This window comes from Pyrus communis, chromosome 8 (genome assembly GCF_963583255.1).
Source record: "Pyrus communis chromosome 8, drPyrComm1.1, whole genome shotgun sequence".
Lineage (NCBI taxonomy): Eukaryota > Viridiplantae > Streptophyta > Magnoliopsida > Rosales > Rosaceae > Pyrus > Pyrus communis.
Genome location: NC_084810.1, coordinates 11,248,476 through 11,319,594, shown reverse-complemented (window position 1 = coordinate 11,319,594; position 71,119 = coordinate 11,248,476). Strand labels below are relative to the sequence as shown.

At 37.4% G+C, this 71,119-nt stretch overlaps 3 protein-coding genes, 2 non-coding genes and 1 pseudogene across 7 annotated transcripts; 4 read left to right on the top strand and 2 right to left on the bottom strand.

Annotated features, from left to right (window-relative positions):
* Window positions 1-22,285: 22,285 nt before the first annotated feature.
* On the top strand, window positions 22,286-27,186 carry LOC137742456 (protein TRAUCO-like). Of its 3 annotated transcripts, none has more exons than XM_068482324.1 (3): window positions 22,286-23,398; window positions 25,127-25,450; window positions 26,006-27,186. In XM_068482324.1, exons 1-2 carry the CDS (start codon window positions 22,390-22,392, stop codon window positions 25,390-25,392), a joined length of 1,275 nt encoding a protein of 424 aa, XP_068338425.1. In that variant the 5' UTR covers window positions 22,286-22,389; the 3' UTR covers window positions 25,393-25,450; window positions 26,006-27,186. The 3 variants fall into 3 exon arrangements, with proteins under 3 accessions (XP_068338425.1, XP_068338424.1, XP_068338426.1); XM_068482323.1 differs by having other exon boundaries at window positions 25,127-25,891; XM_068482325.1 differs by lacking the exons at window positions 25,127-25,450; window positions 26,006-27,186 and adding an exon at window positions 23,985-25,011.
* A 21,297-nt stretch (window positions 27,187-48,483) lies between these two features.
* On the bottom strand, window positions 48,484-50,334 carry LOC137742950 (uncharacterized). The gene is made up of 2 exons (XM_068482884.1): window positions 49,426-50,334; window positions 48,484-49,287 (listed from the first exon to the last, which is right to left on the bottom strand). Exons 1-2 carry the CDS (start codon window positions 50,332-50,334, stop codon window positions 48,484-48,486), a joined length of 1,713 nt encoding a protein of 570 aa, XP_068338985.1.
* On the top strand, window positions 49,844-49,949 carry LOC137743952 (small nucleolar RNA R71). Its single transcript, XR_011069558.1, has one exon. It is a non-coding gene; the product is annotated as a small nucleolar RNA R71 (small nucleolar RNA).
* Window positions 50,335-53,788: 3,454 nt separating the features above from the next.
* LOC137742249 (ABC transporter G family member 15-like) lies at window positions 53,789-61,576 on the top strand. Its single transcript, XM_068482067.1, has 9 exons — window positions 53,789-54,077; window positions 57,824-57,903; window positions 58,586-59,047; window positions 59,167-59,289; window positions 59,747-59,878; window positions 59,987-60,271; window positions 60,380-60,652; window positions 60,756-60,863; window positions 60,968-61,576. The coding sequence occupies exons 1-9, from the start codon at window positions 53,852-53,854 to the stop codon at window positions 61,322-61,324; spliced, it is 2,046 nt and encodes a 681-aa protein (XP_068338168.1). The 5' UTR covers window positions 53,789-53,851; the 3' UTR covers window positions 61,325-61,576.
* Window positions 57,974-58,047, bottom strand: TRNAT-AGU (transfer RNA threonine (anticodon AGU)). Its single transcript has one exon. It is a non-coding gene; the product is annotated as a tRNA-Thr (tRNA).
* Window positions 61,577-61,787: 211 nt separating the features above from the next.
* LOC137742949 (exosome complex component RRP45B-like) lies at window positions 61,788-67,635 on the top strand (annotated as a pseudogene).
* The last annotated feature ends 3,484 nt before the right edge of the window (window positions 67,636-71,119 follow it).

Sequence of the window (71,119 nt, the reverse complement as noted above, 5' to 3'; positions counted from 1 at the left end):
ACCCCAAGCCCCGTTACAACCCTTGACTTCTATCTTGAGTGTTGTGTATTTCAATTTGTGGAGTTTGAACTTGGTATGGGCTTATGGTGTCACTGGTTCTCGTGTCTAAGTAGTAGCATTCCATTCATGAGATCATATCTAAACATGCTTATTAACTCCAGAAAATGCTTTCCTTATTATAACATATGTGAGTGTTCGTCTACATGTTTACATCAATCTTCTCACATATACCTAGTGTAGGGTGTGTAGTCAGAAAATCTGTGTGAAAAACGAGAGTACATCTAGTAAGAAATTGAGGGAATTCTCTAAGGCATGTTACTACATTCAAAACATGGTTTTAAATGCTTAATTGTGAACTAGTATGTGGTGACTATGAGTAAGAATGTACTTAAGTGTAAAGATGGCTCAAATCTGTGAGAATAATGATTTTTAATTTGTCATGTGCATTGGAAGTCCCTGATACGATTGTTGGAAGGTGTAGGTTGTGTTTTGTTCTTTTTGTTTTGTTTTTCTGTTTTGCTCGAGGACTAGCAAAAGCTAAGTGTGGGGGTATTTGATAGGAGCATATTTATGCGACTTAAATGGCTTGTTCTCGTACATTTACGTTATGTTTCTTTAGTTATTTTAGTTCTTTATGCTTCTTTTGTGTGTTTTCAGGTTCTAAGGGCAAAGTATGCAAAAGGATGCCTTTTGGAGCCTTTTGGAGCAAATTAGAGATTGGAATGGATATCATATGCTTGGAGCCAAAAGGATGGACGAAATTGAAGACTTGAAGTAGGAAAGTTAAATCCTAAAAAGACCTCATGTTTGAGCATCATTGAAAACTCCTACGCATTTTAGAACACAAAAACAACATTCCTAGCAACCTTAGGACATTGTCGTGTGTTTCCTTGTGTCTCCCTTCCTTGCCATGCAAGGAAGGGTTTTGTTCCCTATTTTAAATACTTAAACACTACCACTTATCATTCACCACATATCATTCACCACTTATCATATCATACATTCATTTATCACTTATCATAATCATTAACTTATCACTTAACATATCATACACTTATCACTTATCACTCATAATCACCTACAACATCCACCTACTTCACCTACAACATCCACCTACTTCACCTATAACATCCACCTACTTCACCTACAACATCCACCTACTTCACCTACAACATCCACCTACTTCACCTACAAATGACATAGCCATATGTTCCCTCCACTACTCCTATAAATACCCTTGCATTCATTCATTCAAAAACATCTCATTTTCATACACAACACACCACAAACACATCCCTTTCTCTCTTAGCCGTGAGTCTCCCTTAGAATCCAAAAACCATCTTTCCATTTCCATCACTCCTCACTCCATTCCACACTTCCATTCCCCCAAACCAACTATCCTTAGACCTTGTGCTACAACAACGAGGAAGAGAAGAGTGCCTAAACGTTCATACAATTCAAGTTTGAGTTGTTGGAATGTTTAGGTATTTCTTTGATTTCAATGTTTAAATTCAATTCTCTTTGTTTGTACGTATGAGGAATGGAAGAGAAGAGTGCCTAAACGTTCATACAATTCAAGTTTGAGTTGTTGGAATGTTTAGGTATTTCTTTGATTTCAAAGTTATAATAAACTAAACCCCCTTTAGCTAGGGGGTGATTCGAAATATATGTTTATGCTTGCATTTTGATTTGATTACTTCTAATTGCATTTCATAAGTTGTTGATTCAATTTGTTTAACCGTTTGATTGATAACTTATTTATGTATGTTTATTAAGAATGCGCGCTTAATTTTCATGCATGAATATGACGCTAGAATATAAGTGATTTTCACCTAATCGTTATGAACTTATATTCACAAGTAGTGGAGGTTGCTTATAAACAATCGCGTTAAATGAATTCTTGGCACGAGTTTCATGCTCATCATAGTAACGAATGCCTCGTCAACACTTATAGTTTTCATAATGCTTAATGATCTTTGATTGTATCTTTATTGTGCTGTTCACGTAAAGGACTTTTGGAGAATGTTGTGAATTGCGTTGCGCTAACCCATCCAATTCATTAACTTAAGGAAAACTTGACGGTTAATTTAAGCGGACCTAATTAACCCGGGGTGATGAGTTTCATAATTTATTGAAATGTAATTGGAAATCTTTTTATTATGCAAGTGTAACATATGTGGAGATGACCCCCTTAGCTAGCATTCATCCATTCTATTTCATCAATTCCATAATTACATTCTGTCTAGTTTATTTAACTTGTTTCGTTATTTCAATTTTCGTATAAACTTAAATCCCCCTTTACTTTAATGTCAATTTAGTTAGAAATCATTTTAGTTTGTGTTTTTAAAAGCATTTTGAGTCTTTGGTTTGTCTTAGTGTTTTAAAGTTTAGTTTTACATTCTTTGAGTCTAGTTTAGTGTTTATTATTACGTTTTTACGTTTTTGAGTCAAATCCAAGTGATTAACAATCCCTCCTAATCCCCGGTCCAGAACGATCCCTACTTATACATATACTATAATTTGACGAAAAGAGGGTTTAATTTGTGTGCGTATAAATCACGCACCATGGGTCACGCAAGTTATGGTGATGTGTTTTGTGATTATCAAGGTATTGCTTTGGGTTCTTTTACGTCGTCCACAAATTTTTCTAGTTCGATTGCAGCTGAGGCTATTCGAGTTGCTTGGGTGCATGAATGGCATCACATTTGGTTGGAGACAAACTCAAGTATGGTGATTCACTAGTTAAACTCTCATAGTTCTATCATTAATTTGTATTTGCTTGTTGATTGGAGCAATTGCCTATGGCATATTAGGCATAGAGGTATTCATCAAATTCCCCCCTTAACTTGTGACCGTTAGCCAATTTCCCCCCTCAACTTTAATTTTGGCCAATTTCCCCCCTCAACTCTCATAATTAGTCAATTTTCCCCCTCAACTTTAATTTAGCCAATTTCCCCCCTCAACTTTTATAATTAGTCAATTTGCACCCTACTGTTAATTTTTTAATTTGATCATAATTAAACAAGTGTGTGTAAGAAACTAAATAAGATGTATGTCAATCATGTTCCTATATCTTTATCCTATTACAAATAGATTAAAATTTAGAATTTTACAATTTATCATAGATAGTATTATTAGTCATAATAAATCAGTATGGAGTAATTTTATTTGATTTTTTACTATACAAAATTGATAACAAAAAGGATTGATGTGTAAATTTTTGTATGTGAATACAATTTTCTTTATAAAAGTGAAAGCTAAGTTCAAGTAAATTGCAGAGAATCGAGCTTTAGTGAAAAAAATGGCTAGTATATTCATAATTTTCTACTCCTTATTAAGAAAAACGCATTTTATTGAAATAGGTCTGATCCATAAGTTTAGGTTATTATTTCTTTTTGTTATTATTTCTTCTTCTACATGCTTTAAACCCGATTCATAACTTTTTCTTATAATCAACCCATATCACATACTAATTGTATTATGTTTTTGTATATTTTACCCTATATTATGCAAGTGAGTTTATGTTAATTTTAGTACTTTGTTGGAAGTTATTAGAAAGATTGAAAATTAAGAAAAGAATAGATGGAAAATTTAAAAAAAAAAAATTAACAGTAGGGTGCAAATTGACTAATTTTGAGAGTTGAGGGGGGAAATTGGCCAAATTAAAGTTGAAGGGGGAAATTGACTAATTATGAGAGTTAAGGGGGCAAATTGGCCAAAATTAAAGTTGAGGGGGGAAATTGGCCAATGGTCACAAGTTCAGGGGGGAAATTGATGAATACCTCTTAGGCATATGTTGTTTCTGTTTCCCATATACTTAGCAAGGGCAACTGTGGGACCGAGGCCTTAGCTAATTTGGTGCATATCACGATATATATTACTGGTGGTCTAACGTTCCTTCATGTGTAGCTTCTGCTTATATTCATGATCTTTCTACTTTTACCAGCTATCGTTTCAAATGATTTTTATTATATGTTTTCTTTGTAAGTGGGGTTGATCTTTATTCCCCTGTCGTATTACTTGCTATGTTTTTCTCGTAAACGAGATTTGACTTTATGTCTCTGTACTTGTATTCTTATTTTCTCTTAATAAGCTTATGGGGGGATGAAGGTCCCGTTTGGTGGGTAGACTGGAACCGGGCCTTTTTATTTTTATTATTATTTTTTTTTAAGGAAAATGGGATTTTTGGAGATTGATTTATTATCTGCAAGGCCAACACCTAGATTGATTTATTAACTGCAAGGCCAACATCTCTCTTGTCCTCCTCTCTCACCCACAACCCAAACATTATATAACCAACCATCATGGATCTAGTGATTGGAACAAATTTCAAGTTCATATTTCATACAACATGTCTTTGATTCGTTTTTTAATATTGGTGAATTATACGATGATAGCCAATAAAAACTTAAAAGCTATGTCTTCCTTACCCTCGGAATGGTGGATTGTCACTTTTTGAAAAAAAAAAAAAACAAAACATCACAACCCATAAGAAACAAAAAAAATTTATTATTACCATTTATTTGTATCATCATTCGTATATTTTTATAATAGAGATAAAATCATATGTGTTAGTCGACTTATCTCTATTAAATAGATAATACAAAATAATAATGGGGTTTTTTATTAGCACCCCACTTATTGTTGAATACACCCCACATAAATATGTATTATTAAATCACTCATGTATCTTAACATGAAATGACTATTTAGCCCCAAAAAATTTTAAAAAAAATTTAATACACAAATTATTTACTAATATGAACCCTAACTCTAAATTGGTTGTCTAAACCCGAACCCTAAAATCCTAAAACCCCTAATTGACAAAAACCCCCAAATTGATAGAAACCTAAACCCTAAAGATAAAAAAATGTTACAAATTCGTAACCAGACATACTTCATTATGGATTTTGTAAGAACTACAACATTTTTTTTTTTATCAAAATCTATAAATACTCAAAAACAAAATTTCAATTTCTCAAAAAAAAAAAAAAAAAAAAAAGAATAAATCCATTATAATATAAACAAATTTTTCTCTAAGTGGTAAGTTTGGTAGTTGGCACTACTTTCTTTTAAATTTTGTACAGTAAAAATTTGAACCCATTATAATTTTGAAAAAAGAAAAAATAAATTCACCCATGTCCTATCATTCTTTTTTAGGTCAAAATTTTGTGAGATTGACTTTAGTGGAGTAACAAAGAGGGATACAAATTTTGGATTTGTCCACTACCAGTAAAATAAACCAATAATCGAATGTCATGTAGTCCACCTCATAATTAGCATTTACATGTTTAGTGAGAGTCTTGAAATTTGGAAGTGTGGTAAGAATGAACAATGAGAGAATGTTGAATGTATGTGAAGAATGCGGGGTGTATGTAGAAAGTTTGGCATGTGAGGGTAGTATAGAAAAGTATGTGGGGTGTACTAAGATAAATTTTGATTGAAAAAGATGATGTGGGGTGTATTTAGTATGTGAAGTGTATTCAACAATATGTGAGGTATTAATAAAACAACCCAATAATAATACATAGTAAATGTGACATCATTTTAAACAAAGAACCCAACCAACGACCCCACCTACTACTCACTCTAGAAAGTGAGATATAGGTGTGGGCCCACAGTTAACCCGTGGCAGCGCTTAACTCAGTGCGTGCGTTATAAGTAAAATTTTGCATCTTATTCCCTTGGCAAACCCACATACGAGGCTAATTGGTCAACCAACCACGCAATAGCCCTAGGAGATATGAATTTGACGTCCGCGTGTGTGTGGGAATTTTTTAAGTGAACTTTAGCGAAAAACCACATTTTTACACTAAAAAGTCAATCATGGTACTATTCACTTTACCCTTTATTTTGTCCTTATCGTTAAAACTCAAAGTTTTTGTCACATCCTGGCTCGGGACGGATCGCTTCCCGGGCCCGCTCCACCACTGTAGCACGATATTGTCCGCTTTGGGCTTACCATTCCCTCACGGTTTTGTTTTTAGGAACTCACGAGCAACTTCCCAGTGGGTCACCCATCATGGGATTGCTCAAGCCCCCCTCTCGCTTAACTTCGGAGTTCCGATGGAACCCGAAGCTAGTGAGTTCCCAAAAGGCCTCGCTCTAGGTAAAGATGGGAATATACATTTAAGGATCACTCCCCTGAGTGATGTGGGATGTTACAATCCACCCCCTTGTTGGAAATGTACCCTAAAACCAATCATATGATGATACTTTATGGACATTTCACATGTTAAACTAATCTAGTTTAATATTAAGGGCAAAGATTATTGTTTGAGCCGTCTCATATAAATGTTATATGCTTAAACGATAAGTCCAAGGAATATGTGATTGGAAGAATGCGATCTAAAGAAGTTAGATTCATGAGACCATTCTTTCGTTGACACATCCTAAACGTTCCTGATCATAGGATTGTCAATTGGGCATTGACAGTCCGTTAAGATCAGTACGTGCTATGTCTTCTCTCAGGGAGAGTGACTAGTCTCGAGTCATTGGTGTGTGTGACATCAAGACAAGCATGTAGGTGCTCAATAGAGAATGAGTTCACTGAACACGATCAACGAAGAGTTCTCATATTCATGTCACATGAGAACTCATGGTTGGGATAATGCAAATTAGTCTTTTGACCTGAGGCATCACAGTTGTCTTGTGGTTAGGTCCTTAATCTTTGATTATGTCAAAGTCACTCCATCAGGAGGGTGTCCACGGCATCGTTGGGGTTAAGCCACTTAGCCATGGAGGCAAGTGAATGCGCAACAAGGGATCTCTAACCTTCAAAATGTTTGAGGGAGAATACTCTATGATATGATTTAGAATCTCTGGCCAGAGTATGAATGAGATGTTGGAATGTGTTCCAAATCACATTCAAGGTAATCATATAAGCACAAGACTCACATTGGATAGTAGACATGAATAAACTATCAAACCAAACAATGTGGTCAAGAGTATTGTATTAGAGAAAGACCGTATTGCATTTGTAATCCTAAAACTGAATAGGTTCTCCACCTCTTCTGATTAGCTTGGGTAACCATGACATGCTGCTAGGCGTCAACCATGGTTTGTGGAAGCCCTAAAAGTGTATTATCACTAACGGGAGAATTGAAAGTAAGTTTCAATTCACAATCGATTTGAAAGAGTTTGAATCGCCCACTACCTCGCTAAAAGGAACCTAATGGATCGTACACCGTGTAAGGTAGAGATTGAAGATTCAACGGAGATGAGTAAGAATAATTAAATGGTTTAATTATTTATGGCAAGGATTAATTAATATGATTATTAATCAAACGAATAAGTTCGTTAAAAGACCTCGGGATAGTTTTGGACCTTAAGGCCCAATGGGCTTCGAACGTCAAGTCCATTGACTTAAGTTGTATGACAACTTAATGAATAATGATTCACAAAGGCCCAAATAGCCCAATAAATCCCCTTAAATTCGGCCATTTAGAGGAGGGTAGTGAACTTGGCTTAATTGCAAGTTTGCCACTCCATTGTGAGGTGGTATAAAGACATCTTTATAGCCATTTCATCTTTAGGGTTTTTCTAAGGAGAAAAGATGAAAACAAACTCTCCTTTCTCTCTAAAATGGCCGGCCACTCTTGAGGAAAACATCTAGCAATCTTACTTCCTCAAGGTCACTCATTTCTTCTCCAATCTTACCTTGGTGTGGAGACTTAGAGGTTCTCAATTTTGGGAACTTGGAGAAACCTTTTCATCCATCCAAATCCATGGATCTAAGATGCAAGGAATGAAGGCCCTCTCTTTGGGTGATTAGCCTTTGCTTATGCAAAGAGGAATCTACAAAGGTATTGATTTCTCAACTCACTTTGTTTTGAGTTGAGTCTTGGTTCACCTACTTACTAGGCTTTGAAGTTCATGGGTTAAGTTTTGTTTTTGAGTGCATATAAACATGATTCCGCCTTTTAATTGTTAATTGCATGTTGTTGATGTTGCTCAAATGAACTTGTTTTTCACAAATTTTCCTTCAATTGGTATCAAGAGTCTATGTCTAGTAGTTGGTGAATCCTTTTGGGTTTTGTAGTTCATAGTTTGTGATTTGAATGTTGTAATTGTTACAAGCTTTATTCTTGCTTCTTTGAATGTAAATTTTGTTAGAAAATTTGCCATCTCAAATGTTGTAGATGTAGTTCATATGAGCATGAATTTTGGAGCTAAAATTTGGTGCCATGTTTTTGGGGAAATTCGGCCAAATCCAAAGGGTGGATTTTTGGGTTCTTGTTTGACTTGTTAAAAGTGTTTTAAAGTGACTTTTGGAACCCCTAAGTACCCTAGGATATTAACCCTCTTTTGAGTTGTGAAAATTTGAGTTTTTGGTGAAAGAAAACATCCATGGAGCTATTATGAGTTTTCATGTATGTTCTTCATATTTCTTGAAGTTCTTACCAAGAACAAAAAGTTTTGAAGTTTTGATTCAAAAGTTTTATGTTTTTCATAAAGTTTTGTTTTTCAAATGGTGGGTGATAGTTATTGGTGAGATGTGACTAAAAGAATTTTAAAGTTTTATAAAAAACATTTTCTTACAAACCATCAAAGTCACCTTTGTCTTACCTACCAAAAACCACTTACAAAACTTTAGATTTTTTCAATTTTTCAACACTATGGCCGGCCACCTTTGGTAAAAGGTGATGGAGGGACTTTTGTGCAATTAAATAAAGTTTTGTTACTTTTGTGTATTTGCATTTTGACCCCAAAAGTTTTTGTTTTAACAAAGTGACCCAAATTGTTGTGGTCATTGTTTTTGGCCCAAATTAGGTAGAGAACAAAATTGTTTTGTCTCTTTAAATGAGAATTGGATTTTCATTTCATTTAGCTCCATTTAAATCAATTCTATGGATACAAAAACCAAATGAAAATGTTGCATTCATGTTTAATTAGTTAAAGCGTTAATTAATTAAAGAAAGGGTGATTATGAACCTTAGCCTACGATAATTGAGCTATGTGAAAGGCCGTTTCAAATTTGTTTGAACCATGGGAATGTGTAGATTAAATTTTGGTTGTAATTTGATATTATCAATTGTTGTAAAAGAGCATAAGCTCTTCTTTACTTTAAAGTAATTTGATTTGATCAATTGTTGTAAAAGAGCATAAGCTCTTATTTACTTTGAAGTACTCCTTTCTTGTTTTATTCGATATGCATGAAATTGGAGTAGTTGGGTCCAACGCCCATTAAGATAACACGCCTTAATGTGATTAAACGCGTAACTAAAATCAATCACCATCCCTAGACTGAGATTCAACACTAGGCTCGTGTTGAATCGAATCAAAGGTTCATAGTCATCCTAAGGCCCTAAGGCAACTATATAGTCCATCAATGAATGCAAATCTTATGTAAGTAGTACCATATAGTCTTGCTTTAAAAACCGTTTTAAAAGCATAGTGGGAGTATTATATACTACTAAATCAATCATATGGACCAATAGTTGTAATAGGACCAAAATGTTTTAATTGGATTAAAATGTATGTTTATATGTGATGAGACCTAAAAACCCTCAACCAAATCAATATTAAGTTGATAAGCGAGAGATGCTTTGAATATCTCTTCGTGTCCTTCCACCGTGGTGGGCTCCAATCGTTTGTGACTTGTACACCGGCTTCACCCTATCATGGGGGAGTACAAAGTGCATGCTTACACTCAGGAGGAGTCCATAAACATATGATGATGTAAGTGTAGGCAACGAGGATGGCCAATATCATATCATTGTGAGGCTATTCTTGAACCCCTTCATGAACTAAGCATGGTGGGAATAACTTAACTAAGTGCAATGGTGCCGATATCGTATCATCGTGAGGCCACATTCTCTAGAGGCCAAACTAGATGGGTAATTACAAGAGTTGTAAATGAGTAAAGTGTTATTCTCTCATCATTATTTTTGCTAACCGATATCGTATCATCGTGAGGTGGGCTTGGTAATGGTGAGTCTCCCATACCCCACTAAGAGTTCAACAAAACTCTCGAATTCCGATGAGGGATATGGAATTTGCCAAAAATAGTGGGTGGTGCTATTTTGATTTAAAGACCCGGATCAAATAGCTTAAAATCAATCAATTTATATTCGTTATGTATTTGTTTACCAATATATTTGCAAACGCTATCCAAAACTTGACAAAGAAAAACCGAACGCTTAAGTTTCCGAACTTGGTACCACAATCCCATAGATTGTCTTGAATGGATTGTAAAAGTGCCTAAGTAGTCTCATCCTCACAATCTTCCTATTGATAATGTATCAATGGAAGAACATGTTAGATAAGTCTACCATGAAGAGGACAATGCAAACTCTAGTGCTTGTCTCTTTGTTACACGAACAAGGAACTTGAGAAGTAAGCACAAGGGCATGGACACTTTATGTGCCATGATTCTTCACTTACAAATTGTTGTATGAAGAAATGAGATTTGCCTTGAACAACTCTTGAAAGTTTGTAATTATGTTGAGAACATAATGGTTGGTTGACAAAAATAGTCCATCAACATGGACTAATGATGATTTTGAATCATTGAATGTTGAAGTGTCAAAACACTTAACGAGACGGAAACTAGGCAAGGACTTCACCTTTGTGTCCCTATCCTAATGGTTCACTAAGTTTATTGTAAACTATATAGTGAACAATAACCGCACACTCTCCAAATCGTTTGATGTGTATAACACATTTGAAATAAGTTTCAAGAGAGATAGTGGGAGTTTAGGGACCATGACTATTGTGGTCAAAAGAGAAGTCAAATGAAGAAAGCAAAAATAACTCCAAGGGAACAAACTTTCTTTATGAAAGGATGGACATTGGAAGGGGTATTTGCAAGAAATGTCTTGCAAGTGTCAAGAACACACCTTTTGAAGGTGTTGTAAAATGTTCTTGAAAAGTTCATAACAGTTGGTTCTTCTACTTGAATGCATGATTCTGTATTAGTAACTATGTTTTACAATTGTTGTAAAAGTGTGCTAATAAGAAGTAGAAGATTAATGAGAGAAGAGAAAGTACTTCACATTCGGAAAGTGAATAAAATATAGATCTCTGCGAAAGCGGATTGTACTTACTTCCTCATATGAACTACCAAAGAAATTGAAAAATACTAAAGATTGTCTTTAAATTCCAATTTTAAGGAACTTAAATCCGTCACTATAGTAGAGATGGATAAATGTTTTGTTTGACAAAACATTGTTCTTTATTAATCAATAATTAGATTATTGTAATTTAATTGGTTATCTCTATAGTAGAGATGATGTGGTAGTTTAACTGTTTAGAATACGATGATGCTTAAAACCCAAAAGGTTGCAAGGTAGTGACTAATCTCAACTAAGTTGTGATACCTCTAAAACATAAATTACGAGTTGGTAATAGATGGATGCATTGGATCGTTAGACCCGGATCCAATACCTTCTTGTTATATTGTATAGAGGCGAAATGTTCGAATCTTTATTCTTTTGGAAAGAAGAAAGAATCACAAAGTTGTTAAGGATAATTCACTTAGATGTTAGTGGCACTTGTCCACAACATAATACTACTCATGTTGTATGACATTCACCGAAGATCACTCTCGGTTGGACTATAATTTATTTTGAATAAACACAAGTCCGAATACTTTGCAAAAGGTTTCAAAGAATTCAAGAAATGCAAGTTGATGAGTAAGACGTCTAAAGTATTTACTTCCTTGGATTTGATCCAAGGAAAGATAACACTTTAGATGAGTTTCCTTGAAAGATATCAAGGAAAATAGCATCATAAGATAATGAATTTCTCCATTAGGAGAAGAACGAACTTGAATAAAATTTAGTTTGTTGGATGTTATCTATTACCCATATATAGGATATATATATATACTTCTAAAACAATATGATTGTCAATTAGAAGATCTTCCGAAATTTTCATAACTCCATAAGATGTAGTTGGAAAGAAAGGCAAATCTTAAACATGTTAAGATCTGGGGTTGTGTGCTAATAAGCAATATTTGTTTGATATGATCAACAAATATAACAACCTAGTTCCTACACCACAAGCTCCAAGGTAGTCGAGAAGGATTTATAAATCGTCTCAGTTGAATGGTTTGAACTTTATGACTATGTCATAGAGTTACACCTCTTAATTCGAAAGAAATAAGAATGAAAATCCTTATGACTACACTTAGTGGGAGCTATAAGCATCTTATGAGAAAAAGGATCAAATCGTTTGATTTCTCATAAAGATGTAAATGAATCTTTTGTTTACTAGGTTTACAAAAGATTAGTGGGAGTTAATCATATTCCTAAATTTGAATATATATACATGATATATATTAATTTTGAAAATGAAAGAATTCTTCATCGTTAAAGTTATGACTTTAAACATTCTATAATGATAGAATGTATATGGGAGATATAGTCTATGGGATGGAAATCTATAATGATATATTTCAAGATATAATTGGATTATATCAATCCCTAAAATAGACAAGAGATGCTAGGAAGTTTCTCATATGATGATAAACTTCAATTAGAATGACAATTCTAGTGAGACTAGGAAGTTGTTCTTCTCAAAGGGAATGTACCCTTTGACTCCCAAAGAAATAATGCGTAAATAGAATCCTTTATGCATACGCAGAAAGGTGATTTATGTATTTCATATTGTATGAAAACATTGATATAAGTTGTACCTAGAACAGGTACAAGATAATATCAGTGCAAGCCCAGGATCAGAACCATGGCAACTGTCAAGTGAATCCTTAGGTATTTAAGAAATACTAAGGATGGATTCCTCAAGAATGAGGAAGAATTAGAGTAACGTAATGGAAGCGTAAATGTATTAGATTATGAATCTAATCCATCATAGAATATCTCTTCATTTTGAATGAAGTGATAAATGAGATATCTCTTTATTATGACTAAAGAGATATTTGGGTGGAAACGTTAAAAGTAATGACTTTAATGTGTTCCATCATGTATGCAAAATATATTGCCATATAGAAGCTTACAACATTGTTGTTTGGATGGGAAAGTTCATTTATGAACTCTCCATTCGGTTCCAACCAGAAAGTGTATGACACTAATGGGGCAATAGCTCAAGCCAGGGAATCAAGGTCTCATCAAGGTCCGAACTCAAATGAGAGACTGAACCACATGATTGAGAATCATGTATAATGGTGACGTCGTTATTCTCAAGGTTGCTTCTATGGATAACATATAGATATCCATTGTCTAGGCCTACTACACAGCCATTTATGAAATGACTACAGAAGAGGTATCATCACTGATGACTAAGCTGATTGGCTCTAGTGCAAGTGGGAGATTGTTGGAAATGTGCCCTAAAACCAATCATATGATGATACTTTATGGACATTTCACATGTTAAACTAATCTAGTTTAATATTAAGGGCAAAGATTATTGTTTGAGCCGTCTCATATAAATGTTATATGCTTAAACGATAAGTCCAAGGAATATGTGATTGGAAGAATGCGATCTAAAGAAGTTAGATTCATGAGACCATTCTTTCGTTGACACATCCTAAACGTTCCTGATCATAGGATTGTCAATTGGGCATTGACAGTCCGTTAAGATCAGTACGTGCTATGTCTTCTCTCAGGGAGAGTGACTAGTCTCGAGTCATTGGTGTGTGTGACATCAAGACAAGCATGTAGGTGCTCAATAGAGAATGAGTTCACTGAACACGATCAACGAAGAGTTCTCATATTCATGTCACATGAGAACTCATGGTTGGGATAATGCAAATTAGTCTTTTGACCTGAGGCATCACAGTTGTCTTGTGGTTAGGTCCTTAATCTTTGATTATGTCAAAGTCACTCCATCAGGAGGGTGTCCACGACATCGTTGGGGTTAAGCCACTTAGCCATGGAGGCAAGTGAATGCGCAACAAGGGATCTCTAACCTTCAAACTGTTTGAGGGAGAATACTCTATGATATGATTTAGAATCTCTGGCCAGAGTATGAATGAGATGTTGGAATGTGTTCCAAATCACATTCAAGGTAATCATATAAGCACAAGACTCACATTGGATAGTAGACATGAATAAACTATCAAACCAAACAATGTGGTCAAGAGTATTGTATTAGAGAAAGACCGTATTGCATTTGTAATCCTAAAACTGAATAGGTTCTCCACCTCTTCTGATTAGCTTGGGTAACCATGACATGCTGCTAGGCGTCAACCATGGTTTGTGGAAGCCCTAAAAGTGTATTATCACTAACGGGAGAATTGAAAGTAAGTTTCAATTCACAATCGATTTGAAAGAGTTTGAATCGCCCACTACCTCGCTAAAAGGAACCTAATGGATCGTACACCGTGTAAGGTAGAGATTGAAGATTCAACGGAGATGAGTAAGAATAATTAAATGGTTTAATTATTTATGGCAAGGATTAATTAATATGATTATTAATCAAACGAATAAGTTCGTTAAAAGACCTCGGGATAGTTTTGGACCTTAAGGCCCAATGGGCTTCGAACGTCAAGTCCATTGACTTAAGTTGTATGACAACTTAATGAATAATGATTCACAAAGGCCCAAATAGCCCAATAAATCCCCTTAAATTCGGCCATTTAGAGGAGGGTAGTGAACTTGGCTTAATTGCAAGTTTGCCACTCCATTGTGAGGTGGTATAAAGACATCTTTATAGCCATTTCATCTTTAGGGTTTTTCTAAGGAGAAAAGATGAAAACAAACTCTCCTTTCTCTCTAAAATGGCCGGCCACTCTTGAGGAAAACATCTAGCAATCTTACTTCCTCAAGGTCACTCATTTCTTCTCCAATCTTACCTTGGTGTGGAGACTTAGAGGTTCTCAATTTTGGGAACTTGGAGAAACCTTTTCATCCATCCAAATCCATGGATCTAAGATGCAAGGAATGAAGGCCCTCTCTTTGGGTGATTAGCCTTTGCTTATGCAAAGAGGAATCTACAAAGGTATTGATTTCTCAACTCACTTTGTTTTGAGTTGAGTCTTGGTTCACCTACTTACTAGGCTTTGAAGTTCATGGGTTAAGTTTTGTTTTTGAGTGCATATAAACATGATTCCGCCTTTTAATTGTTAATTGCATGTTGTTGATGTTCAAATGAACTTGTTTTTCACAAATTTTCCTTCACCCCTTTGGGGGCCCAACGTCCTCGTCGGCACACACGTAGCCAGGGTTAGGCTCTGATACCAAATTGTCACATCCCGGCCCGGGGCGGATGGCTTCCCGGGCCTGCTCCACCACCGTAGCACGATATTGTCCGCTTTGGGCTTACCATTCCCTCACGGTTTTGTTTTTGGGAACTCACGAGCAACTTCCCAGTGGGTCAACCATTATGGGATTGCTCAAGCCCCCCTCTCACTTAACTTCAGAGTTCCGATGGAACCCGAAGCCAATGAGTTCCCAAAAGGCCTTGCTCTAGGTAAGGCTGGGAATATACATTTAAGGATCACTCCCCTGGGTGATGTGGGATGTTACAGTTTTCAAGCCTTTTTCATTAGTTTTCCTAATTTTTAACCCAAAAGGATGGAGTGCCAATTTCTTTTTCTTTGTTATTATTTATTAATCCTAAAACAGTGATAGCAATTTGATATCGAACATGTCGAAATCGAACTTACAACATGTTACTTAAAAATGGTAGAAAACTTGATGTCAACCACGATACATCATGTGTTTTTGTATGTTTATTTAATTTACGGTCGGATATAAGATGATCCAAAATCAACCCGATCTTGTGCATCAACAAGATATAAAGAAGTTCCAATCAGGAGTGTATCTTGTATACCTTGAAAATTTCTATATATGTTTACTTTCCTTTTATGGTTTTTAGGCTGTAATAAGAAAAGAGTAGAAAATGAGCTAAAAAGAAAAAATAATGAGATTAAAAGGCTTTAAAAATTCTATGCCGTTAGCATTGCTTGTGCAGATCACTCGATTTCGTCAAATAAAATGTACTGACTCAAGAAGAACCATATGATGATTCATCCATGCTTGGAAAGATACGGATGTGTATTTTCTATAGAATTTTACAATTCGATCATTTTTCTAGATGGTGTTATGGCAGCTTTAATACATGAGAGTCAAGCTACGCACAAATTTAATGCCCTCTACAATGTGGTATCAATGTGGCAGATTAAAGGAGGGATAAAATTTCTATTTAATAGGGATTTTACAAAAATGAAAAAAAGACGATTTTGAGTGTACAAAAGTTCAGGAAGAAAATCAAATATAAGCCTAATTAAATAAGGACTTTGATTCCATTTATTGGGGCTTTTGGCCCTCTGTTTGTCATGACTCAAGGGAAGGAATCAGGCAATCTCCAACCGAAGGAGGGCCAAAGGGTTCATTTTAGCCCTCGGTCCTCTAATAAATTAATATTTTAATGAACAGTGCATGGTCATATTTCTTACAATCTCCAACCGAGGGCCAAAGAGTCATAGGGCCAAACATAGCCTTGTGACAAAAAATCATCTTCAACAAAGGGCCAAACATAGTTTATTATTTAAATTTAAAAACTACAACAACTTTTAAATTTAAAAACTACAACTTATATTTAAAAACTACAACAACTTAAATTTAAAGTCCATAATCAACATCATCTTCATCATCCGCCATTGTAGGAGTATAGTTCGAGGTAAACAACTGCCGCCGGATCATAATTTCCCTCTTTTTCCTATCAAAATAGGCCTTACTCATTGGAGTGTAATCCAAAATGTTCCTTTGCATATTCCTATCATCCATCTCTTCTTGTATTTGTTTGGCCCGTTCTTCATGCCTACGGTTCCTTTCTTCCGTGGCAAAGACATTTTGCTCCGCCATTAATTGCAATGAGGCCGCCATTTCCTGTTAAGCAGCGTAATCATCCTTTGCCTTGCCCTTTTCCTTCAACCTTCGGGCCTTAATTCGATCTCATAGCCCTAGGTATGGAACCTTCACCCGAAGACGGATTTTCTACCCTTGTTTCTTGAATGGTAGGAAATCCATCTTCATCCCCATCTACAGCTGAGGATTGAGTTCCGAACACCGGCGTAGGACCTACTCTATGTTGAGGTGGATCTTCAAATAACACCCACCCTTTACAAATTTCCCAACAACCATGAAACTGAAAAGGTTTCGAGCTGCCCTCATATACAATTCCTCCGCTTCGTACCTAGAAAATATAATTACAAAAATTAAAGGAAATTAAATTTTGAAATTAAATGTAATATAATTAAATATAATTACAAAAATTAAAGGAAATTAATTTATGAAATTAAATGTAATATAATTAAATATTTAAAATAAATTATGAAAACATTTACTTTGTCGTAGTAATTGGCGCCACTTTCATGTTTACTTGCGGCTGCTAACAGTGCTTGATGCCATTTATTCAAACTTGGATGAAGATGTTTCTTCCATCTTGAAGAACAACTATCGTGGTTTCGGGTATTCAGTGGAGTGGTGCATTTGTAGAACTCATAGTATTTTTTGGACACACGAGTCCAAATACCTTCACTTGTTTGAGAAGTCCCCCTCACACTATCTTCCGAGACCCATCTATAAGTCCTGCAAAGAGCTTCATCTTCTTTTCGGGTCCAAACCCTACCTTTCATTGCAGATGAGGCCATTTGAAAATTATTGAAAAAATTGAAGGAAAGATTATTGGAGGAGGTAAGAAAATAGAATGTGAAGAATTAAAAAAGAATGAAGTGAGATAGTTGGAATGGTGAAAATTATGTGACAAATGGTGTAGGAATGGCTTAGGTATTTATAGGAAAAAATGAGAATTTTTAAAAATTTTGGTTGGAAAATATAAAAAAAAAAATTCAAATCCAACGATAACTTATATCAGCACGACGTCAGCTAGCCATTGCTAGCTGACATCACGAGTCATTTGGCCTAGCCCTTGGTTGGAGACGGTTTTCGGGCTATTTTCGGCCCTCTGGCCCTCTGAATCCTTCGGTTGGAGATGGTCTCAATTCCTTATTTAGTGAGAGATTAGACATGGGATTAGGCAACAACAACATGAAAATGAAAAGAAAAATGAGAATGGCTCATTTGAAAGTACTTTTAGAATGATTGAAATTATTTTTAGAAAAAATGTTTTTGGGTTCCAAAAACATTTTCACAAAAAGCGCTTTCATCAATTTCAAAAAAGTGAAAACTAAAATGTAAAAACGAAATAGTTATTAAATGATCTCTTTAATCGTGAGTATTTGAGCTGGTATTTATGGTCTCTACGAAACAAGCTCTGTTTTAAAGGTGCTAAGCTATGTATCGCTCATGCCAAGGCCAGTATTTTTATGTGTTCTAAAGAATTTGCCTCTTTGGTTTTTTCTTCGGTTCCTTTTGCGTCAAGTCCTTTTATTTTTCAAACTTTTAGGCGTTTCTTCTTTGTTGTCTACTACCTCGCGTTTCAAACCTGTTGTCTGAAAACCTCCTATGGTGGGGTGGACCAAGGTAATTACTAATGCGTCATGCAAGTTATGGTGATGTATTTTGTGATTATCAAGGTATTGCTTTGGGTTCTTTTACGTCGTCTGTTTCTAGTTCGATTGCAACTGAGCTTCTTACTATAGCTGAGGCTATTCGAGTTGCTTAGGTGGATGGATGGCATTACATTTGGTTGGAGACGGCCTCAAGTATGGTGATTCACTAGTTAAACTCTTAGGGGACGTTTGTTGCGCCGAACTATTTCGGACTGCATTAGCTTCAAGGACTAAGCTGGATTGACTTAGACTAGATTAAACTGGACTAACTTAGTGAAGCGTTTGGTGCAGTATTGGACTAAGAAGCTGGATAATAACAAATTCTAATATTATATTATTTAATATATAAATTATTAATATTTTATTATGATTTTATCTTTTTCTCCATCTTTTCCTACCATTTCCGTCCCACTTTCTTCCTCTTCTCTCAGTTCTTCGTCCTACCCTCTCCCTCTTTTTTTCCTCTCAGACCTCTCAATTCATGTCTCTTTCTCATTTCTGGTCAAACTCCTTATCGATTCCAGTCTCTATTTCTCTGTTCTCCCTCATTCTCTAGCTATGCGTTGTTCAAACGGAACCTCATGGCTCCAATTTTCCCAACGAGTTGCAAGTTTCCCGATGTGTTTTCCAGCCAACCCTCGTTAAATTGGATGAAGTTAACACCTCCAAAAAATTCATCACCATCCCTGGACCGAGATCTTAGCTTTGTATGCTCGAATCTGTCATGGATTTGAAGAAGCCCAAACAGGCCGAGGCTTCTAGGCCATTTTTCGGCCACATTCGACCACATTTTGGCCTCGATTCAGGTAGAATCGTAATCTTGTCACTCCCAGCTTCAATTTTGTATATTTTATATGAAAGTTGGTTGTGAAGTGGATCTGAAAGAGAGTCGGAAAGTTAATGATTGATCTAGGTGACTGGAGATGACGAGGAGTCTGTCGGGAGTGGTCGTTGAGCATGACGAGGACGAGAAAGAGAGGATAGTCTTAGCAAGTCCCATGGTTATTGGGGGGTCTCGCTAAGACCTCTTAGTGAAGGGTTTTGTCCATGCTAGTCCCCTTTAGTCTCATTAATGTTAGTCCCAGCATGGAACAAACACGGTATTGGACTAATAGCTAGTCCAGTCTAGTCCAGTCCGACTTAGTGAGGGCAAACAAATGCCCCATTATAGTTCTATCATTAATTTGTATTTGCTTGTTGAATGGAGCAATTGCCTATGGCATATTAGGCATATGTTGTTTCTGTTTCCCATATACTTACTGTGATATCCCGTCCCGGAATTATCGAAAACGTACGTGTGAAATGACGCTTTTACCCCTAGTTCGTTTCTTTTACGTTTAATCATCGTTGTGAGCCTTGTTGGCATGTTTGGAACCATACACACACTCCCACACACTCCACTTCTCTCTGTCTTTTTCCTTGTCTCTCTCCCGTGCTCCCTTTCCTCCCCCTTTCAAACACATACGTACGGACACACCAAGAACCCATCAAATCTTTGCAGATCGAGGGAACTAAATCCATATTCGAGCTCGTGAGGTTGAGAGGAGCACGATAGTACCATTTTCAGGTAAGAACTCTGTCGTTTTCACGTCGATTCGACAATGGCAGTTTTGAGTACTATTCATGCAAAATTAATCTAGCACGTTTTTGGGATTTTGAAGCTCGTAGGTGACTTGGTGAGGTCCCAAGGAGCCTCGGAGTGCTTCGTTGGAAGAATTTGGACGTCGGGATCGCCCCGTTCGAAGTTGGCCGGTTTTGGAGGTTGGTGACAGGTGAGATTTCGTAGGTTTTACCTCTTAAAAATGGTATGGTTGTGTTCTCCTAGTTCTAGGCGTCATTTTGGTACAAGAATCACGAAAAATGGTTGAAAAACGAGAGAGAAATCACGATTTACAGGTTTTGCGATTTTTCGGCGCCGGCGACGGCACCGGAGGTTCGCCGGGGAAGGAGACGGAATATTCCTGACGCCGTTGACGGAATCCGTTAGAACTAACGGAATATTCCTCACGGCGTCAGTTGACGCCGTCAGCGTGCCAGGCACGTGCCTGCTCGTGGCCGGCGCGTGCGGCGGAGAAATTTTTTTCTAAAAATATGGGTGTGATCCTGAGGTTGTGTAGAGCACGTTGGTATATTCATTTGTCCAATTTGAGCAATGTATGAGAAGTTATTACGAGAAGTTGGTTATGTGCTTTAAAATTGACGTTTTTATAGTTGTTTCGCATATAGGTGATACGTATCCCGAGGACGAGCGTGGTCACTCGAGGCAGGGGGGCTACGACCCTTCCACATATCAGTGAGTGGGCTTTTGGTTTTCCGTATATACCTATATACACTTATTTTCCCAGAAATTGAGTAAAAAGGGTTATTTGTCTTATGCCATGCATATTATTATTATTGATTATGCACCCTTAGCCGCATTATTAGTTGCATACACATACATATGCATTTTGGGTGCTGTAGACGCACAGGTAAGTGCCAGGTAAGTGTTATTCATGTTTATATTTCAGTAGTGGTTTGAGATGCTTAGAGAGCTCATAACCCGCACCCCTGGTGTTAGTGCTCCCGCCCAGAGTAGGGCACAGTCCTTCACGTGATGTTCACCTCCTGCACCACACGCTCAGCTTGGATCCAAGTTAGGTGCACAGTCCTGTCGTACAGACCACTTTTGGTGGTTCCTACTCGTAGGTGACCCGCGATTATTCGCACAGCCTTCACGTGATCGTAGCACTATAGTGTATATATATGTATTACACCCAGGCCTGTCGTACAGACCACTTTAGGTGGTTCCGACTCGTGGGCAGGTTCAGTTATTGAGTTTGAGATTTGAGCTCTATATGCAGCCGTACAGGTCACGTTAAGTGACTCCGGCTGCCAGATTATATGTTATCGTTTTGAGATATACCTGAGCACTTGCATTTCATTATGAGGTTTTGACATGGCATATTCTTGAGCACGATTGGCATACCCTTGAGCATGTTTGGCATATCTATACATACGTATATATGTTTATTTTTTGGGAAGTATACAGGTTTTACGGAGAGGGGTTAGAATGTATTTTACTAAATGGTTTTCGAAAAGCTTTGTTTTTGCCCACGCACGCTTTTGTTTTGCGCCCCTCCAGGTTCTAGTCGCTTAGCAGTTTCGGTGGTTTCCCAGATGGCTTTTCCGGCATTTCTGACAGACACTCACCAGCATAGGGTCACCTTCGGGTGTACTATTGTCGCATCTTTTCTTTTGGACTGCTGTAGACTTGCTCTGAACTTAGCGTCTCACTTACGCTAGCATTTGTTTTAGTACTCTGTATGCTAGTAGTTTTTAATTATTCGTACTTTTTATATTACTACTTTATTAGCTTCCGCACGTGCTCATGGTTACGTCACATTCGTGTGACGGCCAGTACGCCCTGATCTTGGTCGGGGTGTGTCACTTACGCAAGGGCAACTGGGGCTGAGGCCTAAGATAATTTGGTGCAGACCACGATGTATATTACTGGTGGTCTAACATTTCTTCATGTGTAGCTTTTGCTTATATTCATGATCTTTCTACTTCTACAAACTATCGTTTCAGATGACTTTTATCATATATTTTCTTTGTAAGTAGGGTTGATTTTTTATTCCCTTATAGTATTACTTGCTATGTTTTTCTCATAAACAAGATTTGACTTTATGTCCCCGTATTTGTATTTGTATTTTCTCTTAATAAGATTATAGGGGGAAGAAAGTCCCGTTTGGTGGGTCGGCTGGAACCGGGCCTTAACACTTAGATTGGCTTCGAAAAATACTTAAGTCCATAGCCCAATGCAATCCAATCCAATATTTCGACATATTCTTCATTAGTTTTAAACATTTCTTCTTCCCCGAGTTTCAGTCCCAGGTTTATGCGTGTTATCGACACAGAACCCAGTTCTATATCTCTCTCTCTCTCTCTCCATTTCAAATTTTCAATCTCTCTCTGTCTTTCTTCCCCAAGACATGGACAACCTTCGAACCTATAGAGACGAAGACGACGAAGAAGACGAACAATCGAAACCCACAACCGCCGCCGCAATCCCAACTGCCGAGCCCATCGAACCACCCGAACCCACCACCGACGACCCCGACACCGACACCCTAAACCCACCTTCCAACGACCCGCAAAACGGCAGTAAAACCGAAACCGAAGCCTCCGAATCTCTCTCCGAGTCCGTCAAATCCCAAGAAATCGACATCGACAACGACGACGACGATCCGCCTCCCAAGAAGCAAAAGCAGCTCTCTTCCCTCACCGCAGAGCCCTTTCCCGACCAAGATCAAACCCCACTGCCCCTGCCCATCTCCAACGGAATCGCTGTCGCCGCCGCCGCCCCAACCGCCGCCAATTCGAAGAAATCGAAGAAGAAGAACAACAATGTGTGGGTCACTAAGTCGACCCGCAAGGGGAAAAAGAAGAGCAAGGCCAATAACAACAACCACAATGCCCCCGGGGACGACACCGTGTTGATCACTCCAGTCACGCGGTTCCCGGACAAAACTGACGACACTCCGGACATGACAATCTGCCTCTCCAAGGTGTACAAGGCCGAGAAAGTGGAGGTGAGTGAGGACCGAATGAGTGCCGGTAGCACAAAAGGGTACAGAATGGTTAGGGCCACCAGGGGAGTGGCTGAGGGGGCTTGGTATTTTGAAATAAAGGTGGTGAACTTGGGAGAGAGTGGCCACACAAGGCTTGGCTGGTCCACTGAGAAAGGGGACTTGCAGGCACCCGTCGGGTATGATGCGAATAGTTTTGGGTATAGGGACATTGATGGGAGTAAGGTGCATAAGGCTTTGAGGGAGAAATATGGGGAGGAAGGGTACAAGGAAGGTGATGTTATTGGGTTTTATATAAATTTGCCTGATGGGGGCTCGTATGCCCCAAAGCCGCCCCATTTGGTTTGGTACAAGGGTCAGCGGTATGCTTGTGCCCCTGACGTGAAGGAGGATCCTCCGAAAGTAGTGCCTGGTGAGTGAGTGATTGTTTTTTGTAGTGTTGATGTTTTCAAGTGTTTATTTTCGGTGATTTTGTGGTTGTGGTTGTGTTTGGTGTGAAATTTATTGCGGGGCATTGTGTTTCTTGCATAGGCATTCTTGTTTTGTTTTACGAATGTGAATACAAATCCACTTGCACAGTTCAACTGTTATGGCACTCTTTCCCTATGGTTCTAATTGAAATCATGAACGAGTTGAACTGAACAGATGTTGGGTTGATAGAAAATAGAATGAGTGTCTTTAGCAGTTCATAGAAGATAGACCTCCACTCAGCATAAAACAAAACATTCCTTGCATGAAGACTGACCGAATAACACCTTTTCAGACTAAGAGATGATCAAAACAACTGAACTTGTGACTTATAGTCTTTATCTATCTCTGTTGCACGATAACGTTTGTAGCATTAAACTGCACATTTGACTTATTGTTTCCGGTATCTAAGTTCAGGGGAACAACATTAGCCAAGAGAATGTACTATAATTATTAATTCTTTTACTTGCGAGAGAGACTATAATTATAGTGAGGTTTGAGACATGTGATTGTAACATTTGCTTGTGCAGAAGAAAGCAAGAGATGGGAGAAATGATCTTTGTGCATTTTAGCCAAACTAGGTACGAAGGGGTCGAAATGGTTTCCAGGGGATGGTATTATTGTTCCTATATTATTATTTAGTGAAACTAGTTATGAATCTTAATCTGTCGTCTCTCATGCCCCTCTTTGTTCAACAAGTCATAGCATGAGTTAAAAACTTGGTATAAAGTTAGGTGATGGGAAAATTTTGGGAATGAGGAATCAGAATGATTAAATTGAAGAACTGACTCTGCAGTCTTGGGTTGAACTGTAATTCGTGAGTTTAAGGGGTATATAGGCGTTGGTAGATTCCACGGCATGAGAATTATTTGAAGTTCATAATATACGTACAAGCCATGCAAGCATTGACTCTTGGAATGTGATATCCAGTTACAATCTAATTAGAATAGTGAAAGATGTGTATTCTATTTCAATGAAACAGGAAATTGAATCTTTGTGGGACAGGACATTGAATCTATGTGTCAGGGCTTGCATAGTCTTAGCTGTGAACACCTGGACCTGATCCAGGCAACTAAACATGATTTAACTTAAATTTCTAAAATTTAAAGACAATGGAAACCATCAGCTATTTAAACCCGAATATATCTGTATTTTCTTTTCCAAATGGCTAAAAGTAGGGAATTTGCGTGGGGCTTTTCCCAACCCATCTTAAAACCACTCCTCATTATGTATCCTGCATTTATCATTGCCAGCCTGTATCAAGTAAAAATCCCAATTGCTTTTGATCTGAGTGAATATATTATTTTTGGCTTTGCCATGGTTGAAAAACGCTTCCTTCTCGCCAATTTGTTACCTAACTGTTCTTTTTTCCTGAGATTAAAAGGAAACTTCAGTTTGGTGTTCCCATCCAATTCCAGTACCAGTCCTCAAGTTTGTTATTGAACTCATTGCCATTTGTATACTGTGTGCAATAGTAAGTTGCTTTAGGATCCAAGCATGCAATTGTACATGCCGCCTCTTCGACCAACTTGCTACTTCAATAATTTTTCTGGGTTTTAGGAGCATTTTTTCAAACTTCTGTTCAACTAGAAAGGTTTCTATTCTGCTAGGATAACCTACATTTATTTTCTTGTAAGTGTAACTCTAGAGTGATTGTTGATCTGCTTTGCAGGAAGTGAGATATCATTTTTTAAAAATGGGGTATGTCAAGGAGTTGCTTTTAAGGATCTATATGGTGGACGTTACTATCCTACTGCTTCAATGTACACTCTTCCACATCAACCAAATTGTGTTGTCAAGTTCAACTTCGGCCCTGATTTTGAATTCTTTCCAGAAGATTTCGATGGACGTCCAGTGCCCCGGCCCATGTTTGAAGTTCCTTATCATGGGTTTGAAAACCGAGTTGAAAATGGAGATTCTGATGAGAAGAAACAATAACCAGAAACCAGCACAATTCAACCCTATTTCTGTTTCTGGAGTTTCCAATAGCCAAAACGTGAGAATGGAAAACCTTCATGGATTTGGGAGAAGCATATGAGTTTTAACTTTCCTTTGTAATTTTAGTTGCTGCTAAAAGTACAACTTGAAACTGAACTGATAATCATTGTATTCTTGACCTTTGTCTGACAAGTTCTAATGGAAAACATAATGATATTGCATAGCGAGACAATGTCCCGATTGTTCTGTTTGATAAATAGCTCTGTTCTTCCTGCTTGTGCATTTGTATCATGCAAGTCCATTATAATTACTGTTATGATGTTTCAGATTCTAGATCCTTATGCATTGGTTTAATATATACACTTCTTTTCAGATTCTTACAGGCTCAGACGTAGCTGTTTCAGTAATTATACCTTGTCTATGGTTTTATTTATTCGTTTGGTCTATCTGTAGAAAGCTTGATCTCTGACTCCTGCTTCGGTTCTGAAATTGGTAACTGGTTAGTGCTAGTCATTGATCTTTTTCGTTGGTATGAGATGGAATATTTATCATGCTCTTATTGTGTTGTCTTTTTGCAATTTTAGATCTAATTGGATATTTCCTTTCGTGACAGGAGGTTCGTTCGTTGAGCACTGAGCACTGACTTCAACTGTATTGCAGAGGCAACGAAAATGATGGATTACATTCTTTGTTATACCTCCGTTTGGTCGTATTTCTTTTAGATTGAAGAGCTGTCGAGTTTGATTTCATTTTTGGGAACTATCGATGGACTCTAAGCAGTTTCTCCTGAGCAATCATAGTCAAGTGTCATGTTGGAGAAACAAATTTCTGGTAACCTCGCACCAAAACCCATCGTTGGTGTGGTTCTATGATTGTTTTTAAACTCTGGATGTCGAGGAAGCTGCACATTTTGCTACAGAACAGGGGTATACTTGTTTATGGAGGGTATTCTGGTTTGAGGTATGCAACATTAGTGGCTAGGTTTTCTTCCGTCATATCGATCTTGCTTAGCTACTCCCAGGGCAAGTGATCAGATTGACGGATTCACGCTTTCTTTCTCTCAATCTAAGATTTGGTTGAAGGTCCTTTTTAACAACGGTTTATGAGAAGCACATCCGAAGATTTGCGATAGGCGACCCGAGGCTAGTCGTGAAGTATTTACCCCATGTTGATATAGGCTGTTAGAGCAGATGCAATGGATGCTTCACTTACAACCGCATGGGAAAAAAACCCAAAGCAACCGAATCTTGGTGGTGGAGTCTGATCGTGGTGGCATGATGGTGGCTAAAGATCGGGGTGGCAATGGTTCGAATGGTGGTCACGGTGAAGGTGGAGACGATGGAGATATGAGAAGGTGGAGACGATGGAGATATGAGAAGGTGGAAACGATAGTGATATGAGAATGCCATGGTTATGGTTTCAATGGTGGCTGATATCACAAAGATCAAGATCTGATATGGATGCCGCTGCGTTTTGGGGTTCTCCTCTGTCATCGTCTTCGTGTTCACTATCGTAGTCTTCAGCAGAATCAACGATATTCAACTGTCATTGTTAATGGCATCGACATTTGGTAGATATTGTTGATATGATATCAATATTTTGTTGATATTGTTGATATCAATACGTATACATGGAGTTGTTAATACAACATTGATATTCGGTTATTATAGGGGTGTGTTATCTACACCCCATTTTACTTATCACACCCTTGATAATTTTTTTCCGTTGATCTTCTTTAATCTGATAGCCGAAAATTAAAATTGTGTGAGAAGTAAAATTTTCTTTACTTGTAAGTGAGGGCTTACGTTCAATTCTTGTTAAAGTTGAATTTGAATCACATTATTGCTAGCTCATTGTGAGACTTAGCCCATTCCCCCATCTCCTTAGTGTAAGTTTAAATTGACCTAACATGACCACCATCGTTTATATGTGCTTTTAAAATTACTAAAAGCACTTTTGATGAAAATGTTCTTAGAACCAAATATTTAATAAAGATGCAAGTGAATTATAGAAAATCATTTAAGGTGCTTCTTGGAAGAAGTACATAATCGATGCTTATTGCAAGAAGCATTTCAAGTTCTTTTGGAATCCAAAACTATTTTATAAATGTTTTCAGTCATTTTAAAAAGAACTTCCAAACAATTGAGCTAGGCCAAGGGAGAAAAGGTTTGGATCAGCTTCTTTGGCGATGAGAAAACAGGTTAATGAATTCAAAGCTGCAATACCAGGGAATGTTGTTTGCAAGGACGTTCAAGAAATGGCAGTCTTGGGTGTTTGCTGGTCAATCGGTGAGATGGAAGCGACCTGACTTGGGTTTGATCAAATTCAATTGCGATGGTGCATGGAGGAATTGGGTGGGTGGCTAGGGACTTTGCTGGGCTTTTGCAGGTGGCGGGAGGCACAGGGAAACTGATGTTTTTAAGCTCGATTGCAGCGGAGGCTGCTGCAGTCAGAGCTGCGATGGGTGGCTGCTGTGAATCAGGGCTATACTAGTGTGGAAATGGAATCTCGTTCTAAGGTCGTAATTCAAATGCTAAACCGGGAAATTGAATGCTTAATTTTCGATATATGGGGGCTTGCTTCCAGGATTCAAGATGTGAAGTTTGTTTTTGTGCCGACGAGGATGAAACCAGGCTTCCAGGCATGGAGGTTCGATGCCTTAGGCTTTGAGTTTCTCTTTGTAAAACATTTCAATTTGTGTTTAATAAAATCTCTCTCTCATTTTGATAAGAGAAATAAAATTGACCCAGCATGAGCCCAGAAGCCCAGGGTCAAAATGGTCTTTTGATTGAAAACCGGCTGGGTCCATTTTCCTTGTGCAAGTATGAAGAGTAACTGAACAAGATATCATAAATCTCCTCCTTAGACCATCTGCAATGGTGGGCTAAATGCTAAATTTCCTCCTAAAATTTTCTCCCAAACTCAATCCAACCCAAGGGAAAACTTTGGGCTAAAAGCTAAATGGGGAACGAAGGCTAAATTCCGCCCAAAAGTCGGTGTGGGCCCCACCGAAGGGATTGCATTTCAGCGTTTGGGCGCCAAACGCAGCCCACTGAATCGCCCAGCGCGCCTAACTCGCGAGGCTTCTGACCGCTAGGGACCCACCCACGTGGGCCTGTCGGCTACATTCCGCATGAGCCCAACGGCTCCTTCCATCCAACGGGGTGACCCGTTAAAAACCCGTTATTAACGGGTATACACGCGGGTAACACGTGGGTAACCCGTTTTGACCCGTTAAGAAAAAAAATATTTTGATAATTTTAAAGTTTAATTATCAAAAGATTTATTATAAAATACAATAGCCATTTTAATATATACAATATATTCTATATTAAATATATATAGTTTTTTTTTATTATTATTCTTTATAAGTTAAAAAAAAAAGGTTTTAGTCATTATTTATTTTTATTATGAGAGTTAGGCCTAACAAACGGGTCGTGTCTGTCGTTTTCGTGTAACACCTGTTATCTTAACGGGTCGTGTCGTGTCACATCCGTTATCTTAATGGATCCTTAACAGGTCGGGTCACTTTAACCAACGGGGTAAAGTGACCTGACCCGTTATGACCTGTTAAGAAAAAAATATATTTTTTCTTAAATTTGCACATACCACACATTACCACATAAATATTACTTCAAAACATTAAAACATATTTGTTGTTTAAGTACTACATCTACACTCGAAAATAAGAATCTAATAAACAAACATTCATACACTACAAACTAATAGGTCTAAAATTACAAACCATCTCCGGGTTAACAATCTTTGGAATTAAGACTATATTAGTATGATTTATAAGTTGTAGCGTAGATCTATTTTGGAAAAAATATTTAATCATGCACATAATTGAATCCTTAACTAATTCCCAACACTCTTGGAAGAAACCAGCATTGAGGCCGTCAGGACCAGGAGCTTTAAGAGCACCAATACCATTGACAGCCTTCCAGATTTCGTCATCTAAAACAGGGCTCACCAGACTAGCATTTTGATCACTGAAAATACAAGGTTGTATAATATCTGCTAGGGCACAAAGGTCATCAGTGGAAGGGGGACAATCGCAAGAGAACCCTTTTTTTTAAATCTCGGATAAAAACCTCCTCTACAGCAGATGATGTGGACACTTCCTAAACATTTCTTTGTACATTTCCCATGCCTCTGAAGCCGTACCATACCATATTGAGCAAATGACTTAATCTCGTTTGTAGTCCTACAATCTTTGCAGGATGAAAGAATTTGGCTAGAAATTTCTTTGCTAGGTCATCCCACGTAGTGTTCGATTCATGAGGTTGAGAAGCCAACCAATTCTTTGCTGTCCTTCAATGAGAATGGGAAAAGCCTTAACCAAATAGCATCATTTGATACTTGATTATAGTTTTACCACACATGCAAAAGGGTTAAAAACACCTAAAATACTTGTAAGAGAAACAAGGTTTATTGTAGTATGGTCGACTTTGACAAATTCATTATCCACAAAGATTATTAAAAACAATTTATATTAAAACTAAATCTTAATAAATTATTTAAAACAAAGATTTGAAAAAAGGTTGATTTTATGACTAAAAATAATAAAAACGAATTTAAATAAAAACTATTAAAGAAATTAGCGAGATTAAAGAAACTAAAAGAAAACATTTTTTTTTTTTTAAATCAAGTTATAAAAGCATTAGGGTTCTGCCATCACCTTAACAATCCTACGTAGGTCTCCTAGTTACTTATGACTTATACATGCATATTTTCAAGGTTAAGTTTCCTAAAATATGCTCTACTTGGACCCCCAATCTAGAATGTATATCAAACATGTAATCATTTTGTGGTATTCAGATCAAATCTAAACATGCAAGACTCATTAAGCTTTATGAAAATCTTTGAAAAGTCATGCAACTATGAGATGTGGTATTCATCTCAAGTGAAATTACAATTATTAACCATAAGAAACCTTCATCAATTTCAAGGACAACTCTCCAACCAAAATTGCATCAAGTTACTTTTCTAAACATCCTAATGGTTGTGAATCATCAAAACACTTAGATAGTTTAAACGCGGTCATCAATAACTCAAAACTTGCATGCATAATATATAAGCAAATTGAAAAAAAAAACTACATATGCTTGCTAATGCTCATGATCTCACATAGCAAAAGAATATTAGTTACACATGCATATTCATAATTGAAATCAAAATAAATTTTATTGAAATAGACAAAGATTGAAAACACCTTGAATGCAAAAATCTCAAATTCGTCAAAAGCTTTAGCCAAAATCTCTCTCCAAAATCGCATAGAGAAACAATGGCCGGCCAAAAAGCCTTTTTAATACTATACAATTTAAATTAGTCTTCCAAAAAGTAGGAAACAAAAATAAGTTAAGAAAAACTAAAAGACGTAATCCCTATCTAAAAATGAGAATCTCCCAGCAAAGAAACTAGCCACGTTCAAAGCCTTAGACAACTCCAAAACATATCCAAGATAACTGATAGGATTTTTACCACATACAAATAGGGTTAAAATCATTGAAAATACTTGCAAGAATACAAGATAATTGTAGTATAATTGCTCATGCAAGGTCATTGTCCACAAAGATTGTTTGATTAATTCATAATTAAATCAACTCTTAATTAACTATTGAAACAGATTTTTATCAAAGATTTGAGATTTTTGAGTTTGAAAATGTTGAATTAACAATTAAAGAACCTAGAAGTTAGAAAATAAAGGCTGCAAACAGAAAAACGTTTTTTAATTAAAAAAATTTAGGGAAAGACTAGGGTTAAGCCGTTACCGTTACAATCCTATGCAATTCTATCAATTACTTATAAATTTCCACATCCATGCTTTGAAGGTTAGATTTTCTTAACGCATATTTTCCTTGTGATGTTCAAGCGAAAACGTATATCTAACATGCAATTCGTCTGTGATGTTCAGATTAAATATAAACATGCAAGACTCATTAAACTTCGTGAAAACCCTTTGAAAAACCATGCAACCCTTAAGAGCGTGATGTTCGCCTTAAGTGAACTTACAATTACTAATCACAAGAAGCCCTCCTCAATTTCAGGGTGATGTTCCAACAGAAATTGCATCAAATAACTTGTCTAAATACCCTAATGGTGATCAATCATTAAAATATATAGATAGATTTAATCGTGGTGATTAATAATTCAAAGCAAACATGCATCCATTCATAAGCAAATTAATAAAATTACATATTCATGCTACGGTTCATGGCCTAACCCTAGCAAAAGAATTAGTTACGCATACTCATAATAAAAATCAAAGGAAATATCATTCAAATGAGTCAAAGGAATGAAAACACCTTAAAGTAGAAAATATCCACGAACCCTAGCAATCACTCTTTGTCCCCAAACTCATCAAAAATTACCCCCTCTATTTAAGAACGGCCAAGCAATATAATTGCTGAGCCCCCCTACAAACCCTAACACATAGGTCTCTTATTCCAACTAGGGAAGTAAATAATAAAATAAAACACTTAGAAAATAAAATCCTAATTAAACTAGGAAAAACTGCAAGGGAACTGTCCAGCCACGTTTTAGCCTCAGAAATCCTCCAAATCCGGCCCATATGGCTTGTTTTAAAGATCGGGACGTTCTGAACACATCTCCAGAAGGCCATGAACCCATCCGAGGTCATCTTGGACTTCAAAAATGCAATTCAAGCCCGAAACGTCACTATTCCAGCACTGCGCATTGCTCATTTATTTTATGGCCAGAAAATAACCGATTGGTAGAAAATTTTGATATTTTGATACGATCAAGCCAAGTGACTCACGAACATCCTCCAACTAGAATTACTCCAAAATTCGTCCATTTAATTATGTTTTTCTCCAGAGGAAGTCGAAAGTCCTAAATTAGAAATACAATTCAAAGTATCAAAATTCTTTCAAAATATTAACCAAAATATACCAAGAATAGGGTTAAATATATACTATAAAATCCGCTCATCAAAATACCCCCAAAGGTTGCACAAAGGACGGCTAATCTTGGAGAAATCCTTCATGAACCGTCGATAAAACCTAGCATGTCCTAAGAATGATCGAATGCTCTTTACTGTAGTAGGGAGCGGCAAATTGGCAATAACATCAATCTTTGCCTTGTCAACTTCAATTCCTTTGTTTGAAACAAGATGTCCCAAAACAATGCCTTGTTTTACCATAAAATGACACTTCTCCTAGTTTAACACTAAGTTTGTTTCTTGACATCTCTCAAGAACTTGAGATAAATTTTGTAGACAAAGATCAAAACTATCCCCAAAAATTGAGAAATCATCCATGAATACCTCAACAATTCTTTCAACCAAGCCTGAAAATATGCTTATCATGCACCGTTGAAAGGTGGCTGGTGCATTACATAGCCCAAATGGCATCCTCCGATAAGTAAAAGTACCAAATGGACAAGTGAAAGTGGTTTTCTCTTGATCCTCTGGTGCAATTGAAATCTGATTATACCCGGAATACCTATCTAGAAAACAATAAAATGCTCGTCCAACTAACCGTTCCAACATCTGGTCAATGAAAGGCAATGGAAAATGGTCTTTCCTTGTCCCTGCGTTAGGCTTTCTGTAGTCCACACACATTCTCCAACTCGTAGTCAATCTTGTAGGAATTAACTCATCATTATCATTTTTCACCACGGTAATACCTGTACGCTTAGGCACAACTTGTGTAGGGCTAACCCATTTACTGTCAGAAATTGGATAAATCATGCCTGCATCAAGTAGTTTCATTACTTCGTTTCGCACAACTTCTTTCATGATAGGATTTAACCTTTTTTGAGCATCAACTATCGGCTTTACGTCATCCTCCATCAATATTCTGTGCATGCAAATTGTTGGGCTTATACCCTTAATATCAGCTATGGTCCACCCCAATGCATCTTAGTATTTTCTTAAAACACGCAGTAATTTTTCCTCTTCTATGCTTGTCAAATCTGAAGCAATAATAACTGGTGATAGGAGCATATTCATGCGACTTAAATGGCTTGTTCTCGTACATTTACGTTATGTTTCTTTAGTTATTTTAGTTCTTTATGCTTCTTTTGTGTGTTTTCAGGTTCTAAGGGCTTAGGGAGCAAGAAGGTGCATTTTGAGGCCATTTGGAGCATTTTTGGGCATGGATTGGATAGCTTATCCATGGAGCCAAGAGGATGGACGAATTTGAAGGCCTTGTATTCACTTTGGACATAAAACAAAGGGCCTAGCCCATTCTCTCTTATTCTCTCCCTTATAGCCATGCAAAGAACCATCCATTCCATAAAAAACAATCCATCAATTCACATGCAAAACCACCATTAACACACATGCACCCAAACAAAGCCAACCTAGCTAACCCTACATGCATTCTTTATTCACTCTTCATCATTGCATTCATTCTCCAAACACTTTCATTAATTAAAACACATTTGCACATCCACTCATTCTTTCCCCAAAGCCGTGTATTCCCAATCCCTTTCCAACATTTCACATGCATTTCCACCTTGGTCATGCTTTCCCATTTCATTATTCATTCACTTTGCATTCATTCAATCAACCCACATGCACTTTAATCATTCAAACATGTAGCCACATAATCATTCACCCTATCCATTCTTTGTCACAAAACAATGTCACATACACTCATCATCACACAACCTAGCTAACCCTACATGCATTATTTATTAACTCTTCATCATGCATCAACATTTTAAATCATCAAAAAACCAACCCATTGCCGTGAATAATCTCTCATCATTTCAGCCACATTTCTAACTCACATGCATCACATTCATTTCCAAACAACAATCATTTCAAATGCCATGCATTCACATGCATTTACACCACTAAAAACCCCTTTGCCGTGGGCTTTCAATGCCTTTCCAGCTTTCCCTTTTATTTTCCAGCTTTCATTCTTCATCATTGCAGCCATTCCACATGCAATTCTCCATCATTCCTCCACACAAACACCTTAAACAAACAGCCATATACATCTCCACTCCTCCTATAAATACCCTTGCATTCATTCATTCAAGGAACATCTCATATTTCCATTCACAACACTTCACACAACACAAACACAACCCTTGTGCCGCAAATCATTTCCATTTCTGTGCAGTTTTTCTCCTCCATTGCAGCCACTATCCAACCACTTCCCATCCCTCCAAAACACTTCACATAATCCCCAAAGCTCACCTTAGACCTTGTGCTACAACAACGAGGAAGAAAAGAGTGCCTAAACGTTCATACAATTCAAGTTTGAGTTGTTGGAATGTTTAGGTGTTTCTTTGATTTCAAAGTTTAAATTCACTTTTCTTTGTTTTGTAATGGAAGAGAAGAGTGCCTAAACGTTCATACAATTCAAGTTTGAGTTGTTGGAATGTTTAGGTGTTTCTTTGATTTCAAAGTTATGAGGAACTAAACCCCCCTTTAGCTAGGGGGTGATTCAAAATACATGTTTATGCTTGCAATATGAATTGATTACTTTTGGTTGGAATTTCATAAGTTGTGGATTCAATTTGTTTAACCGTTTGAATGAATATGACGCTAGAATATAAGAGAGTTTCACCTAATAGTTACGAACTTATATTCACAAGTAGTGGAGGTTGCTTTTAAACAATCGCGTTAAACGAATTCTTGGCATAAGTTTCATGCGTATTCCATAGTAACGAATGCCTCGTCAATGTTTATGATTTCCGTTGAACTTAATGATCTTTGTTGAATGTCTCTATCATGCGTATTCCATAGTTAGGGACTTTGATTAAGAATAATTTGGTTGTAATGCGTATTCCATTCAATCCAACGAATCTAGGGAAATCTGAAAGTTAATTTAAGCGGACCTAATTAACTTGGAGCATTGAGTTTCATAATTTATCGAAAGACCAACCGAAAATCAATCTTGTATGCAAGTGTAACATGTGTGGAGAAAAACCCCTTAGCTATTCCATCATCCATATTTTTCATCACATTCATATTTACATTTTGCCTTTAATTATATTCTGTCCATTTAATTTAATATCGTCCAAACACATTTCCCCCATATTTCGTTGAGTCTTAATCATTCGTATTTGTTTTATTTTTGTATCTTTAAGCTTTTGGAGTCATAAACAATTTCAAATTCGTCTAAATCAAGTTCTAGTTTCTATTTGAGTCAATTTGATTGTTTTAGGCAGTTTGAGTTTTTCAAAGCCATTCTGAGTCATAGTAGTCTTGTTAAGAGTATTTACATTTAGTTTTTTGTGTTTTCAAGTCAATTCAAATTAGATTAGCACCCCTAGTTAATCCCCGGTTAGAACGATCCCTACTTACATCATTACTACAATTTTCACAAATAGGGTTTAGTTTGTGTGCGTATAAATCTCGCATCAAATTTTGGCGCCGTTGCCGGGGATTGGCAAAATTGCTAATCCCTTGTCTGGAGTCTTGTTTAAATTGTTTAGTTTCTGTTTTGTTTTAATTTTTTTTTTTTTTTTGCACCGTGTGTATGTGTTTTTGTGCCGTGTGTGGCAACTTGTTTTCTTACTTGTGCCAAGTCTATTAAGTTGGTTACTTATCTTGTTTACTTTTGTGTGTAGGTACTAGTTTATGACCCGTAGCTCACAACCTGTTCGTGAGCATATCTCCGACTTTGACGGTGATTTCGAGAGGACTTTGAGAAGGAACAAGAAATTGCAAGAGTCTAATCCTCCTAGTCCCGAACCTGAAGTAGAAGAGGAAGCCACGGATTGGGTTAAAGAGGAAGTACCAACCATGGCCGTGGACAATCGAACCATTAAAGAGCTTTCTGCCTCAGGTTTGGCCAATGCAGCCCCTCTTTGCATTCAATACCCCGCGGCTGCCCAAGGCAAGACCGATGAATTTGAACTCAAATCCAGTTTGTTACACCATATTCCGAAGTTCCATGGCTTGTCTATGGAAGACCCCAACAAACACTTGAAGGAGTTCGAGGTGGTTTGTTCGAGCATGACCCCCGTCAATGTGGATGAGAGTATATTGAAGATGAAGGCCTTTCCATTTTCACTTATGGACAAGGCCAAAGATTGGCTCTACGAACTAGCCCCGGGAACTGTGACTTCGTGGGAGAGTATGAAGCGTGCTTTCTTGGAGAAATTCTTCCCTACTTCGAGAGTGATTCTCTTACGGAAGAAAATTAGTGGTATTCAACAGAATCATGGTGAGACATTCCCGGCTTATTATGAGCGCTTCAAGGGCCTTGTAGCTTCATGTCCTCAACATCAAATGAAGGAGGAACTTCTCCTTCAATATTTCTATGAGGGCCTCCTTCCTATCGAACGTCAAATGCTTGATGCATCAGCGGGAGGAGCATTGGTGGACAAAACACCAAGGGATGCCAAGATTCTCATAGCCAACCGAGCGCTCAACGCTCAACAATATGAAGGAGTGGGCCAAAGGGAAGCCCCAAGGCAACAAAGTGTAAATGAGGTGAGTGCTATTTCTGAAATTCAATCACAACTTGCTAATCTTACTTCTCTTGTTTCTCAGGTTGTGATTGGTCCAAAAGCACAAGAACACCAAGTTTGTGGCGTGTGCTCAATTCAAGGGCATCCATCCGACAAGTGCCCTCAACTAATCGAGAATGGTGGGTGGGAATCTGCCAATGCAATTGGTTTCCAAGGACAAAATCAAAACAACCCATACTCGAACACTTACAATGTCGGATGGAGGGACCATCCAAACTTCAAATGGAGGGAGCCACAACAAGCTGCCCAACAAGGAGGATTTAGGCCAAACCCCCCTGGTTTTTATTCCAAGCCGTATGCACCCCAACAACCCCAACAACCCCAACAACCTTCGGCATCATCTCATTCAGGTACGTCCTTGGAAAGTGATCAAGCTATGCAATTACTAACCTCTATTTCGCAGGGATTGCAAAATCAAAACAACCGGATAGCAAATAACGAGAAGGAGATGATGGATATGAAGAAACAAATAGGGCAGATTTCTGAGTTCCTTGGACAGATTAGAGAGCAAGGAAAGCTTCCTAGCTCAACCACAGTCAATCCAAAGGGAGGATTCGAATCTGCCAAGGCCACCACCCTAAGGGGTGGAAAAGAAGTTGGGACCGAGCCAAACAATCCCAAATCTGCCCAGAAAGTAGATGAAGAGACGACACAACCTGAGGCAGTGTCTAGTTCACCCACGGCAAGGGTGAAAAACCCTATGCCGCAGGCCCCCAATCACCCTAACTCGGCCAAATCAGGTAATTTAAGTTCAAATTCATGTACTTCACGTCCTAATCTGCCCAATGTACCTTTTCCTAGCAGGTTCATGCAAGAAAAAAAGGAAGAAAGCGAGAAGGACATTCTTGAAACGTTCCGGAAGGTGCAAGTGAACATACCGCTTCTCGATGCAATCAAACAGGTTCCAAAGTATGCTAAATTCCTCAAGGACCTATGCAATACAAAGAGAAGAAGGGCAAACAAAGAGGTAGTGAAGGTAAGCGAGAATGTGTCCGCTGTTTTGCAACGTAAACTGTCTACCAAGTGCAAAGACCCTGGTAGTTTCACGATTCCTTGTGTGATTGGACATAATCGTTTTGAACATGCCATGCTTGATTTAGGTGCATCCATAAATGTCATGCCTTATTCTATTTATGCATCTATGAATTTGGGTGAATTAAAACAAGATGGTGTAATTATACAATTGGCCGATCGTTCTAACGCGTATCCAAAAGGAGTTTTGGAAGATGTGCTTGTGCAGGTTAACCATTTAATTTTTCCGGCTGATTTCTACGTCCTAGACATGGAGGATTCAGCCCATTCTACATCTTTGCCGATTCTCCTTGGTAGGCCATTCATGAAGACGGCCCGAACGAAGATTGATGTATACAAAGGCACCTTGACAATGGAATTCGATGGGGAAGTGATTGATTTTAATATTTCTGAAACTATGAGATATCCCGTTGATGACCATTCTTGTTTTTCCATTGATGTTATCGATTCTTTGGCGCAGGTATACCTTGAAGAATTGAACGAGGACGCCCTGGAAACAACCATCACTAAGGCCATAGAGCGCAAAAATGAAGGATTTGGGCCAATGCAAAGCCACGGCAAGGAGGAGGAATTCTTTGCAATGGGTTCTAGTAAAGAAATAATTGAGGTTGTGGCAGCCCTTGAGTCATTGCCACAACAATATGGTAAGGTTCCACTCTCACTTTCAAATTCAGTTTCCACTAAGATGCTACCTTCTGTTGTTCAGGCACCATCGCTTGAACTTAAGCCGTTGCCAGACCATTTGAAGTATGTGTTTTTGGGAAAAGGCGAAACATTGCCCGTCATCATTTCATCAAGTCTCACGGCAATGGAGGAGGAGAAGCTTGTGAGGGTGCTGCGAGAGCACAAAACGGCCATAGGGTGGACTTTGGCCGACATTAAAGGAATAAGCCCTACCACATGCATGCACCGTATACTTCTTGAGGAGGGGGCTAAACCAACTCGAGAGGCTCAGCGCCGTCTCAACCCTCCAATGATGGAAGTTGTGAAAAAGGAGATTATCAAACTTCTTGATTGTGGACTGATTTATCCGATCTCTGATAGTCGTTGGGTGTCACCGGTGCAATGTGTTCCAAAGAAGTCCGGAGTGACAGTGGTGAAGAATGCTGAGAATGAGCTTGTGCCAACCCGCATTCAAACAGGTTGGCGAGTATGTATCGATTACCGGAAGCTAAATGCCATGACTAGGAAAGATCACTTTCCTTTGCCATTCATCGACCAGATGCTCGAAAGGTTAGCCGGTCTTGCTTTTTACTATTTTCTTGATGGATACTCTGGATATAACCAAATTGTGATAGCCCCGGATGATCAAGAGAAGACCACATTCACATGTCCCTTTGGAACATTTGCTTATTGTCGCATGCCATTTGGCTTATGCAACGCACCGGCCACTTTCCAAAGGTGTATGGTAAGTATATTTTCCGATTTTGTTGAAAAGATCATTGAGGTTTTCATGGATGATTTCAGTGTATTTGGGAGTTCATTTGATAATTGCTTGGATAATCTGACCTTAATTTTGAAACGATGTGTTGAAACTAACCTTGTCTTGAATTGGGAGAAATGTCACTTTATGGTGAAACAAGGTATAGTTTTAGGACATATTGTTTCAGAAAAAGGAATTGAAGTAGATAAATCGAAAATAGACCTTGTACGTCACTTACCCTCTCCGACTTCGGTTAGAGAGGTACGTTCGTTTCTTGGCCATGCAGGGTTCTATAGGCGTTTTATCAAGGACTTCTCCAAGATGTCCAACCCTCTTTGCCGATTGCTTCAAAAAGATGTGCCATTCAAGTTTGATGAAGAGTGTAATTCGGCATTTAACCAACTCAAGGAGAAGCTAGTCTCGGCCCCCATTATTGTACCTCCAGATTGGAGCCTTCCGTTCGAGCTCATGTGCGATGCATCCGACTATGCATTAGAAGCTGTTCTAGGACAAAGAAGAGACAAGCGGCCGCATGTCATATACTATGCCTCTCGGACTCTCAATGATGCCCAATTGAACTACTCCACGACGGAAAAAAACTTCTAGCTGTGGTTTTTGCTTTAGATAAATTCCGTTCATATTTAATTGGAACTAAAGTAATCGTTTATTCTGATCATGTAGCTTTGAGGTACTTGCTCACGAAAAAGGAAGCAAAGCCGAGGCTTATCCGATGGATGCTTCTTCTCCAAGAATTCGATATCGAAATCCGGGATAAGAAAGGAAGTGAAAACGTGGTGGCTGACCACTTGAGCCGTATGGTGCATGAAGAGGATGCCGTGCCTATCATAGAGACATTCCCAGATGAGCAACTGATGTCCGTCAAGGTAAGTGAACCCTGGTATGCTGATTTGGTGAATTATTTAGTGTCTAAACATGTTCCGAGTGAATTATTTAAACACCAATGTGATAAATTGAAGAAAGAGGCACGGTTTTATGTGTGGGATGACCCGTATTTGTGGAAATATTGCCCTGACCAAGTTATACGTAGGTGTGTGCACGATTCTGAGTTTAATGCTATTCTAACCTTTTGTCACACTTATGCTTGTGGGGGACACTTTGGCACTCAAAGAACAGCACTTAAGGTGTTAGAATGTGGTTTCTATTGGCCTACCATCTTTAGGGATGCTAGAACATTTTGCATGTCTTGTGATAGATGCCAAAGAACGGGCAATATTGGTCCTAAACAACAAATGCCGCAAACCCCCATTTTTAGTGTTGAAATCTTTGACGTTTGGGGTATTGATTTTATGGGTCCCTTTCCTTCGTCACATGGGTTTCTGTATATATTGCTTGCTGTGGACTATGTGTCGAAATGGGTGGAAGCAAAAGGCACCCGAACTAATGATTCTCGAGTGGTTGCAGATTTTGTGAAAACTAACATTTTTGCAAGGTTTGGAATGCCACGAGTGCTAATCAGTGATGGAGGTTCCCATTTTTGCAATCGAACCATCGAGGCGTTGCTCAAGAAATACAATGTCACACATAAGGTGGCCACACCTTATCATCCTCAAACGAGCAGGCAAGCCGAGGTTTCGAATAGGGAAATCAAGCAGATTCTTGAGAAGACCGTGGGGCCTACAAGGAAGGATTGGAGTTTGCGCTTAAACGATGCATTGTGGGCGTATCGCACTGCCTACAAAACCCCCATTGGGATGTCACCTTTTCGGCTCATCTATGGGAAGCCATGCCATCTTCCCGTCGAACTAGAGCATCGTGCACATTGGGCCGTCAAAACATTCAATATGGACCTTGATGCCGCAGGTTTACATAGAAAGCTTCAATTGTGTGAGCTTGATGAAATCCGAAATGAAGCATATGAGAATGCCCGGATTTACAAGGAGAAAACGAAGGCATTCCATGACAAGATGATTCGTGCCAAAACGTTCTCTATTGGGCAGAAAGTGTTGTTGTTCAATTCTCGCCTTCGGCTGTTTCCGGGTAAGTTGCGTTCCAAATGGGTTGGTCCTTTTATTGTCACTAATGTTTTCCCTCATGGTGCAGTACAAATCAAAAGTTCAAGGACGCAGCAAGAATTCAAAGTGAATGGGCATCGATTGAAGCCCTATTACGAGACGTTTGAGGAGCATGTCGTGGAGGAGGTACCCCTCCATGCCGTGGAACCTAGTCAAGCTTAAACGGAGGTACCGTCCGGCTGCAAGACGTAAAAGAAAGCGCTACTTGGGAGGCAACCCATGCATTCAACAAAGGAAGACTTAGAAAGCACTCCAATTCCAGATTCCTAAAAAACTCTTCTCTTTGTTGCTATTTCATTTCTGCCTTGTTAGGTTGTTTAGTTGTTATTGTTTGTTTGTTTATTAATTGTGTGAGTCTATGATTGTAACATTGAGAAAATGTTTGATTTATTGATAGGCACTGCTAAACAAAGAAAGATGGAGCTTCACAAAGGTTGTTTACGTGAAGCCCCACTACGAGGCGTCGGAGCGGAAGGCATAGTAGCGGAAGGCTTTGGAGCGGAAGGCATCGGAGTGGAAGGCATCGAAGCGGAAGGCATTGGAGCGGAAGACATCGGAGCGGGAGGCATCGGAGCTAGAGCATTCCAGGCCTCAAGACTTGGCCAAGCGCTAGATGAGCCAGGAAAAAGGTGCCTCTGGAGGAAAGACGAAAACCTTTGACAGTCACTGTGAATCCGACCTTCAGACTCTTGCAGCTCATCAAGCTTCCTCTTCATGCCCGTCGAATAGTTGTTGGCAAGCACGTGCAAACTTCTATTCTCGTACTTAAGCTGCTGGATCTCTTGCTTAAGACTTTCCACCTCTGCCATCAATGATTCCACCTGACGGGAGCGGGCAAGCAGGCGTTGACCCATGTTGGACACAGAACTCGCACACTGAACACTAAGTGCGAGGGACTCTTGAACGGCCAGCTCATCGGACCGTCCTGACAGCAGCCTACTATCTTTTGGAGTGAGGAGGTTCCTAGCTACTATTGTAGCTGTTGTGGCGTCCTGCATCACGGAGTCTTCACCTGTAAGAAGACCGTTAGAAGATAAGAAAGAAGGGCGCCATACGTTACCTTGACGCGGCGCGCCCGTATCACTGCTAAGGCTCAATTCCAAGCTAAGGTTCGATGAGTTTGCCATTTTTCAAAAGTGTTCAAAGAGAAGGGATGAAGTTAAATTTCAAAGGGCCGGAGTCGATTTTCAAGAATGGGAAATCTTCAGAGTGTGTTTGTTGTGGTGGTCGATAGCTCTATAAAAAGCCAAGGCGACGCGTCCACCGATTCAAGAAGCCGGAATTTCAGGCGTAATTTAGGCGACGCTTTCTCAGCTTTTCAGAAGACGCGTTCAACTTTGTCAAAAGATTTCTTCTTTTCAGACAACACGTGGAGGCCATCATCGCAACTACACATCTTTAGCCGACAAGCGCAAAGTTCGGCGACGCTTTCTCTGCTTTTCAGAAAACGCGTGCAGCTTTGTCAAAAGGAGCCGCATCCACACTACAACGTGTTGTTCAGAAAGCAAAGGGGCGTCGTTCAGAAATCGAAAGGGCGCCTGCTCAGAAATCGAAGAGGCGTCGTTCTGATATCGAAGAGACATTTGTCGACAAGGGTAAAAGAACAGTACCACCACTTGATATTATCTCTATATATGTCGACCTTCGTCTTTTATGGCAAGGCAAACTTGAAGAAAAATGCCCAACTCTCCCTCACCTCTGAGGGCGCACTCCCAGCAAAACCTCTTGAAATACTCAATTTTTTCTCCCCCAAAGAAGATACCAGAAACCTGGAGTACAAATGAGGCAGAAGGAAACGGTCGATCGAAGCATGTGGAGACAACCACAACAAATACATGTGCTGTTTCATTCGCCGTTTCTTCAAAAGCAAAGGTATCTCATATCATCAAGGTCTAAAGCAAAAGTATCTCATATCATGCTCTTTCCCTGTCCTTTTCTTTGTCCTTGTTCTTACTCGCATGGCAAAGTGAAAGAAGCAATCAGCCGGCACTTGGAGTCAGTCTTCCGATCTGGTTCCAACTGCCTGGAATATATTCCTGATTGCTTACCTAGCGTTGCTCTCGAGTAGTCATCTTCAACGGTTGATACACTTCCAGAGAAGGGACCACTCCTGCAAAGATTGAACAAAGAAACAGATGACAGGAGGAAGCTCAGACCTTCGGGGGAGACCCTAAAGGGAATCCTGCTGCCCAGATCAAGAGTAGCACAAAGGAAAATCAACGATGGGCGGCAACCAGTTCGAGAGTAAGCCTGTGGAATCAACAACATCAAGCCTCAATGCAATCACCAAGGAGAAGAGGGAATTTACACTCCATAACCAGATTTGCGTCCCTAAACTCTTCTCTTTGTTAATTACATTTTGCTATGTTTAGTATGTTTAAGTGCTTTTTGTGTGTTTACTTATATTTTGTGTGAATCTATGCTTAAAACATTGAGGACAATGTTTGATTTAAGTGTGGGGGGGGGTAACTAATGTTGTTAATGCAAATTCGTGGGATTTTATCACCTATTACTTCAAATGTTGTTCCTTGCTGTTTTAAGGTGTTTTTAAATTGTTTTAGAGTGTTTTAGTGTGTTTTGTTTTATAACTCCGAAAATCACATAAAAATTTGAAGAAAATGTTTTGAAAAGCCTAAAAAGAGTGTTTTGAGTCATTTTTGTGTGTTTGTGTCTTAGGGTACCTTCCAACACAATGATAAGGATTTGGTTTATAATTGCATGACGGTTAGAAAGAGTTATGAACATAGAGAAAAGTTTGATTTACTCTTGGTATATGCTTGGTTATGGTTATAATGTATGACTTCACATGCAATCATAAAAGAAAAAAAAATTCGTTTTTGTAACATGCTTGAAGGAAGGAACTCAAACAAACGCTACAACCCTGAGAGACTTGAGCCTATAACGTTCTTTGGAGAGTATAATCTGTGATTTCTTGTTTTCTAAAGTCGTTGCATGATCTCATTATTCGTTGCTTGGTTACTACTTAGAAGGCGTTTCATCATATAGTTCCAAATGCTAGAACTCATGCCCATTTCATTCAAAGCATGTTATTGATTTGCATAACACATATTCAAGAAGAAGTTGTGTAGTGACCACCACCATAGCCAAATAGCCTTACTTCCCATACTTCGTATTTGTTGTAAGTTTTAACCCCGTTGAGCCTTGTTTAGCCTTTATTCTTTGTTTACCCACATTTTCCTCACCTAGCCTAGTTTAGGACAATCCCCACCCTTGTTCTTAAAAGATAGTGAGCATGACTTAATTGAATTCCTTTTGAGTTACATTATGAAAGAAAATAAGTGTGGGGGAGAGAATGTTTAAGTGTTTATGTTTTGAGATTCAAAAGAAAAGAAAAAGAAAAGAAAAAAAAAAAAAAAAGAGAAAAGAAAGAAAGAAAGAAGAGCTTGAAAAAAAAAAAAAAAATGAAAGAATAAGTGATTGAAGAAAGGTTCCAAAACACCAATTCTGGGCGTAAATTGTCTAAATTCTCCCTTTTTGTTCAAAAGTTGAGTTTTCATTCAAAAGTGAATTCTAAGTTGATTCAAATGCTTTGCTCACTATTTCTTTAAGAACCTTTGTTTTCCATATCCCTTCTTTGTTATCCACATACCCCAAGCCCCGTTACAACCCTTGACTTCTATCTTGAGTGTTGTGTATTTCAATTTGTGGAGTTTGAACTTGGTATGAGCATATGGTGTCACTGGTTCTCGCGTCTAAGTAGTAGCATTCCATTCATGAGATCATATCTATACATGCTTATTAACTCCAGAAATTGCGTTCTTTGTGATACATATATGTGAGTGTTCGTTTTCATGTTACATCAATCTTCTCACATATGACTAGATTAGGGTGTGTAGTTAGAAATTCTGAGTGAAAATCGAGTGCATATCTTGTAAGGAATTGAGCAAATTCTCTAAGGCATGTTACTACATTCAAAACATGGTTTTAAATGATTAATTGTGAACTAGTATATGGTGACTATGATTAAGAATGTACTTAAGTGTGAAGATGACTAAAATCTGTGAGAATGATGATTTTTAACATGTCATGTGCATTGGAAATCCCTAAGACGGTTGTTGGAAGGTTTAGGTTGTGTTTTACGTGTTTAGTGTCGTTTTGTTTATTTGTTTTTATTCTGTTTTGCTCGAGGACTAGCAAAAGCTAAGTGTGGGGGTATTTGATAGGAGCATATTCATGCGACTTAAATGGCTTGTTCTCGTACATTTACGTTATGTTTCTTTAGTTATTTTAGTTCTTTATGCTTCTTTTGTGTGTTTTCAGGTTCTAAGGGCTTAGGGAGCAAGAAGGTGCATTTTGAGGCCATTTGGAGCATTTTTGGGCATGGATTGGATAGCTTATCCATGGAGCCAAGAGGATGGACGAATTTGAAGGCCTTGTATTCACTTTGGACATAAAACAAAGGGCCTAGCCCATTCTCTCTTATTCTCTCCCTTATAGCCATGCAAAGAACCATCCATTCCATAAAAAACAATCCATCAATTCACATGCAAAACCACCATTAACACACATGCACCCAAACAAAGCCAACCTAGCTAACCCTACATGCATTCTTTATTCACTCTTCATCATTGCATTCATTCTCCAAACACTTTCATTAATTAAAACACATTTGCACATCCACTCATTCTTTCCCCAAAGCCGTGTATTCCCAATCCCTTTCCAACATTTCACATGCATTTCCACCTTGGTCATGCTTTCCCATTTCATTATTCATTCACTTTGCATTCATTCAATCAACCCACATGCACTTTAATCATTCAAACATGTAGCCACATAATCATTCACCCTATCCATTCTTTGTCACAAAACAATGTCACATACACTCATCATCACACAACCTAGCTAACCCTACATGCATTATTTATTAACTCTTCATCATGCATCAACATTTTAAATCATCAAAAAACCAACCCATTGCCGTGCATAATCTCTCATCATTTCAGCCACATTTCTAACTCACATGCATCACATTCATTTCCAAACAACAATCATTTCAAATGCCATGCATTCACATGCATTTACACCACCAAAAACCCCTTTGCCGTGGGCTTTCAATGCCTTTCCAGCTTTCCCTTTTATTTTCCAGCTTTCATTCTTCATCATTGCAGCCATTCCACATGCAATTCTCCATCATTCCTCCACACAAACACCTTAAACAAACAGCCATATACATCTCCACTCCTCCTATAAATACCCTTGCATTCATTCATTCAAGGAACATCTCATATTTCCATTCACAACACTTCACACAACACAAACACAACCCTTGTGCCGCAAATCATTTCCATTTCTGTGCAGTTTTTCTCCTCCATTGCAGCCACTATCCAACCACTTCCCATCCCTCCAAAACACTTCACATAATCCCCAAAGCTCACCTTAGACCTTGTGCTACAACAACGAGGAAGAAAAGAGTGCCTAAACGTTCATACAATTCAAGTTTGAGTTGTTGGAATGTTTAGGTGTTTCTTTGATTTCAAAGTTTAAATTCACTTTTCTTTGTTTTGTAATGGAAGAGAAGAGTGCCTAAACGTTCATACAATTCAAGTTTGAGTTGTTGGAATGTTTAGGTGTTTCTTTGATTTCAAAGTTATGAGGAACTAAACCCCCCTTTAGCTAGGGGGTGATTCAAAATACATGTTTATGCTTGCAATATGAATTGATTACTTTTGGTTGGAATTTCATAAGTTGTGGATTCAATTTGTTTAACCGTTTGAATGAATATGACGCTAGAATATAAGAGAGTTTCACCTAATAGTTACGAACTTATATTCACAAGTAGTGGAGGTTGCTTTTAAACAATCGCGTTAAACGAATTCTTGGCATAAGTTTCATGCGTATTCCATAGTAACGAATGCCTCGTCAATGTTTATGATTTCCGTTGAACTTAATGATCTTTGTTGAATGTCTCTATCATGCGTATTCCATAGTTAGGGACTTTGATTAAGAATAATTTGGTTGTAATGCGTATTCCATTCAATCCAACGAATCTAGGGAAATCTGAAAGTTAATTTAAGCGGACCTAATTAACTTGGAGCATTGAGTTTCATAATTTATCGAAAGACCAACCGAAAATCAATCTTGTATGCAAGTGTAACATGTGTGGAGAAAAACCCCTTAGCTATTCCATCATCCATATTTTTCATCACATTCATATTTACATTTTGCCTTTAATTATATTCTGTCCATTTAATTTAATATCGTCCAAACACATTTCCCCCATATTTCGTTGAGTCTTAATCATTCGTATTTGTTTTATTTTTGTATCTTTAAGCTTTTGGAGTCATAAACAATTTCAAATTCGTCTAAATCAAGTTCTAGTTTCTATTTGAGTCAGTTTGATTGTTTTAGGCAGTTTGAGTTTTTCAAAGCCATTCTGAGTCATAGTAGTCTTGTTAAGAGTATTTACATTTAGTTTTTTGTGTTTTCAAGTCAATTCAAATTAGATTAGCACCCCTAGTTAATCCCCGGTTAGAACGATCCCTACTTACATCATTACTACAATTTTCACAAATAGGGTTTAGTTTGTGTGCGTATAAATCTCGCATCAACTGGCAGCGTTTCATTTGCCCCAAGATGTGCATATTTTAAATGTTCTGGCAATGGTTTTAGCTCCACTTTTGGGGGTTGCAATTTAGAAGGTTTTAAGGGCGTTTTCGGCTCTCCAAGGCTTTTGTAAACATGTGTCCAACGTGGTAATTGGGCTGGTACACTGTCTAATGCTGTTACATACTCAAAAATGTCTTCATCCTCTGTTTGTGATGTATTTGGACTATGTAAAACACTCAATAATGGATCAGATGTCAACCTGGTCATAATTTCTGCATGAATAACACCTTCTAACACATCTGCCCGCATACACTCTTGCTGCCCTTCTGGGTGTTTTACAGCTTCAAATAGGCTAAAAACCACTGATTGGTCTTGCACTCTAAATGTTAAAGTACCTGCTTCCACATCAATCAATGTTCGGGCAGTGGCCATAAAAGGTCTTCTCAAAATATCTGATGTTTGCAAATCTTCATCCATGTCCAAAACTACGAAATCTGCTGGTAGATACAAATTGTCAATCTTGATAATTAAGTCTTCAATAATCCCCCTAGGATAAGTAACAGAACGATCTGCTAGCTAGAGAATAATTGATGTAGGCCTTAGATCTCCTTGGCCGAATCTCTGAAAAACAGAATAAGGCATTAAATTAATACTAGCACCTAAATCAATTAATGCACGTTTAAAATTAGAATTTCCAATAGTGCAAGAAATTGTAAAACTCCCTGGATCTTTCTTTTTGGGTGGTAATTTGTGTTGTAGAACTGCGCTGCACTGTTCAGTCAAAACAACTTTTTCAAAATCAACCAATTTCTTTTTGTGAGTGCACACATCTTTCAAAAATTTGGCATATGATGGAATGTTTTTTATTGCATCAAGTAGTGGCAGATTAATTTGAACTTTAGATAGAGTTTGCATGAAGTCCCTCAGTTGCTTGTCTTTTGCTGTTTGCTTCAAATATTCTGGATATGGAATTGGGGCCTCATAAACATGTTCTGTGCATTTTTCTGTTGCTGGATTGTTTTTGGCAAGTTGTGCAGCAGCAGGTTCTGCAGGTTTTGCAGCAAATTCTGTAGGATTTTCTACAGACTTGTCTTCACTTTTTGCATTCTCACGATTATCATAGCTTTTACCACACCTCAAAATTCTAACAGCACTGCATTCTTCTGAACCCCGTGGATTAGGGACTGTTTGGCTAGGAAATTTGCCTTTTTCTCTTTCTGTGATATGACTTGCTAACTGTCCAAATTGTTTTCCCAGATTTTGAATTGAAGCTTGTACATTTTGCATATTCTGATCATTTTTGTCTATGTACTGCTCTGTAGATTGCATAAACATTTGGAGTGCATCCTCCAAAGAACGTTTGGGTTGCACAACTGGCTGCTGTACATGATTTTACTGAAAATGTTGCACCTACTGGTTTCCTCCCCACTTCATATTTGGGTGATCCCTCCAACCTGGGTTATAAAAATTAGAATATGGATCATTTCTGAGTCTTTGAAAATTGTTAAATGGATTTACTTGTTCTGCCACGTGTTCAGGATAGGCGTCTTTGTGTGGGCAGCCCATAAAATCATGATTTGGCATGCTGCAGATGCTACAAACTGCTGCAGTAGGCTGCTGTACAGCAACCTGCTGCACTGGTACTGTTATTTTCTGCAAAAGCATGTCAAATTTTGAATCAAAATTTTCAAGTTTTCTCTCCATTTTTTCGATTTGAGCAGATACATGTGGAGTTCCAATTGACATATCAAAAACGCCTCTGGTTTGTGTCTGGTCCGCTGCCCATTGTTGTGTCTCTGTAGCCATTTTCTCAAATAACCGAAATGCTTGTTGAGCATTTTTATCTGAAAATGAACCTCCGGATGATGCATTCACATAACTCTTTGTAGCTGGATTTAAACCCCTGTAGAATATTTGCATTCTTGTGTCCCCATTAATATAAGCATGAGGACACTTCTTGAATAAATCTGAAAATCGCTCCCAAGCTTCATGGAACTCTTCATTAGGCTTTTGAACAAAAGATAGAATTTTAGTTCTTATGTCAAGAGTCTTGGATGCTGGATAAAACTTGCTTAAGAACTTTTCGCTTAACTGTGCCCAGGAAGTGATGCTCCCATATGGGAGTGTAAAAAGCCATGTTTTCGCCTTGTCTTTTAAAGTATAGGGAAAGAGACGAAGCTTAATAGATTCTGCAGAAAACCCTCTAACCAAAATATTCTTGCAACCCATCAGAAATTCAGTAATGTGCATGTTAGGATCGTCATGAGCTAGTCCATGAAAAGTAGGCAATATTTCCAACATGTGATGTCTAATCTCAAAAGTATCGCCTTCATCTTCTGGATAAACAACGCAACTTGGTAATTCGTTAGCACGGGCTGCTAGTGTTTGTCTCAAAGGTTGCCCAGCTTCGGGCATAGCAAAAGCCATTGTTTCCCTACTTTCTAAAACGCCTAAAATTAGGTGCTGCAGAAAAGTGCCATTCTGGGAAAGATCAGGTGCCAAAAACTGTTCTCGCCGCTGCTTTCGTATGTTCTTTCAGGCTCAGGATCAAATTGAACAAGTTGTGCAGAATATGATCTGGTGCTGACCATGCACAAATTTCAGTAATCTGAAGAAATAAAAAATGACAATTAAAATTAAAGAGATTTTATTTTTGAACGAAAATAATTAATTAAGAATATGATAAAAAAAAAAATAATTAAAACAATCCCCGGCAACGGCGCCAATTTCTTGATAGGATTTTTACCACATGCAAATAGGGTTAAAATCATTGAAAATACTTACAAGAATACAAGGTAAGTGTAGTATAATTGCTCATGCAAGGTCATTGTCCACAAAGATTGTTTGATTAATTCATAATTAAATCAACTATTAATTAACTATTGAAACAGATTTTTATCAAAGATTTGAGATTTTTGAGTTTGAAAATGTTGAATTAACAATTAAAGAACCTAGAAGTTAGAAAATAAAGGCAGCAATCAAAAAAACGTTTTTTAATTAAAACAATTTAGGGAAATACTAGGGTTAAGCCGTCACCATTACAATCCTATGCAATTCTATCAATTACTTATAAATTTCCACATCCATGCTTTGAAGGTTAGGTTTTCCTAACGCATATTTTCCTTGTGATGTTCAAGCAAAAACGAATATCTAACATGCAATCCGTCTGTGATGTTCAGATTAAATATAAACATGCAAGACTCATTAAACTTCGTGAAAACCCTTTGAAAAACTATGCAACCCTTAAGAGCGTGATGTTCGCCTTAAGTGAACTTACAATTACTAATCACAAGAAGCCCTCCTCAATTTCAGGGTGATGTTCCAACAGAAATTGCATCAAATAACTTGTCTAAATACCCTAATGGTGATCAATCATTAAAATATATAGATAGATTTAATCGTGGTGATTAATAATTCAAAGCAAACATGCATCCATTCATAAGCAAATTAATAAAATTACATATTCATGCTACGGTTCATGGCCTAACCCTAGCAAAAGAATTAGTTACGCATACTCATAATAAAAATCAAAGGAAATATCATTCAAATGAGTCAAAGGAATGAAAACACCTTAAAGTAGAAAATATCCACGAACCCTAGCAATCACTCTTTGTCCCCAAACTCATCAAAAATTACCCCCTCTATTTAGGAACGGCCAAGCAATATAATTGCTGAGCCCCCCTACAAACCCTAAAACATAGGTCTCTTATTCCAACTAGGGAAGTAAATAATAAAATAAAATACTTAGAAAATAAAATCCTAATTAAACTAGGAAAAACTGCAAGGGAACTGTCCAGCCACGTTTTAGCCTCAGAAATCCTCCAAATCCGGCCCATAATAGCTTGTTTTAAAGATCAGGACGTTCTGAATACATCTCCAGAAGGCCACGAACCCATCCGAGGTCATCTTAGACTTCAAAAATACAATTTAAGCCCGAAACGTCACTATTCCAGCACTGCACATTGCTCATTTATTTTATCGCCAGAAAATAACCGCTTGGTAGAAAATTCTGATATTTTGATATGATCAAGCCAAGTGACTCACGAACGTCCTCCAACTAGAATTACTCCAAAATTCGTCTATTTAATTATGTTTTTCTCCAGAGGAAGTAGAAAGTCCTAAATTAGAAATACAATTCAAAGTATCAAAATTCTTTCAAAATATTAACCAAAATATACTAAGAATAGGGTTAAATATATACTATAAAATCCGCTCATCAATAACTCTTTCTAAAGCTTGAGAAAACATATTTCCAAACAATTTGCTTCCATTCCTCCATATTCCTTTTCTCAGCATTAAAACCCATAACAACACAGAAATAAACACAGAAATAAAGTACATAACTCCTGAATAAACGCAGCCTAAAACTGAGCAAACACGTGTCGAAAATCAGGTATACTCCAAAGTATAGCAGACCCCAATAATGATCCACTGGTAACTTTTTGGGTCCTAATTGGTTTCAATGTGAGTCCAATAATTAAGACCTCTTATCTTCAAGACTAACTTGTTCAACATTTTTCCCCATAGACCAGATATAAAGTGTTCGCTCTAATTAAAATTTTGCTTCAATGACATTCTCTTTGAACTCCGATTTAGTGATTTTACAAAACTAAAATTTAAAGAAACTATAAGCTTACATAAGATGAAGGATTCAAAGAGTTCACCTTTACCACAAAAGAGGGGAATCGAAAAGTACAAGCGGTTGCAAGATTCGTCCAGAAGTCTGAAGGGTCTTTCAGTAGGGATTGTATTGAACCAAAGTTTCTTTTTAATATCTTTACTGAAGATGTAAATCTCTCTATTAGAATAAATCCATCCCTTTGACAAAAAATAAAATAAAATAAAATTAAGTAACACAAGTACGTTCGCAAAATGTGACACAAGTGTTTGTTATGATAGCAACTAAAAAGACGTATTAAATCTAAAAGATAATGTCGGAAATGGAGCTTGAGAATGGATATGTTTGGTTAGTTTAGGCTTGAGATATGTTTGGTTAGTTTAGGCTTGAGAAATGATTTCCTGACTCATGGAAAGCCTGGGGAAAAGTTGTCATATTTATGATAACAATGTCATCATTGATGATTTAAAATGGCAATTACATCTCAAAAGTAGTATTTCTTACCTAATTTTTGTGATAATAGAATTGGTTGGATTTTTTTTTTTTAATGTTTTCAACCAATTGCATTATTTACTTGGTGTACACTGTATTTTCAATACACTGAAAAATATCTCTTAATTTTTCATCGTACCAAACAAGAGAATTTTACATTTCTATTTTTCAACATGAGAAATCATTTCTCATTAATTCCTTTCCGTATACTAAATGCAACCAAATAGTTCCAACTTGCAACTCCCAACTTCCAACTTCCAACTTCCAAATTATCATCCAACAATTTTTGTATGCAAAGGTAGAGTATGCAAGGTGCCTTCCGATATTTGCGATGTAAACATAAATGTGATAGAAGTCTTAAGATTGTACTTGTATATGTTAACAAAGTTAGTCGGAAGATAGAGGAGAAGGAGCAATCTGCAATCAGAAGCGTGACATGACAAGTGCATTTTTTATCACCATCTTCAAATGTTGGTAATACTCACTATTCTATTTATTACCGTTGTATTATAATTAAGTTTTGGCTGTTGCTCCACACGCACTATCATTGTTATGTTCATTTTTATTTCCCTCACCACCCACCTACCCGTGGGAACCAACATAATTATTGAATGAATTCAAACTCTCTCTCTCTCTCTCTCTCTCACTCTCTCTCTCTTCATTAATTCTTCATGCTCCTCCGCACTCGTAGGTAGTTGTTTGTTATCTGCTCCAACCACAATACATGGACACATGTAAAGTTTTCTTAATATATGATATACTGTTTTTTTTATTCTTCTGGGATTTGAGGCCTTAGCTAATAAGGTAGGGATTTAACAGGAACAAAAAGGAAAGATGGAGATAGAGGCGGCAGGTGGTGGTCATAGTGGCGGCGGTGGAAGTGGAAGAGGAGCGTACTTGGTGTGGCAGGATCTAAGTGCGGTGCTTCCAAACTTCAGAAAGGAAGCACCCACAAAGTGGTTGCTCAATGGGCTGAGTGGGTTTGCTGAACCTGGTAGGATCATGGCTATCATGGGTCCTTCTGGCTCTGGAAAATCAACACTTCTTGATATTTTAGCAGGCTCTCTCTCTCTCTCTCTCTCTCTCTCTCTCTCTCTTGTGATCTTTCATAGATGAGCACTGCACTGGTAGCACAAAATATGCCTGTGTTTCACGTATATGGTTTCATTCCATCATCCTTTGTAGTTTGTAGATAAAATCCGAACTTTTCACTTTTGGTATTTATTTATTAAAAAGGATGAACTTTTGCATCCAAAAATACTCCTTTACCCAATTTATAGAAAACCCATGATTTTTAAGGAAAGATTATGGGGTTTGGTATGTAATTATACTCGTTAATAATAATTACACCACCCAAAAGTGATGTAATTTGGCCAAAATTAACTAGTTTTTTTTATTGTTAACTCCATTTGTTCTGTTAAAAAAAGGCTGCTTTAGATTTTGGCCCTTACAATTCATGATTCCTAGATAAAAACTTATCTACATATAAACGTCCAATAAAAACCCAAATTTAAAATATGCAGCCACATCGGAATACTATTGACCTACTAATACAATTTATTTACACCCATTCCACTTTCTCAAATCCCTAAATTTATTCCAAATTAAAAGTTTAGAAAAAGTGAAATAAAATATATAAAATGTTGTATTGCATTAATTGTATCCATATCATACCAAAAATTTACCTTTTTTGTGATATATATATTTTGCATTAATTGGGAAGTAAATTAATTTGTTCCAATTATTGAAAAAAATTATACTAAATCCGTATTATATATTTTGAATCATATAACACTTCTCTAACTTGTAGGTAAATTATTTTTCATGTATTGTTACATATATTAAGCACGTTTTATTGTTGTATAAATATAGGTATGACATAATATTTTTCAATATAATACATCAAATTATATTTCTTCTTGTTATGGGGAAATTATTCTCCAGGTATTAGTGAAAAAAAGAAATTATATTACACACAAGGTATAATTTTTTGTAGGTAAATTATTAGAAATTAATTTGTAGGTAGGTAAATTAATTTGTTCCAATTATATAAAAAAAATATATATACTACACCTAGATTATATATATATATATTTTTTTTTTTTTCTTTGAGAAAACCGCAAAGAAAACCTAGATTATATATTTTGAATCAAATAACATTTTTGTATACATGGTAGGTAAAATATTTTTCATTTATTATTACATATATTAGCCTATTAGGGACGTTTTTTGGTAAAAATATATAAAGTAATATGTATATGATTATTTTTCAAAAGCATGATCCAATTCCTAAGTTTATGCAATATTTTGTTGTTGGTATACAATATTTTGCATAATTGGAAATGAACATTTCAAATAGTAGGTAAGTAAATTAATATTGTCTAATTATATAAATACACACACACACACACACATATATATATATATATATATATATGTACACACACACATACACATTTTGAATCAAATAACATTTTTGTACATTGTAGGTAAATTACTTTTTTGTTTTTATGTATTATTGCATACATTAGGTTTTTTTTTTTTTTTTTTTTTTTTTTTTTTTTTTGTAAAAATATATGTGAACTCATAATGCCAGATGCATAAAATTAGGCCAACAATTCTCATATTTGATATTAATATGCAATGATTGTTTTTAACATTAATGTCTTATTTTTCTTTTTGCAAAATCATTAACTCTCTCCTTACAATCTACATAGAATTAAAGGAAAACTAATGAAAATGACTTGAAAACTTTGAGTTTTAATGATAATGACAAAATAAATGGTAAAATGAATAGTATCAAGATTGACTTTTTAGTGTAAAAAAGTGGTTTTTCGTTAAAGTAAACAATATTGGGAACTTTTCGTTAAAGTTCCCTATAATTAATTATGCACATCAAATATGCAATAGGGGTATTTTAGGCATCTAAAAAATGTAAAATGTGTAAAGTAATATGTAATTAATGAATTCACTTAGGTGGATCAGAGTTACTGGGTTTTTTTTGAGTAAAAAAATATGTCGGGTTTTATATGGAAAAAATTGAATTTGAGGGGTTAAAGTTATATTTTCAGTTAAAAAAAAGGTTCTTTGTCAAAATGGTTTGGCTAGTTTTGGTAGTAAATGAGCTTTGAACTTCTACGAGTCTTAATTTATTTTGCTTTTTTTTTTCTTGGAAAAAGGCTTTTAAGCTGCAAATTTCTGAAGGAATTGTATTTATATATATCGTCTGGATGTTTAGAAATTGAGCAATCTGAGAAGAAAATGTCTTGTTTGGTCACTTAATACTAGGTCTAATAGTATTCGTGTTCACTTGTAAGATCATCTCCAACCGTTGGATTAAAACTTGAAATTTTAAACCCAAAAAATTTAGGCTTTAATCCAAAAATAATTTTTCTCCTCCAACTATTCTGGATTAAATTTTTAACCTAAGATTAGTAAATGATCCATTTAGGATAATTTTTTTTCTGATAGTAACTTTAAAAAAAAAATTATGTAGACTATTCTAATTTAATTTTATGAACCTTTTAGCCTAAAAATATTTAGATTCCAATAAATATTGAAGGTCACTAAATCGACACCATGAAACTCGTGGAACATTGTAAAAGAATATGAAACACATAAAATATATATTTTTTAAATTACTTTAGCCGTTGGATTTAAATTTAGACCGTTAGATTTTTTTTTAACCGTTAGATTTGATTTGAGCCGTTGGATTCAATGAATTTATAAAATATAAAACTAAAAAAAATACACATAAATGGTTGGTCAGTCCCACTAACTCAAGGGGAATCCTGGTCTAAATTTGCCCATAAATAAGTATTTGGTTAAAACTCATATTTGCCCTAAAGGTTGGAGAAAGTTGGGATGAGTTTAGAACCTAAAATTTGAGTTTTACTGTAAGAGTTGGAGATGGTCTAAGTGAGAGGTCTTAGGTTTGATTATTGTTAAAAGTGAAATTGAACCATATTATTACTAGAACATTATGAAGCTTAGCCAACTTCCCCACCTCTTAGTATAGATAATATTTATTGATTGTTCAAAGAAAAAGAAAGAAGAAAATACCCTTTTTAGTTGGAAACCATATCCCGTCGCAATTCCCAAACCCATGGGATAAACATATCCTATTGGAGTGCATTTTTTCTAACCACCTTAGGTGGTGGTAATGCTCATCGCCTTATTGATTATTGTTAGATGAGTTTGATTTAATCTAGTTGTTAAATAAATATCAAAATTTAAAATCATTTAACGCCAATCAATTGGATGGTGAGCATTACAACCGCTTAATGGTGGCGAGTAACAGTATAAGTGCATCATATCCCATCCTAGGCTGGACTTGGTTTGTACAATCCACGGTTGAAGTCTTGTCCCACATTTTTGTTACCCAATAAAGAGCCATCAATTGTACTTGAATGCAAACCAAACTTTGGCGACGGGTCTTTTACTTCTTTTCTTTTCATATGACCATTTGGTATGGAGAAGGCAAATAGACAGAAAGACAAAATTTGAATGCATGACTGGTTTTAAAGGCTTTTACTAGCAACATGGGCACCTAGCATCTTATTTTTCCATTTTTATTGTTTCTTTTTAGTGATTTTTTAATTCAAACAAGGTCTAAAATTCCAATAAGGGGCAGAGGTTTTTCAGTGTACTTAACATATGAGTCGGTACACTGTCTATTAATACAAGTAGATGAACAATGAAAAATATATAATCTCTCTGCTTATATTATGTCGAGTGGTGTAGCTAATGCAGTCTTTTAAAAAGTTATTTTTTTTTACTGAAATTGTGCTTGTTTATTTGACACAGGTAGACTCTCAAGAAATGTGGTTATGACTGGAAATATTTTGTTTAATGGGAAGAAGAAAAGGCTTGCGTATGGCGCTGTTGTAAGTAAAGCTTTCTGTTTCCAGTTGCTCGTATGAAAAATAAAAAAATTGAAATTCACATTGTAGTTTTTGCTCTCATTGAGAGTTGAACTCAAGACCTTCCGCTTACTAAACGGGTGCTCTAACCAACTGAACTATGAGAGCTGATTGTCCTCTTAAAAGACATAGTAATACTGTTCAACAGAATATTGTTGCCATTGTTTAAGAATATATATCATCTTAATCAAGGTTTTAAAAGATGCTAGACGCTAGTTGAATTTAAATAAATATATTATATTTCGTGTAAATAAATGTATGTTTATACTTAAAATATATATAATTTCATTATAAACTACAAAATAGGATGACATATATTTATGAAGATTTGGAACATAATAAAAACATGGTGAACAAACTATAATGTTTGTTCACTCAAGTATTCAACAAGTCTCTTACAATTTATTGAAAAAAAATAAAATGCAAATGAAAGTTATCTATTTTTTGTCAAAGTGAGTAGCAATCTAGACGGGTGCCTAGACGGGTATGGACAGGCTAGACGGATTCCTAGGCGGGCTTAATATTCAAACGCCTAGGCATTAATCGGGGGTGGCCAACCACCTAGCGCCTAGGCGGGGCCTACGCTGCGCTAGGCGGGGATTTTTAGAACAATGATCCTAATTCACTATAAACTGTGGAATTCCAGGCTTATGTTACACAAGAGGATGTATTGTTGGGAACACTCACAGTTAGAGAAACCATAACATACTCGGCTCACTTGCGGCTTCCGAGTACTTTTACTAAAGAAGAGGTTAAGAGCATTGTGGAAGGAACAATTATGGAAATGGGCCTCCTGGAATGTGCTGACCGATCAATTGGAAACTGGCACTTGAGAGGTATTAGTGGAGGTGAGAAGAAACGAGTTAGCATTGCACTTGAAATTCTAACAAAGCCTTGCGTATTATTTCTCGATGAACCTACTAGTGGCCTTGATAGTGCCTCGGCTTTCTTTGTTATTCAAACACTTCGAAGCATTGCTCGCGATGGAAGAACAGTTGTTTCATCTGTTCACCAGCCAAGTAGTGAAGTATTTGCACTCTTTGACGACCTCTTCTTGCTATCTGGTGGTGAAACTGTATATTTCGGAGAAGCAAAGACTGCTATTGATGTAAGAGAAGGACTCTTGGCACCCTGTTACGAGTATTTTAATATCTTCAGTGAATAAGTTATTTGAGCCCCATTTTTCTTTTCTTGTAACGAATGCTAATTCCATTTTGATTTTTGTAGTTTTTCGCTGAAGCAGGTGTCCCATGTCCCAGTCGAAGAAATCCTTCTGACCACTTTCTACGTTGCATAAATTCAGACTTTGACACCGTGACTGCCACACTGAAAGGATCTCAAAGAATTCGGGTGCATATTAATTCTTAACTCAGTTCTTTAATGCACAATAGGTGCAACGTGGTTATTCCATCTCATGTTTCAAAGTAAACATCCAAAAACACTTCATTGACTTTTACATACAAGAATACATATACATATCATGTTACTGCAGAATTTATGTACTCCTGAAACACGCTTGCTGACCATATCGCCTCCTAGTAGTTAATGCCTTTTGAGTTGTTGGATTTTGATTATTCATGAACATATGCTCTTGAGATCTTGACGCGTTACTCATGTCATTGATATTTTGAGAAAATTTATGCATTGATCTCTTCTAATTATATTTAGCTGAAGTTACTCAGCTGCACCTATTAAATTTCTATCTTTCCTTTGCTGATTTCATTCCTCTCCCCCCACCCTTCTTTAGTTAATTATTTAGGGTGATGCTTTTCTCATAATAGTTGTATATCTGTGTCTGAATTGGTAGGATGTACCAACATCAGCGGACCCTCTCATGAATTTGCCAACAGCAGAGATCAAAGCTAGGCTAGTCGAGAAATACAAGTGTTCAAAATATGCAAATAAAGCGAGAGCCAGGATGCAAGAAATAGCAGCAATTGTAACTTTTCCAACTTGAGCTCTTTAGTCCCATTTCTTTCTGAAGTATTAAAATATGCATTGACTTGGTATCCCTGGAAACATATATGAAGTAGTCTATGTGTTGCAGGAAGGACATATCATTGAAATGAAAAGTGGAAGCCAAGCAAGTTGGTGGAAGCAACTTTCAACCTTGCTGCGAAGGTCGTCTCTGAACATGTCTAGAGATGTGGGATATTACTGGTTAAGGATAATCATCTATATACTTGTATCAATATGTGTTGGTACCATCTATTTTGAAGTTGGCCATGGCTATAACGCAATCTTTGCCCGGGCAGCATGTGGTGCATTTATCAACGGCTTTATGACGTTTATGTCTATTGGAGGTTTCCCATCCTTCATAGAGGAAATGAAGGTAAGCTGATGCAACACAGATGTAAGTATTCATAGTGGCAGTGGTGAAATACAAGACATTTCTGTTGAGTTAAAGCCTTTTCATGCCTTGTTTTCTTCTTGTAAACAGGTGTTTTATCGAGAAAGGCTCAATGGGCATTATGGAGTTTCGGTGTTCATCATTTCCAACTTCCTCTCTTCATTCCCATTCTTGGTTGCAGTTACTCTTAGTACTGGGACTATTACTTACTATCTGGTGAAATTTCGTACAGAGTTTTCGCATTATGTGTACTTCTGTCTCGATATATATCTGAGCATTTCAGCGATAGAGAGCCTCATGATGGTTGTAGCTTCTCTGGTTCCCAATTTCCTAATGGGGATTATAGCAGGAGCTGGAATCATGGTAAGAAGATACACTCAAATGTTTGATAAGCTTTCCTTTTCTGTTTTCCATCACGCCTATCCTTCGTAGTGTATCCTTCTCAATAAAATGGTTGTGCATGCAGGGCATCCTGATGATGACCGCGGGTTTCTTCCGCTTGTTGCCTGATCTTCCTAAGCCGTTTTGGCGCTACCCAATTTCATATATCGCTTATGGCTCATGGGCACTACAGGTAAATCATAGTGAATCATCTGTCTTTATAACACAAGTTGTCACAATGATTATGATAAATGTAAAATCAGATGGTATTGATATGTATTGTAATTCGATATGCAGGGTGCCTATAAGAACGATTTGATTGGCCTTGAGTTCGAGCCCATGATACCCGGTGAACCAAAACTTACGGGCGAGTATATCATCCGGCATATATTTGGGATACCAATAGACCACTCCAAGTGGTGGGACTTGGCTGCTGTTTTAGCCATTCTTACAATGTACCGGGTTCTTTTCTTCCTAATTCTCAAGTTCAAGGAGAGTGCGTTGCCAGTGTTTCAGTCACTCTACGCAAAAAGAACGCTACACCGTCTCGATAAGAGGCCGTCCTTCAGGAAACTACCCTCCATTTCTTCCAAGAGACACCAGGCTCTCCACTCACTGTCTTCTCAAGAGGGCCTCAACTCTCCACTGCACTAGAACTGGCATCGCAGTACTCATGAGAGTTTTGTAAGGAACAACTATTACAGTGTAATCTCTCTCCATGCTGTTTATGTAATTAGTCACTCTTGCTCTGAAAAAAATCAGATAAAAATGTAGGGAGTTTCTGTTGGCGTTTCATATACAGAAACTGTTTAATAAAAATATATAATATATATATATATATATATTTATCATGGAATAACGCAATACCAAGGTCGTTAGCCGGTTTAATGTAGTTTCTTTTGCCAAATTTAAATCCAGTTTCCCTGATCTCATATATGGGATTCATCAATCATTACACTTTTTAGAGTAAAATTGTTTAGACATCACATGCTGCAGTCTGAACCTAACATTTTGCAAACATTACAATGATTTCCTTCCTTCAGTTTTTAGGTTATTTTAGACAGTTTTGTGCTTGCATGTAATGTGTAGTTTCTATTTTCCGATGATGCTAAAGAGAATGAAAGGTTCCAGTGATTATGTTTGTACAGGGAAGATACGGGTACAAGTGGATTCCCCCTTATGGCTTGGTGCGGTTCAGGTTGGTTCAGTTTTGGGTCCAAATCACAAACCAAACATCACACTTTGGTTTGCCTAAATTTCAAAACCGAAGCATAAGGACAAAAACCTAATGTAATCAGTTCTCTAACGTAGAGATTCGGTTTAGTTCGGTTTGTGGTTTAACATGTATCAACTACCGAATGAAAAGTTTAGAGCTATGTCAAAGTAAATATTAGAAAAAAGAGGAAACTTGATATAAGTTCAATTTTATGAGTCATTATTGGATTTAGTCACTTTGTTTGGTTAGGTCCACTAACTAATTATCCACATCAGCTTATTTTTATGAGCAATGCTAGATAGACCAATTTAGTAATGCTCCATAGATCAATTTTATAACTAATTATCCACTTCAGCTCCCTTCTTAGTGTTCTTACTCCAATTCATAATTTCATATGCAGGTTGATGCATACAAAGAGCATTACATTACGGAAGCTCAAGCGACATGCCATAGGTCTTCTCAAGAGGAACTTAACTCTCCACACTCCACTGCGCAATGAGTCATGAGCCATGAGGGCTTTATAAACAACTAAAAAAAATGGCTCTAATTAATTTAAAGTTAAGACAATTGTAATTAAATTAAGAGGTGATTTGTCAATGATGTGGAAATAAATTAACATGAATCTCAATTAATTATAAGATTTTAATAAAAGAGTCACATTGCACATAGAGCCTCCATCTTCCTAAACGCCATTGTCCATCAAATGGAAAATTACAACCACCACATGGTGGTTCAATGGTTGAAGACGAATTCTAGGCTTGTATTCCATACGGCATGTCCTGGGTTCTATTTTTGGCACTAGTGAATCACAAGATGGTGGCCAGAAGAGGGTGAAATGCCTTTGTGAGTCTTCCTGCCCCCGAGAAGGGTGAACTGCCGTGACGAAGTCACCAGCTAATCTCCTTTTTCATATAAAAATAAAAAAATCAAATCAAATGGAGAATTACACCATTGTTCATGAAAGCTTTCACAAATAAAGAAATTAAGATCATACCTTAAAGGTATGTTGAAAGATGAAATAATGGTAGGACAACTTGGATGATAGAAGAAGGATTACCGTTTGGACCCAAAATATTGGGCTTGGGCCGAATATAACTATGGGCTTGTCACATAGCAAAGATCTTCAGTCGTGTCTTATGTTTCTAAAATTTGGACGAAGTCCAGCCAAAGGTAGGATGGCCGAATCCTAAGAGATGAAGGACTCTTAGGGAGTCAAGTTGAAATGATTCGGTTGAGTCCTAATATGAGTGAAATTGTTTTCAACATCAGGATGAAGGTTGATAATATTCATAATATTCCAAGAATAAAGGTTCAAGATCAAGAGTGAATTGAATACAAAAAGGAACTGGGTTCAGAGTCCTAGTTCCAGTGGGAGTGGCCAAGCTTTATGCAGAGGTTAGGTTTATCTGATAGAGTTTGGATCAAGGAGTGTCGAGGAGGTACAATCCAGGTGGGACTCTACTTTGGCATGAAGTGATTAGCTCAAAAATTACTCCTATAAATAGAAGAGGTTCTGGAACATTTAGAGGACCTTCAACTCAACAATCAAAACTGCCATTGCTTCAAGTTTGTTCAACTATCTATTCAAGTCTCTGTTAGTGAGTTAGGATGTCACCAGGTTACAATTTTGAGAACATTGAAAGCAAAATGCGAAATCCCACTCTTGGAGAGAGGGAGAAAAGGAGAGAAAAGAGAGAAAGAGAGGGACTCCTCGGCTCTGTTGGAGGTTTACTATACAAAATCTGTACAGGCCTCATTTGATATCATGGGTGGATAATCTCCTAATTTCAAGATACATTGAAGGTGGAAGTGAATGGTTTTTCATTTGGAGGGGATTAGGAGGGATTAGACTTGAAGGAAACTCTGCTCAGCCCTTCTAATCCTACCATTTAGGGAGGATTGAAATGGATAAGTTCCCTTCATGAGTAACCCTCTTCTATCCTCTAGTTGGACATGATTTTTTTATCCCTCCCTTCAACATACCTTGAAATGAGGAGTTCTCCATTTCAGTCCAAACCTAGATACCAATTAAGGCAATAAATTCTCACCAGTTAAGCCCTAGTGAATTTCTTTGTGAACGGTTTGCATGTAGAAGTAGAAAGTTTCTTGAAAAGAAGTTCCTAGGTGAAAACAGAGGATTTCTATCTATTAGCAAACTGAAACTAGACCCAAACAAAATAAGTGGAAAAAGATTCATTACCAAGAAGTACAATAATCTGAATCTATTTACCAGAAGACCTATATCTTGTGGTAATAAACATCAAGTAACACTTTGACACTAGATGATGAACTTTGCGAATCAAGACAAAGGGTGATATACATGTGTAATGGTGTAAATGCTGTTCTCACCAACGTTCAATTGTGTACACGATAGATAAACAAAATTATAGAAGAAGAAAAGTGATGAGATTATTACATGTGTACCATTCAACTTGAATAAACCTCTTTATTTATTATGTATGGCCTTGTGACAGGAGAGGGAGCCACTTCATCTGATCATACATCATCTCCCTATAGCAGTAACCTTTTCATTCTTCAATTATGAGAGTAGTGTGGTAAGCAAAATTTATCCCTCTGAAAGATCTATATTTGTTCACAACTTGGAAGCAACTTTTGTCTGACTTTATTCAATGCCACATAGGTGATAGATCCAACCCATGAGGAAAAGGCTTTTATGGGGGGGGCGAATGACTGCGACAATTAATGCAAATGGAGATGTTTGTGCTATTCAAAAAGCTGGAGGGGAGGGTGTCTTGCAGAGTGTTATAATGCAATGTTAGCGAATTGCTTCTGTCAAGGCTGGTTCTATGACAGAGAAGATCAAGAAGGCGGTGAGGTTTTCTCTTTATGAAACAGTCTTGAATACTTGAGTTGCTTCTCTATCACTTGAAAGAAATATTAACCCTTTACATAATTCTGGAATAATAAAATGAACTGGTATCTGTGATCTATATGACTGTTGTAGAAGGCAAATAACAGTATCTCATTTTGTCTCTGAAGAACACATCAGTGACATTTGTCTTTAATATTTCTTGAAGGGTCTCTTTTAAAAGTATTCATCTGGAAATATATATTTGGATATAGCATATTCCATCTGGAAAAATGGTATCTGATCAAATGTGTGTCAGTATTCTCATGTTTTGGCTCCTTTGTTAGTGTTTCTACTCCAATTCAAATGCAGGTTGATTCATACAACACAGAAAGAGCATTTCGGAAGATCAAGTGCCATACTTCTTCTGTCCCCATGGATGTTGATAGAGGTGCTTCTAATATAGGTGTGCAGAAAAACTCTTCTTCTGTTAATCATATGGAGAGATTAAGGCCGATGTCTGAGGAAGGAGTTGCAAATCAAAGTGAGGGTGCTGCAGGTGATACTGAATTATCAGAAAAAAGACAAACTAATAAGGGTAATGAAGATGCGAAGAATTTTACTGGAGGCCCCTCAAGTTGGTATGGTTCCAATCTTATAAAAATTAGGGCCTTATCGTCCTTTATTATCAATCAATGTGTGAAAATGGCTTTAAAAGATTGGATGTTAGTGGATGCTTGCCAATTTGCATTGTGCTTCCTGTCCTCTATTGATAGCACTCCTCTTTTGTATACCCCCATTGTATGTGGGCATTCTTTTCTTAAGATTCTGAATGAACTTCCTTACTTAAAGAAAAATGCCTTAAAAGAACAAATTTAGCAAATGGAGTTGGAGAACCATTTTAATTTTTAATGGACTGTGTGGTAGAAGCAGTTGGTGACCCAGCCAAGCAAAAAGAAAATCATTAATAAAAGGAACTGTTATTATTGGCACTCCAGCAGTCCTCTCCTTTTTATTAGGGAGAATTTGCACATGGAAATGTAATAAATTGAGAAGGGTTTTCTTTTCCTTTTGCAATGTAGAACCTGGGGGTCAATTTCTGGGTTAGAGTTCTTAGTGATCATATGCATTGGGTTGTTTCAGTTTTGATTTTCCCAATGAGAGAGAGATAGAGGCTTCAACATCCCTACTGATTTATCCTATACTAGTTTATTTTTTTTTCAATATTAATTTATTTTTCTTTTTCCTCAGGGATCCTTACTCAAATGGTGTTGATTCAAATTTTTTAAAATGCTTCCCATGGTACCATATCGTGTCTTCACCTATAAGAGAAAGAAATTACCATTGTACATATTGCTGCTCTTTGTCACTTTTATAGCTCATCTAAGAGATTTTAAGACTAATTATAATGTTTACTTTAACTGCTCAGCCTTGTGGAATGTGGAATTAATTCATACATATGGGGAAATTAATATTGGTTAGGACTTGCAAATATTTATGTTAGGTCTGGTTTTTTGCCCTTTTTTTCTACCCCAACTGTAGGCAATTGCATCAAACTTCCCTATTAAAGATAAAAAATATCCCAAGACAAAAATTTAGCATTGTATTACTGTACAAAAGTTACTTTTTTGTGAGCTACGCCTTTTTTGGTCTGATGTAATGAGAATGTTTACTAATTGATAAGATGTTTATTTAGGTACTGTCACTAAGTGCTCCAGTTACGCATACATATACTACATAACGCTCTTGTATGGATGCATACTTAGGGAGGACTTTTATTTACATACATTCAGTCACCAATGCATACTTATGCATGCATGTGCACAGATATGTAAGAGATGGGGAGAATTCTCATCCATGTTAGGCATGACATGTGCAGGAATGTCGACGCCTAATCAGAAACCAGAGGACTCAAAAGGTGAGGAAACAACCAGTGAAGCCATGCCAGAGGAACCTCCTGAAGATATTAATCCAATGCCTTCATCCATGAGGGAGCTGAAACCGCAGAGCGAACAAATGGAGAGAAAACCTTGAAGGATGCTGTGAAGCCCAAAAACAAGAGACCTAGGAAAACGGCTCCTCTACTGGTTCAAGCTAGATGGATTTTTTCTCATTGCATGTATGGTGTTATGTGGACATATTTTCATATGCTCTTCTTTATACCTTGAATGTAGGTAGCTTAATTCGTTGAAAAGAATCAATATGTTTAAAAGCAAGAATACTTTGTTTTTGGTACTCAGCAATGGTAGGAAAAGATAATTGATTATTTTCAATCAGTCTTTCTCATAATGCATTCGAAATTTGCTTTTTAATGTATTATAAGTGCATGCAATGTTGTTTGTTTGATTTTTGTAATATAATTATATGTGCTTTCGCCAGTTTCTTGCTAATTCAAAGCTATTTTTGTAATATAATTATATGTGCTTTCGCCAGTTTCTTGCTAATTCAAAGCTATCTGCATTACTTGCCAGATACTTGGTGTTGCAGTTCTCGTTGGAACTCATGGCAGGCAAAAGGTGTAGGTAAGTCTCTGGTCGACTGCAAAGTGATGCGGGGGTATGCATATATGACGAGTAAGTTGAGATGCTGCTCAATTGTTTCTAATGCAGTTGTTCATGTAGCAGATCAGTGGTCTTGTTTTGTTTGCTCTTTGTAGATTTGTAGTGCAAATTGTACATGAGCGAGGTTACCGAAATTACTCAAATTTTGTTGTTGCACACTTGAAAATGATAATTCCCTTCATTTGGTTTCAACTATTTTGATGTTCAACTTAGTCAATGCCAATGTTTAATGTAAGGTTAGTGTGGATTCGTATGAATTGATAGGTCATAACCAGTTCGATGTTGATGTCGATGTCGTTGATGGAACTAGTTGCATCGCAATTGTACTTGCAAACGTTTGGACAACTGATTTCAGGCTTTTAACTTCTGATTAAGTCAAAATTGGTATTGGTATTGGTATTGGCATGGGTTATTTTGATCACATTTCTAACTGTTTCATTTTTTTGGGAAATTATTATTAGCACTTTAAAAATCTCGTTTTGCACTCCAAACTTTCTATAAATAGAAAGAAAAATACCCTTGTGAGGAGTGCAGAATGAGCTCAATAATAGTACCCTTTTTTTTATAGTTATGTTGGAAGATTTCGAAATCTAGACATAGCATACTCCTACCCATTCCTAGGGCTGGTTTGATATTGTTGTGCCTTGAAAAAAAATTGCTGCTGTTGTGCTGTGAGAATAAGCACCAGAGTGTTTGGTAAACTTTTTAGTAAAAATGCTTTTGGAAAAAAAAAAAAAAAACAGTATTATAGTGTTTGGTAAACTATAAATTCGGGTGGTTTTCCGCTCATCTACTTCATCCAACATTTCCTCTCTACCAGTTTTAGACACTTCTATAAATTTAATCCCACCGTTCACTCCATGCTATGCCCTTCTTCCTCACGCCACTCCCTCATCTCTTCTCTACTCTAATTCCAAAACCCAAATCTCAGAATTCAAGAATTCAGATCCAAAGCAAGAAACAAACATGGGTTCTTGCTTACTCGAGCACCTCAAGGCTCAGCCTTTCTGGGTTCTTGTGCTCTTCACTCTCGGCTCTTTCTCTCTCCTCAAACTCTCTCTCTCTCTCTTTGCTCTAATGGTTCTACGTTAATTTCCTCAGACCTGCCAAGAATCTCAAAAAGTACGGATCTTGGGCACTTGTCACCGGACCCATCGATGGCATTGGCAAGGCCTTCGCCTTCCAATTGGCTCGGAAGAGGCTCAATCTGATCTTGGTAGGTCGAAATCCGAAAAAACTCAAAGACGTCTCAGACGCTGAACTAGCCAAGTACGGCAAAACCCAGATCAAGACTGTCGTGGTCAACTTCACCGACGACCTCGACGACGACGACGTCAGGCACATTCGAGAGAGGATCGAAGGGTTGGATGTGGGACTTTTGATTAACAACATTGGGATTTCGGACTTGTATGCTTGGTTCTTTCATGAGGTGGATTCGGAGCTATTGAGGAATTTGATTAAAAGCCGATTTTTCAAAGCTGGGTTTTGTAGCTTCTTGTTTTTGGCTTTTTTTTTTTCACCAAAAACTATGAAAAAAAGCTAAAGTTGAATGTTTACCAAACACAAAAAAGCTCCCAGCTTTTTTTCATACTTGTTTTTTTCAGAATCACCTCAGTACCGGTTAACGTCACGACTAGGCTGACTGTTTAATATTTTGTCTTTAGTTTTTGTTTGTATCATACATGACCAATCCCGAAACTACCAAGTACTGGTCAACTTCAAACTTTCAAAGGCCCATTGAAGGGTTCATGTTAAGGTACTCCTGTTGAAGCATTGGAGTTTTGCTCTACTCAGGAGGCCAATTACAGCACGACACATGTCAATGTCAGAATAAAGCTTATAGAGTCCTATATTGATCGCATACGAAAGCTGGAGACTCTCTTGTACTATAAAAGAAGATCATTCTCCTACAATTAATCCATAATGTCATTATTGTACTTAAACTAGCCATTAGAACCCACTGATGATGATTATGCTTAAACTTATATATTTGTGTAAACCCTTTACCATTAATGAGAACTCTTCAACTCCGCGGGCGTAGCCAGACTTAGGGTGAACCATGTACATCTTGTGTTTGCTTCCCTATCTCTATCTGTTTACATATTACCATCACTAGGTGACCGAAGTAATCGAGTGAAGGTCACAAACTTGACACTTTACGTTGTTCTAAAGTCTTACTGATTTTGTGCATCAACATTTGGCGCTGTCTGTGGGAATGACACTTACTCCTACTATCTCTAGCTTTGTCAAGCAGTTTCCATCGTTTGTACACTCTCTTTTGATCAGGCATCCCTTTCCAACATGGGAAACGAAGGAAGCCATAGCACGCAGAACGACACCTCTTCGTGCTTAGTGTGAGACAATGGAGGAAGGAAAGAAATAAGTTTGCTCTTCAGGCTAAGGTCGAAGAGCTTGAGGTTCAGAACAACAAGATAGCAATGAAGAATGAGATCCTCCAAGAACAGTATGAGAAACTCTTTGAGATACTCCACGAGGGTAGGCAGATTCAATCTCACGAGCCCATCACCCATATGGATGTTAACCATCACCTGGGTGCCCCTCAACATGAAGGGTCATTGATTTTCAACATCGATACTCCTAATGAGGAGCGAACAACCCATCCATGTGTTGGTCAATGCGAGACTTCTCTCAACCCAGCTACTTTGACCCGAAGTAGGAGAAGTGGAAGGAGGCACCTCCTTGCAGAAGGAGTGGAAGGATCAAAGTCTGTCTATTACGATTGTCGAAACTTCTTGAGGCAGCATCGAGAAAACCCCATCCACCTAAGCTCAAGGATCAAAGATCCAAAGGTCATCGAAGGGCTCAGTCCCCTACCACAACATAGGCCAACCCCCAATCTAGGAAAGGAACGACAAGATTTTGAGGGACAAGAACGTGTAGGAGACTCAAGGGACTTTCAACGGACACGTCCTGGAAACGAGTATGGTAAATCCAGGGAAAGGCCACATGTATTTGACCTAACTTCCCAACTTCCAAAGAAGGAAACTTACGAAGAAGAGTTTTAATGGTGCCTGACTCCATTAGGGACCCCCTTATCTTGCAGTTCCTCGAAGAAGTGAATAAGCTGAAGGTCGAGCGTCAAGCCAAAATACTTCACTAGAATCAGTCAAGGCCAGGACTTCTAATAAAGAGGATCTTTTGCACCTTTTTACAAGGAAAAACTAAACAGAAGCTTGGCTTACAATCGTATACTGGGAGGGAAGATTTAATTGAGCATATCTATATCTTCGAATCTACCATGGCATACCGAAGAGACAATGATGAGGAACGATATCTCATATTCCCCTCAACTCTCTTTAGTAGAGCCCTCAATTGGTATTGTCGTCTTCAACCTAATACTGTGGATTCCTTTGCTAAGCTAAAAAGACTCTTCGTGGCTCAACACATCTTCCAAGCTGATCGCTTACACTTCGCTGATGAGTTATACACCATTCATCAGAAATCGGACGAGTCATTGCGTGAATATGTCGGTTGCTTCAACAATGAGTACTCTCGCTGAGCTGATGCATATGATAAAACAACACTCAGGGCCTTCACAATAGCCATGCGTGAATGCTTTTTCAAGTACATGATCAATGTTAACACTTTGGAAGACTTACTCTGAAATAATGATGCAAGCTTACAATCATGCCTTTGCTGAGGCAAGGGCATACCAAGGAAACCCTTCTATGGTTAACCCATATCAATAAGTGGGGAATGGAAGTCAAGTTCTACCAAGTGAGGAGGTTTTGGCTATTCGAACACCTATTGCATCCTTTCTCGCCTCATTTACCTACTCGCTGAGTCACCAACCGTATTCATCTCTTAGTAAGAGGAAGGATCTTTACTCTTAGAAAGCTTAT

Excerpts from the sequence above, each read along its gene's own strand:
- LOC137742249 (XM_068482067.1), top strand. The coding sequence starts at position 53,852 with ATGGAGATAGAGGCGGCAGGTGGTGGTCATAGTGGCGGCGGTGGAAGT. Across the intron at positions 59,048-59,166 it reads AAGCAAAGACTGCTATTGAT|TTTTTCGCTGAAGCAGGTGT; the intron begins GTAAGAGAAGGA and ends TGATTTTTGTAG. Across the intron at positions 60,272-60,379 it reads CCTTCATAGAGGAAATGAAG|GTGTTTTATCGAGAAAGGCT; the intron begins GTAAGCTGATGC and ends TCTTGTAAACAG.
- LOC137742950 (XM_068482884.1), bottom strand. The coding sequence starts at position 50,334 with ATGGCTTTTGCTATGCCCGAAGCTGGGCAACCTTTGAGACAAACACTA. Across the intron at positions 49,288-49,425 it reads CTGAACACGTGGCAGAACAA|CAGCCAGTTGTGCAACCCAA; the intron begins GTAAATCCATTT and ends AATCATGTACAG.
- LOC137742456 (XM_068482324.1), top strand. The coding sequence starts at position 22,390 with ATGGACAACCTTCGAACCTATAGAGACGAAGACGACGAAGAAGACGAA. Across the intron at positions 23,399-25,126 it reads TCCTCCGAAAGTAGTGCCTG|GAAGTGAGATATCATTTTTT; the intron begins GTGAGTGAGTGA and ends TCTGCTTTGCAG.